This window comes from Diabrotica virgifera, chromosome 10 (genome assembly GCF_917563875.1).
Source record: "Diabrotica virgifera virgifera chromosome 10, PGI_DIABVI_V3a".
NCBI lineage: Eukaryota > Metazoa > Arthropoda > Insecta > Coleoptera > Chrysomelidae > Diabrotica > Diabrotica virgifera.
The window spans coordinates 47,530,038-47,602,126 of NC_065452.1; the positions used below are offsets into that span (position 1 = coordinate 47,530,038).

Here is a 72,089-nt window from a genome sequence, read left to right on the forward strand (position 1 = left end):
CCGTTTTCTTGGCTGACTTCTACCACTCTGTCAACCATTTGTTGTAAATCCTCAAGACATTCGGCTAATAAAATAGTGTCGTCGGCAAACCGTATATTATTGATTGGTCGGCCATTTACTTTTATTCCCGTGGTTAGGTCTTCTAATGCTTCCTGGATTATTTCCTCTGAATACAAATTGAACAAAGTAGGAGACAGGACACAGCCCTGTCTAACGCCCCTCTCAATCTGTATTTCATCGGACAATGGACAGAGCTAAATTTTGAACAGCTAATAATAACAGCTGAAGACAGAGAAGAGTTTGCTACACAGCTGTAGAGTATTGAATAGCCACACAAGCACTACTGGGCCTATACTTGAGGAATCCATCTTTATGATGAACTCAGATATGATGACACCAGAGCTAATCTTCACTGAGAAGATTAAAAAAATTATACCATCTAGAGAACAAAAAGTCCCAAATATTAATGGGGACTTAATATGGTTCACTGATGGATCTAAAACTGCCCATGGTACTGGATCAGGAGTCTTTGGGTAAACATGTAACTATGTATTATAAATCTTACAGCCTAGGTTAACATACGACGGTGTTCCAGGCTTAAGTTTTTGCTTTGGTGGCCTGCATTGATGAAATCATTGATGAAGGCCCTAAAGCTAAGAGAATCAACATTTACACAGATAGCCAATTGGCTATTCTGGCTGTAAGGAACCCTCTCACCAAATCAAACTTGGTGAGAAACTGCAAAGATCTCCTCAACAACCTGGCAAAAGACAATAAAGTGTCTTTAATATGGGTTCCGGGTCATGAAGGGGTGCATGGGAACGAACCAGCAGATATGTTAGCGAAACAAGGCTCGAGAGAAACTTTTGAAGGCCCAGAACCTTTCTGTGGCATCATTAAAGATGCTACGAAAAACGAGGTTCAGAAATGGCTGATAAAGAATCATCAAAATAAATGGAGAACCACTCAAGGGCAAATCCAGACTAAAAAAATAATCAAGAATATTGATAAAAAAACTCTCGAACAGTTTGATGAACCTTAATAAACGAGAGATCAAAATGGTCACTGAAATGGTGACTGGATATTGCCGTTTAAGAAATCACCTATACAAACTAGGTAAGGTGAATGAACCATGGTGCAGAAAGTACGAAATGGAAGAAGAGACTGCCATACACATACTATGCCATTGCAGTGTGCTAGGTGATGTAAGACAGGACTTCACTGGTCAAATGTGGTTTGAACCACAAGAGAAAACTGTTGGCCTTCGTTGAGGCCACATGACTTATTAGAGTTTGAGGAGAAGAACAGGGTTTGGTACAAAGGTCTTATGACCCTAAGTGCCAGAGACTAACGAGTTTCGCCTGAGTCAAGAAGAAGAAGAATGAGAAGAAGATGTATTATATTTCACCCTGTATGTAAAAGAATGTCTTTTGTTCATTAATTTGTTTTAATAAACTTCATGTACCCGATGAAGTCTATAAACAGTTGGCAAGATAATGTGCTGAGAAAAAAGACTCTTATTGTTTATGAAGGGGAAATCTGAAACACTGTTAATAGTATAATATATTAGTAATTATATAAATATCAGTAAATTATGTACTTATCAAAGGTCGATAAGACATGAAGATAAGAATTAGCTGTATTAAAACCGAGCCAAAATTTAGGTCAATTTGAAATTGTGATTATTTGTAAAGTTCGTATTTTAAAATTATTATTATTAATGTATTGTATTTTGAAAATAAATAATAGTTAAGATTGAATAGGAGAGCATTATTTTGATTACTATGGTGTATATGAAGAAAAAAAATAACAATTTAGAGAAGGTTCACAAATATAGTGCCTTCATTATACTAATATATTATGTAGTATGACAAGTAGTATTACAGATCAATGACAAGTCGCTAGAGATACCAAGAATAGAGCGCCTCACGCTGGACTGCATTGATCAGGGTAGGATTTCGTGTGGGAGTCCTTGTAGAACTACTTTGAAGGTCAACCCAACGTCGATCAAACCTCCGTAGAAAGAGTGAGGCACTACAACTACCTCGGCACCCTAATAAATGAAGGATGGACCAACAGCCAAGAAATAAGAGCGCGCATCGGAAAAGCTAGAGCTTATCTCGTCATGATGGATCTTCTCTAAGTTTGTGCTGGGTGACCTCTTCTTCTTTTTCCTTGTGAATTCCACTCTAGGGCAGTTTTTGCAATATTGGAACTATCTTTTCAGAGTGTGTGACCTATACAGCTCCACTTTCTGGACTGTATTTCATTTTCTATCCTCTTCTGTTGGGTCAGGTGTAGCAGATCTTCGTTTCTGATGGTGTTTGGCCAGAAAATATGGACAATTCTTCGTAGACATTTGTTAACAAAGACCTGAAAAGACTTGCAGGTCTGTTTACTGATTTTACAGCGCTGTAAATTGTCGCCTGTCTGGTCGTAGCCTAACATGAGTTACTTCTCTTCGCCCGAATGAATTGTATCCCCCAAATGTCATTCTCAAGGGGAGTCAAGGGGTCATATCTGCCAGTGCGCCAGATATGACCAAAGACAATGTGACAATAGTGAAAGTTGGGTTCACGACTTGTAAATATAACTTGTGATAACGTAAAGTGCTACGTAACTTTGAGATAGGAGTAAGCATGATATTCAATATCAAATCACGTCCCTAAGTAATAAACAAAGCAAAATCAACGTATTGACGAATATACAGATAAAAAGCAGATAAAAATATACTACCAAATAACGCGCAAAACTTAAGTAAATAAAAAAATATGAAAAAAAATGTTTAAGAAACGCTTTTCTTTAGTTACGAGCGACTAAAATTAAAAATATAATAAAATCAACTAAAAAGCAAAAAATAAAAAAAAATCAAACTCGAAGGATTATTCGAAAAAAACTGTTAGACAGATTAAATATAAAAGAATCTCACATATTCGTTAAAAAATTGAAAAAATTTAACACATTCGTTAAAGAAAAGCGTGGGGCGTGGGTCGAAAACTGTTTATTCGTTGAAGACACGCCTCAAGCTTTTCTTTATCGAATGTGTTAGATTTTTTCAATTTTTTAACGAAGATGTGATATTTTTGTATATTTAATCTGTCTAACAGTTTTTGTCGAATAATCCTTCGAGTTTGAATTTTTTTTATTTTTTGCTTTTTAGTTGATTTTATTATATGTTTAATTTTAGTCGCTCGTAACTAAAGGAAAGCCTTTCTTAAATATTGAGTCTTACACTTTTCAAACATTAAAATATATCGTCATGTTTATTAAAATATATGTATAAAACATATGATGTACAAACAAAATACAAATGAAAAGTAGTCGGAATCGGCAAAAATTTGAAACTTTATTGTTTATTTATGAAGCATAACATAAACAATTAACGTAAAAAGTGAAATTATGTACAGTTCATATAATTAGCTACAATCTGTAAAAGTTTCAAGTTTCTTCATTGTAAAAAACAAGAGAATTTAAGCATTTTCCATTAAAATCCTTTTTTTTATTTAAACAATTATTAACATAATTTTTTTTGACTATTCGTGTATGGTTCCCGCGAATGCATGTGTCTGCAAAATTTCATTCATTTGCATTGAAGAAAAGGCAGTCAAACGTCTAAAGATTTGACACAAACGATTGAACTAAAGAAAAGCGTTTAAAAATTAGACAGTAATCGACCAATAATACTTATTTGATTAATATAACAAATATTATAAGACTATCTATAATCAAAAGTCAGTAACAAAATCAAAAGGTCGATATATCAAGATCCATCATTGAGAAAAAATTGAGAAAAATGGTCTGAATATAAATAAAATCAATATCAATGTCTGACATTGGCTGACAATATATCAAATAAGTGAATTAGTGAAAGTTGGGATAATCTGTCACCTCTTCTACATTGAAGTTTGTTCTACAGGACATGGTCCCCAGAACAAATGTATATTTATATTTTTATTTCGCAGAAAATATAATTGGTTCATAATTTTTTTGAATTTCTACATAAGGTGGGTGTAGTTGCTTCAATAAGCCCATTAAACTGCCGAGAAAGTCGGAAATTATAAAATTAAATCCTTGATAAGAGGTCCTTGCTTCCGATCTAAAGGTTTTGCACGTTTGTAAAAGTCTTAATGTACTTGATTTACACCCAAGAAAGTTACTAAATAAAAAAAGACTGTGTGTGTACTTTGTACGCACGTAAGAAGTTATACTTCTAAATATGATTTCAATGAAATAAATATACTTTCGGACAGTTTATTTGTATTTTATTTAAAGATTAAATTCATTTTTACTTACTACTTTCCAAAAATTTTTTTTAAAACAATACCAAAAATTAAAAAAAGATTAGAAAACACCAGGATTCGAACCGGGGACCTCTTGATCTCCAGTCCAACGCTCTACCACTGAGCTATACCCTTTTCTTTATCCGGGATACAAGATTTCTCAGACATAGTGACAAACAGACGAAGTTGATTATAAAATACTTTAAATATTACTTATTATCTTATTCCCGATGTAAGCAAGTTCAAATACACAAAAATTATATTACTTAGTTATTTATGATATAAATGTTAAAAGTACAATTTTAAGGCACGTATGTGAAAGTTTCGTGTGAAAGATTCGCTTCGCTCATTCTGCAATTCACATGAGTGCCTTAAAAATGTACTTTTTAACACGTATATCATACAATATTTTTCCTACAAACGTCTCATATATCAACAATTATAATTTATTCATTCTCAATTACAGGACAATACCTACAAAAACTTTTACTTGAACTTGACTGACATTCTATTTTTATATTTTTCTTGACATTACATCAAAACTGCCCATACTGTCAATACGCAAATCATAACAACTATAGAATAACATCAGAATCTACTTTTATTTTTGTATATTTTAACAAATTTTAATAGTTTTTTTCTACAAACGTGTTAAAAATGCAATAATACAGTTTAAATTAAATTTTAAAAAACCTTTTAAACCACCTTTTTCAAATTGCGCAAGTTGTATTATTAATATTAATGTTAATAAATGAAATATAAATATTTTGACGTTTCACAATTTGACAATTCACTTTTAACTGCAGTGTCTTAAAATTTTTAAATCACTGGTGCTTTAAAGTAGCATTTTTAACGCTCCTATGGAGTGTTATAAATTGCATTTTTAACACGTTTGTAGAAAAATATATTTAAAAACACTAATATATTATGTCCACACCTTTTCTGGATTGATATATACATAAATTAAAACATTTAGTAACGAACTCCATACTGTGTGTGCGCATGCGCGCAGATTAATAAAATTTCACCCTCTATCGCGCCTAAAGAAGTATAACTTCAAAAATATTTAAAAAAAAATGTTTTAAGAAACGCTTTTTTTAGTTATGAGTGACTAAAATTAAAAATATTTAAAAAATCTAAAAAGCAACAAATAAAAAAAATTGAAACTCGAAGGATTATTCGAAAAAAACTGTTGACGGATTAAATATAGGATGAGGCAGATAAAGGGCCTATTAGAAATATCTCGAGAACTAAAGGTAACTGAATTATGAAAATTGGAATAATGGGGTTTTGAAGACTGATCTATTTAATGAAAATATTTTCATCTACTTGGTACTTCCGGTTATACCGGAAGTTGCTTATAACTTCGTTTTTTAAATGGGACACCCTGTATATTTTGACATTTTTGGATTCTCCTCGATTTCTTCTTTCTTAAAATATAATGTTTTGTAACATTATACAGAGTAGGTTAAAAGATAATTACGTTTCCTTATTAATTTCGTAGCAATATTCACACCCTGTAGGATTGTAGTAGTTTGACATAGTAAACTCTATTTATGTTCAAATGATTTTCAATATAGTCTACTATTGTTGGCAATTATTAGTATAGCTAAATTTTTAATTTTAGTATACAGGGTGGGTCTAAACTCGGAATGAGTATTTTCTGAGTTTTCTTAAATGGAACACCCTATATTTTAGTATTGTAATGAAATGATATTTCATGGTACTTTTTTTTTCTTAAGCATTCCCTATACCTAACTGCTTTAATTTGTGCTTAATTGTTAATCGCACCAACAATCTTAACTTCGATGGTATTTTGACAGTTCAACCATTATTGGCAATTTTAAGTATCAGTCTAGATTAATATGTATTTATTTCCAAAAAATTATTTGTGATTGAATATTTTCACGGCCAACCTAATACAATTTCACATATTTTGTGTTGCAATTAATGTTTTATTTGAATCACCAATAACTCACAAATTAAAGCAGTTAGGTATAGGGAGTGCTTAAGTAATTAAAATGTACCATAAAACTGCATTTCATTACAATACTAAAATACAGGGTGTTCCATTTAAGAAAACTCAGAAAATACTCATTCCGTGTTTCGACCAACCCTGTACACTAAAACGAAAAATTTAGCTATACTAATAATTATTAACAATAGAAGACTATATTAAAAATCATTTGAAGATAAATAAAGTTTATTATGTCAAACTACTACAAGCCTACAGGGTGTGAATGTTGCTACGAAATTAATAAGAAAACGTAATTATCTTTTAACCTACCCTGTATAATATTACAAAGCCTTATATTTAAAGAAAGAAGAAATCAAGGAGAATCCAAAAATGTAAAAATATACAGGGTGTCCCATTTAAAAAAACGAAGTTACAATCAACTTCCGGTATAACCGGAAGTAGCAAAGAGACCAAAATATTTTCATTAAATAGCTCACACCTCAAAAACCCTGTATAACAATTTTCATGATTTTCTTACCTTTAGTTCTCGAGATATTTCTAATAGGCCCTTTATCTGCCTCACCCTGTATACAAAAATCTTACACATTCGTTAAAAAATTGAAAAAATCTAACACATTCGTTAAAGGAAAGCGTGGGGCGCGTCTTCATCGAATAAACGGTTTTTGCTCCAAGCTTTTCTTTAATGAATGTGTTAGATTTATTCAATTTTTTAACGCATGTGTAAGATTTTTGTATATTTAATCTGTCTAAACAGTTTTTTTCGAATAACCCTTCGAGTTTGAATTTTTTTATTTATTGTTGCTTCTAAGATGATTTTTTTATATTTTTAATTTTAGTCACTCAACTATAGATTTCTATAAAATAGTTCATTAACCTGATCGTCCTATATTCCTGACATTTCATTGCGTTGGGTTTTTTGGGTATTGGGATGAACTCATATTTAGCCATTCTTTGGGAATTTCTCCGGTATAGTAAATAAAATCAACGTAATAAAAAATATAAATATGGTATTCTTATTTTTTTAAATTTAACCTTTAATCTGTAACCTTTAATTTATCTTTAATTTAATTGATAGGTATATTGTTAATGGTTCGTTCTCGAGTCATCACATTCTGTTTGTATATCAATAAGAGAAAATCACTGTTAAACAAACATATCAAGGGCTCGACCATTGGGAGAGTTTTGGGAGTTCGACATTCCTCCCTCCTCCCCACCACCCAATGACGAGTTGAGATATTAAGAGTTCCTTCTTCTCTTTTATGCATTTCACTGTGTCTTCGCTTAATTTTGCATTTTGGTGGGTGTATTTTTGGTCTTTTTCTCCAACAGCTTCTAGGAATGCTGTCTTTATGCAGGTTTTTATGTGTTCGTAAGTCTGTTCTAATGATTCATACCTAAACTCTTCTAGCTTTTGGTCCAATCTTCGTTTATATAAGTCTTTTATGGAGTCTTCTTCTAATAGGTTTATTTTGAATTTCTTCTCTTTTGTAGTAAAGAAAAGAGAGACGTTCTCACAAACAATTTATTTTACAACTGACGACCGTTTTCGCTGTCTACAATATTCACAGCATCTTCAGGTCACGGTAAAAGTAAAATTAAATGCTACAAATAACAAAAAACCAGAGTTAGTTAAGTGGTCTGGTTGAAATCAAAAGGGTAATGATCAAGCCAATATTAAAGTATATACAGTATGTCCCTGTAAGTTGTATCCATATGGAAAACTTTTTTATTATTAATTTTACGAAAAAAAGTTATTCTTTATAAAAAGCTCTGCATGGTCCAAAACCTAAGATTTAACCATCAAATATCAAATTTTTTGAATATTATACGAGGTATGTCAAAAAGTTTGAATTTCACTCAAGAGTAAAGTAGCTTTATTTTTCACAATATTGAAAATTGCTATTATGAAAAGTTGTTTGGAATTAACAACTATATTCTAATATGCAATTACATCGTTCTAATTGAAAATTTTTTTTTTGAAAAATTATGGATAACTTATATTATTTTCAGTTATTTTAATTCGGATAACTCTTATTATTAATTTTACGAAAAAAAGTGATTCTTAATAAAAAGTTCTGCATGGTCTAAAATCTAAAATAAACCATGTTATGTCAAATTTCAACAATTTTATACGAGGTATGTCAAAAAATATGAATTTCGCTCAAGAGTAAAATACGTTTATTTTTCACAATATCGATCATTGTTATTATGAAAAGTTATTTAGAATTAAAAACTATGTTTCAGTATGTAATTACACCTTCTAATTAAAATATTCTGAACTATAAAGGTACTTTACTTTTGATCTAAATTTATCTTTTTTGACATACCTCGTATAAAATTGATACGATTTGATATAAGATGGTTGTATTTTAAGTTTTAGACCATTCAGAACTTTTTATTAAGAATCACTTTTTTTTCGTAAAATTGATAATAAAAGAGTTATCAGAATTTAAATAACTGAAAAAATAATGATAGTTATCCATAATTTTTCAATTTTTTTTTCAATTAGAAGGATGTAATTGCATATTAGAATATAGTTTTTAATTCCAAACAACTTTTCATAATAGCAATTTCCAATATTACGAAAAATAAAGCTACTTTACTCTTGAGTGTAATTCAAACTTTTTGACATACCTCGTATAATATTCAAAAAATTTGATATTTGATGGTTAAATCTTAGGTTTTGGACCATGCAGAGCTTTTTATAAAGGATAACTTTTTTTCGTAAAATTAATAATAAAAAAGTTTTCCATATGGATACAACTTACAGGGACATACTGTATATTTATGCATACATAAAAATACTAAAATGTACGTAAATATGGTTTAACAACCCCCACACTCACATACATGCAAGCATTCAAATGTATTAGTTGCCACTACATTTGAATGCTTGCATGTATGTGAGTGTGAGGGTTGTTAAACCATATTTACGTACATTTTAGTATTTTTATGTATGCATAAATATATATACTTTAATATTGGCTTGATCATTACCCTTTTGATTTCAACCAGACCACTTAACTAACTCTGGTTTTTTGTTATTTGTAGCATTTAATTTTACTTTTACCGTGACCTGAAGATGCTGTGAATATTGTAGACAGCGAAACCGGTCGTCAGTTGTAAAATAAATTGTTTGTGAGAACGTATCTCTTTTCTTTACTACAATAGTATGGACTCACACATGCAACCCATTCATTATTTGAATAATTCTTCTCTTTTATTGAGCACACATTGACAGGTATTGCCGGAGCCGTAGGTTCGTCAGTATCTCCCAAAGTCGGTTTCTGTTGGGCCCATATAGAGGGGAATTCCATCCGAGCGATTACTAGTTTGTGATCTGGGCCGCATTCTGTGCCTCGTTTTTTTTTATTTTATTTTTAACCGAGACTTTAGCACTGCCTGGGATAACTATCGGGTGGATTGAGTAGCTTGGTAGTTATCACAGCCGGTCCCAAGCCCGGATAAAAGTGGAGAACAAAGACGGATACACAGATTACGAAAACGGCGAGAATCAGGACAAAGAATAGGAAAAATATAATCAGAACAACAGAGACCAGGAGTTAGAAAAGGAGCTGAGAGAAAATAAGATAGAGATATGCGCGATCCATGAAACAAAAAAGAAAGGGAAAGGACAGATGTGGCTTGGGGAATACTTCTTGATCTATAGTGGTGTACCAAAAAATACGAGAGCCAAAGAAGGCGTGGCCTTGATGATACACAAAAAAATGGGCAGATAACATATATGAATGCCAATACATATCAGAAAGAATCGTAGTTACTAAGATCAAATTAGAGAAGCAAAAAATAAATATTATAGAAGTTTATAGCCCAGAAAATTGCAAACCTGAAGTTTACAGACTCCACTTTTATAACGAGCTTCAACAAACAGTCGACGAAATACCAGCCAATGAGATAATATACATTTTAGGAGACATGAACGCAAGAGTCGGTAACATAATTATACCAGGAATAAAGCAACGATTCAATGAACACAACAAAAATGAAAATAGAGAACTAATTATTAACTTTTGCTCTCAGAACGAATTTCGAATAAACAATACGTTCTTCAGACACAAAGATCAACAAAAATATACATTCCAAAATACAAGAGGACACAGATCCGTTATTGATTATATATTGACAAACAGAAACATCCACCACTCTCAAGTACAAGACATACGATGTTTAAGTGCAGCTAATATTGAAAGCGATCACAACCTAGTACTTGGAAAAATCAGAATAGAGCTACAAAGAAACAGGAAAGAAGACCCTGTTGAATGTGAGACAAGAATAAAGGTAGAACAGCTACGAGACTTTTCAACACGAGATCTATACCAAAGAAGACTGCAAAAAGTACTGAATGAAAACTACATTACACCAGATGAAGACATAGAAGAAAGTTGGAGGAAGATCAGAGATAATATCAAAATGGCAGCAACGGAAGCACTTGGAGAACGTAAGATAAGTAAAAGTAAAGATAAGTAAAATTTCTTGGTATTTTTTTAGACAACAACCTCAAATGGTCCCTTCATATCGATTCGTTAAGTAAGAAACTCGCCTCAGCTTGCTATGCAATAAGATCTGTCTCAAGGGAACTCAATTTAGCATCTTCTAAAATAACATATTTTTCGTTATTCGAGTCTCATCTTCGATATGGTTTTCCTTTTTGGGGTTCTAGTACAGCTGCTCAATTTGATGTCATTTTTAGATTGCAAAAAAGGGCAATAAGATATCTGTTTGGCCTCAGAAGATCTACACATTGCAGAAGTTACTTCAGAGATCACGAAATTTTAACACTTCCATCTTTATATATTCTAGAAACGGTTTGTTTAATTCGTAAATACCTTCATGTCTTTCCATCAAGGCCCAATCATCTTTACTCCACCAGAAATTCAATCTTTGATATTTATTTACCGATTCCATCCACTGAGTTAGTAAAGAAATCTATATTATATTCCGCAAAGAAACTGTACAATCATCTTCCGTTACAACTTAAATCTGCAACATCTTTCCCTAAATTCCGTAAAATGACAAAAGCCTGTTTATCCAAAAGACCATATTATTCAAAAGAAGAATTTCTCAATGAATAGAACTAACAAAATTGGGTTTCATACGCAGTAGCATAAATTTGTCAGTTCCTTATGTTGTACCTATTTTATTTTATTTGTTGTATGTTCAATTTGCAATTTATATAAATTTTGCAATAAATTGTTTTTGTCTTGGCTTTTATATTTTATACTGTACATTATTGACGATTTATCTAATTTTAGTAAATTGTAGTTGTTATTTGTTATTTATATTATGTTTTTCTTTTGAATGTATGTAAGCTTTGTCCATAAAATTGTAAAAAATTTTAGTGGCAATAAAGCATATTTCTATTCTATTCTAAACATATACGAAAGAGAAGGAGAACTCCATGGTTCTGTGAAGAAATAAAAATAAAATGGCAAGAAAAAAAGAAAATCTACCTAGAATACAAGTCCAAAAGAACGAGACAAACATATGAAGAATATAAAAGAGTACGAAATGAATTAAACTCAATAGTAAGAAGGAAGAAAACAGAACATTGAGAAACATTTTCAAAAGAGAAGGAGCACGACTTTTATGGGATGCAAAAGGAAATGTGGAAAATGATAAGAGGTCAAAGAGCAGAGATGAAGGAATTAATAGAAGTAAAACATATTGATACAAATACATGGACAACTTACCTAAAAAACCTCTATCAAACAGCTAATTACAAAGAACTGGAAACACCAGGATTAGAATCGTTTGAGAAAACAGAAATTAAAGAGGAAGATATAAAGAACGCCTTAAAGAAGATGAAAAATCGAAAAGTTCCTGGGAAAGATGGAATAGCTAATGAACTTTTAAAATACGGAGGAGATAGACTTCACAAAGTAGGTACTGAATATTCTTATGAGTAAAATAATAAATACAGGAAGAATTCCAGAAGAATGGAGAACCACTTAAATGATAGCGTTATTTAAGAAAGGTGATAGGGCAGATCCCAGTAACTATAGAAGGATAAATTTACTGAGCACTATACTGAAACTCACAACAAAACTACTTATGGAGAAAATAATGGCGTGCATAAATATATCGGATGAACAACAAGGTTTTAGAAGTGGAAGATCTTGTAACGATGCAGTTTTTGTGATAAGGCAAATAGCGGAGAAATCATTAGAATATAACAAACCAGCTTTTTTCTGTTTCATAGACCTAGAGAAAGCGTTTGATAGAATCCAATTAAAAGATGTGATACACCTACTATAGGACAAAAATTTACCAATGGATATCATAAAACTGATAGAAAACATTTAAGTACGAAATAAAATAGGAATGAGTCAATGGAATAATAACAGAACCCATAGAAACAAACACAGGAATCAGGCAAGGAAATTCACTAAGCCCTCTTCTGTTTAACATAATCTTGGATGCAATAATAAAACAAGTGAAGAAAAAAAGAGGATACAAAATGGGCAATAGAGAGATAAAAAAATACTCTGTTACGCTGATGACACCGTGTTAGTAACAGAGTGCGAAGACGACCTACAAAGATTATTGCACGAGTTCAACATTAACGCAAAAGAAATGAATATGAACATATCAGTCCAAAAAACAAAAAGCTTAGTACTTGCCAAAGAACCAATAAGATGCAAATTGGAGTTAGACAATCAAATCATACAAGTAATGACTTTGAAATATCTAGGAATTAATCTATCAGCCGACAACAATATCGAAGAAGAGGTAAAAGACCAAATAATTAAAGCCAGTAAAACGGCCGGATGCCTAAACGACACAATTTGGAAAAACAAACACCTAAGATTGGAAACAACGGCCCGAATATATAAGTCAGTTATGACTTACACGGCCGAAAGAAGACCAGATACAAGCAAAACACGAAGACATCTGGAAACCAACGAAATGAAGATCTTAAGAAGGATTGCTGGAAAAGGACTACAGGATAGGGTAAGAAGTAAGGAAATCAGACGCATATGTGGGGTAGACAATATAAATACCTGGCTAAAGAACAGAAAAGAAGAGTGGAATGAGCACATAAGCAGGATGTCTGAATCAAGGATAGTAAGAATAGCCAGGGACAAGTCACCGTTAGGCAGGAGAAGTATAGGACGCCCAAGGAAAAGATGGAATGACAACTTAGGGGCAGAATGAAAGGCACCGTTGAAGAAAAACAGGCAGTACTGCCTATATAACAGAAGAAGAAAAAGAAGAACCGAGACAACAAAGACCAAACAAATAATGAGAACAGCAGAGATGAAAACCTTAAAATCCATAAGAGGTATCACACACAGAGATAGGATACGAAACGAAGACACATTGAGGGAGCTAGGCGTTCAAGACGTAGTGAGATGGACAAGAGCACAACGACGCATATGGAGAGACCACGTAGATAGGATGAACCCTGAACGTATGGCGAAATGGGCGAAGACACAGAAGCCCAACACCAAGCGACCCATAGGAAGACCCAAAAAACTATGGTACGAGAGCTGGAGCTGCGGATCGCAGCATAGACTGTAACAGAAGAAACAGGACATAGCTCTATTAAAAGAAGAAGAAATATGAGTGGAAGGCTCTAAGTACAGAGAAAATTTATGCTACTAAATATAGCGTATAAATAATATTCTCTCTCCAATCGACCATCTGGAGCATACGCAGAAAAAGTAATTGAAAAATACCGGGTTCAGTTCACAGGTGGTAAATCGACAATTCTTCTGATTTTTGTCATGGAAAACGCAATAAAGTAACACATATTTCTTCAGTTACTATAAATTCTACATTATTTTTGTAATATTAAAAAATTGCATACTTTAATTTAAGATCTATGACATACGACTTATATGGGTTAAAGGACATGCTGGTACTTTAATAATGAAAGTGATGATTTAGCGAAAAAACTAGCAAATTTTTGTTACCAAATCAGTTTATTTTACTTACAAATTTTAATACCAAATTTTAATCTTCTAATAATACACTAAAAATATCTACCATTAATCGTTTTGAGGCTTTTGAAATGTGGCTGCACAGACGTACACTAAAAATACCATGGACGGCTATGCTGACCAATGAGGCAGTCCTTAAGAAAGCAAATGCTGCTCGCGAGCTGCTGAATAACATCAAATGTAGAAAGCTGTCCTATTTTGGACACGTAGTAAGGGGAGACCGATATAATATTCATCAACTTATTATGATGGGACAAATTGAAGGGGGCAGAGAAATTGGTAGAAAACAGAAAACAGGCCTCTTGGTTGAAAAATATCAGAGAGTGGACAGGAATAAAGAAAGCAGAGCAACTATTTAGAATAGCTCGAGACAGAGACATTTTTGCTATGTTAATCGTCAACGTCAAGGGGACTTGATAGGGCACGTTGAGAAAAATAGTTTAGCCGAAATCAAAGAAAATCACAGGTTTGGCACACCCTGTATATATACAGTGCGCTGGTATGTGTTACCCCTCCCCCCATATTAACTTATTTATTTTTAGCACATAAGCAAACCGCTCGGACAGGTCGAGTTTTAAAATAATCATAGTATATTATAGCATCAATGTTTCGAACTTTACGCGATCCCTCTTCAGGTGACAGTCATAACTTTGATTTTTTTAAATGAGAAAGTACATTATGTGACTCCTCACTTAAAAGCTTTTGAAATACTGATTACAACAATGTATAGTACTTGGGAAAAATTTCGGTCAAATGCTTTTTAAATGCATTAAATTTTTTTTAATCCTGAGAAAACGAATGAGTATTTTTGAAAAACTTAGACGCAGAATCAATGACATTATTTCCGAGGGCCGAAAGTCCCTTCGAATAAACAAAAAGTTTCTTTTGAATGATATATTTGAAACTAAAAATCATACTAAATTTTCTCTTAGTTTTCACCCCTGTAACTTAGTAAAATAAACATTATAGAAATTTTTATGGACTTTAGACCCTCGGTAATGTAATCTTTCATTAGGCGTTTAAATTTTTCAAAGATTCTTATTAGTTTTCTCAGGATTCACAAAAAATGAATGCATTTAAAAAGCATTGGACCGAAATTTTGCGAAAGTCTTATACATTTATGTAATCAGTATTTCAAAAGCTTTTAATGAGGTGTCATATGATGTACTTTCAAAAAAATCAAAGTTATGACTGTCACCTGAAGATGAATCTCGTAAAGTTCGAAACTTCGAGGCTATAATGTACTATAAACGACCTGTTCGAGAGTTTTGCTTATGTACTAAAAATCAATAAGTTAATATGGGGGGTTAACACTTATTCCAGCGCACTGTATACATAACATCTTTAATTATAATGATTGTAAAGAATATTTTTCCATTCTGATGAAGGCCGAAATTATGTGGAGAAAGCTTGACTTATAATAAAAGACAGTCACTAGAAGCACTTGTTTTTATTGCTTCCTTAGTACAGGGTTGTTTACCGGTTACCTTTAACTTTCTTTATATATATATTTATAATAAATTATTTAACCTAAAATAGGTTTCAAAAATAGAAACCTTATTTCGCGTGGACTTTCCAAATCCAAACGAAGCAGCGTATATTAGACCAGGGCACATCTGTAAAAAAATTAGTACATTTGGATGTTGAGAGGTGACTCATATTTTTTTGAAGAAATTGCTTGAAAATAACTTATATAATAATATTAGAGTTATCCTCCCACTCAAAAAGGTCCGGAATATTGTTTAAATAATCAAAATGTCAAAAAATGAAGGAAAAATTCGATTTTTTTCTTGGTTTTTTGATTATAACTTTAAAAGTATTCATTTTCGAGAAAAGTTGTACCGACATCAAAGTTGTGTAATTAAATTTCCTACAATATAGGATTAATTGATAATTTTAAAAATTGTCACCCTTGTTGCAAAATAACAATAATTTCGAAAAAACCATAAAAAACAAGTATTCGCATTTTACGTTTTTCAACCATTTATACTACAGTTAGGACCTTCATATTTCACCCAGTAAAACTTTATGATATGATAAAACAATACTGTAAATTTCATTAAGATCAGTTTAATAGATTTTGCAAAATAAATTTTGCAATCCAGCTTTCGCAAAAAATTCATTTTTTCAAAATGTTGCAGCATTGAAAATAAAGCAGACAGCAAGTTGAATTTTTTTACATATTATAAAAGAATACTGTACCTTTAATTTGCAATGTGCAAAATTAAAATCGGTTAACTACCACGGCGTCAGAATTTTTTTTTAAGTAAACATTAATTTTTGGTGCTACGCGCAGGACAGGACATAGGTTCGCTCTGATTGGGCATTCCAATGACCTTTGATAATGATTGATAAATTTTAATTTTTAGTACATTTCTAAATAAAATTTCGAAAATAAAAACACATACTCTGTCCTTTGAAATACTTATCACTTTTTTTAGCAAAATCTTTCTTTGTTCATATATTTTAACTTAAAAAATAAAAGTGTATTATTTTTAAACTTATGCAATTGTTTTAGTGGCGTAGCGTAGTGGGGGCGGCAGGGGCGGTGCGCCCCGGGCGGCACTTTTTAGGGGGCGGCAAAATTTAACAATAAATAACAAAAATATTTTGTAAATATTTGAACCATTTTATATTTTCATCGCACCTACAAAATTCGGACGGATTGAAAGGAGCACGGAATTTTTCATTACTTATTTTGTGACGAATTCGGGGAATTCATTTTCTTTAAATATTTAGTAGCGACTGGCAACAACGTCTATACTGACTTGTGGGAATTACCCGTTTATGACTAACAATCAGCGAGAATGACTTGTATTAATAGGACTTTTCATCGATTGTCATTTGTTTCGAGCTTATGTCATATGTTGTATAATTTATGTATATTGTTGATATACACGGATTATACGACATATGACAGAAGCTCGAAACAAATGACTGTGAATGAAAAGCGGCAACGGTGCAATAAAATACTTTGCTCTTAAAAAAAGTAGACGTTTTAATTAAAAGTAAAAGTTTTAATTGAAGATGGAAGTTTTGTTTTTAATTCCAACAAATACTCGTATTACTTTTCAATAAAAATAAAAATACAGGGTGTCCAGAAACTCTCCCGACAAACGAAGACTGGAGGTTCTTGAGATAATTAAAATGACATAGAGCTCTTTGAAGATTGCGTCTTGGAATTAGTTTTTCTTAAATATCTCCAGAACGCTTCTATTTAGAATAACGAAACCTGGTACACTTATTCATCTTCTAGAGATAAATCAATTACATCAATTACGAATTTCTAGTACCGGTCATAAGCGCCCGTTCTGGGTAGGGCAACGGTTATTTTATGGTATAACTTTTTTATCTTTAACTTCTAAGCATTTTTATACTCGATTATTAAATTGCAAGGTATTCTAGTACTAAAAGGTACTCTTGCTTTAAGCCGGTAGGATGCACCGTTTTCTAGAAAAATCGATTTGAAAATTTTTTGTCTGTTGATTTTGAAAAAAAAATAAAAAAAAAACCATTTAGAAAAATGAAAACTGGTACTTTTATTTACCTTCCAAAAATAAATCGATTTCCTTAGTTGCGAACTTCTAGTACCGGTCATATGCGTCCGTTTTGGGTAGGTCAACGGTTATTTTATTGCATAACTTTTTTGTCTTTAATTTTTAAGCATTTTTGACACTTGATGATTAAATTATGAGGTATTCTAGTACTAAAAGTTACTCTTGCGATAAGTCGGTAAAACACACCGTCTTTTTTGAAAAAAATTTTCAAAATTTTTTCAAATTCAATAAACGAAAAATTTTCAAATCAGTTTTTCTAGAAAACGGTTCATTCTACCGCCTTAAAGTAAGAGTACCAGTTAGTACTAGAATACCTCACAATTTAATAATCCAGTGTAAAAAATGATTAAAAGTAAAGACAAAAAAGTTATGTAATAAAATATCAGTTGCCCTACCCAAAACTGGCGCCTATGACCGGTACTAGAAATTCGTAATTAATGGAATCGATTTTTCTCTGGAAGATAAATAAGTGTACCAGTTTTCGTTTTTCTAAATAGTAGCGTTCTGGAGGTATTTAATAAAAACTAATTACCAGACGCTATCTTCAAATAGCTCTAGCTCCCGTAGGTGAATTTTTGGACTAGGTGAATTGGGTTAAATTGTCTTAAAATTATCTGAGGAACTTCCTGTCTTCGTTTGTCGGGAGAGTTTCTGGACACCCTGTATAACATTATGTAATCGTTCTAGTTGTAATTAAAAATTGATTTTATTTAATCTTGTCGATCGTCCTAGGTGTACCAAATCCTAAGTGATAGAGCTACCTAAGTTATATCAATGTATCTAATTGATTAAAGTAAAAGAATTTTTGTAATTATAAACGTCATTGGAAAACTTAGATAAACTTTTTTATTTAAAATCTAACCTGTACAATGCAAAAGAATGATGACTGTTCTCGCCGAAAAGTTCTCTATTATTAATCTATATAATTAATGTATTTAATGTATAGTATACCTACATTAAATTAAAATACCTAAATAAGAGGGCGGCAAAATTGTCTTCCGCCCCGGGCAGCCGACACTCACGCTACGCCACTGAATTGTTTACACAATTTTTCACAAACAATAATCAAATTAGTTTGATTTTTGTGGAATTAAAATATGAACATACTACAAAATACTGGTAAGGTCTCGTTTTATGCGGTGGAACGTTCTTCAGAAAACCGCATATAAAAAAATCGCATAAAAAAAGACTTTACTTGCATTGAAAAAGTAGGGATACGTTCCGTGATGTTCTAAAATCACATAAAATGGTGGACGTTTGTCCACCAAAAATTGTGTCTTTGATGTATTTTTTTTCTTTTTAATTACAGGTTTTATAGGTCTGGATCCCGCGTATGAAAAAAAAGTTGATTAATAGCAAGCTGAAAATTTGTTAATAGCTTAAAGGTGTCTAGTCGGACAAACTTTGATATATGGGTACACTCAAACAGGGGAAGTTTTATTTGTGGAACAGGTTAAAAATTTGAAATGGTCAGACCACGAAAACATCACATGTATTTTGTCCGACAGAACTTTCAATTGATTTGTTACCCTTTCATTAAATTCTCAAGCAAAAATCAGACTGCTATTTATCACCTGTCATAATTCCTGTCATTTGACATGTTCTACGTGTTCCACACATTAAAATGTCCATTTGGTGATATTTTCGGCCCAAATTTTCAGCTTGCTATTAATCAACTTTTTTTTATACGCGGGATCCAGACCTAATACCTTTCAATGCGAAATTCAGATTGATATAATAGCTGCATGGTACATCATGTAACAAGGGGAATACCCGAATTGCAAACTCTCAGACTACTGGATGGGAATAGTTAATATTAATTATACTAATTGTTAATAATAGACATTTTTGAATGAAATACCAACCGCATAACTTCAAAATAGCAAAAATAATCCGCATAAAAAGAGACCTTACTGTATAGAGTAAGAAAATAATATATTAGATAAAGATAGGAAGAAATTTTGGTGTAAATCAACTTGTGTGAATCGAACACCGCTGTCGTGAGCGTAGCACCAAAAATTAATTTTTATTTAAAAAAATTCCTGACGCCGTGATAGTTAACCGATTTTAATTTTAAAAGGTACAGTATTCTTCTAATTGTAAAAAAATTTAACTTGCTACTTGCTTTATTTTCAGTCCTGCGACATTTTGAAAAAATGAATTTTTTGCGAAAGCTGGATTGCAAAATTTATTTTGCAAAATCTATTGAAGCGATCTTAACTAAATTTACAGTATTGTTTTATCATATTATAATATTTTTCTGGGTGAAATATGAAGGTCCTAAGTGTAGCAGAAATGGTTGAAGAATGTAAAATGCGAATACTTGTTTTTTATGTTTTTTTCGCAATTATTGCTATTTTGCAACAAGGGTAACAATTTTGAAAATTTTTAACCAATCTTATATTGTAGGAAATTTAATTACACAACTTTTATTTTAGTGCTTTTCAACTTTTCTCGGAAGTGAATACTTTTAAAGTTATAATCAAAAAACGAAGAAAATATCGAATTTTTCTTTCATTTTTTTACATTTTGATTATGTAAACAATGGACCTTTTTGAGTGGGAGGATAACGCAATTATTATTATATGGGTCAATTCCAAGCAATTTCTGCAAAAAAATTAGAGTCACCTCTCAACGTCCATCTCAAAACAGTCCGACCTGGACTATATGCCTCCTACTTGTTTTGTATTTAACAATTTAACTTTTCCATTATGAAGTGAATAAGGAGAGTGAGGTTTGGCGCGTAGCGGGCCGTACACGCACAGGCAGGCGACCTGACTGGCCACAGTTCTCGCTGTTCGTTCATTCGCATTTGTATCGTTGCGGGTTGTATCTGATGTACCGTACGTTTCCACGGCGTCTATCATAAACGTAAAACGTGATCTCGCGTAGTTCGAAGTTGCGTCAGATAATTCCCGCAAATGAAAAATAAATATGAATATTACGGAGCTGCAGACTGAAATTTCCAATGAGGACACAAAGGCCTTATGGGTTTTTGCTTATGGGTCGCTTTGCTGGAAACCCGGATTTGAATTCCATAAAGCAATTACTGGCTTTGTGAAAGGATATGAAAGAAGATTTTGGCAAGGAAATAAGACGCACCGTGGAACTTGCGATCAGGTATGTTAGCTATTAATGTTTTATAAAATGTGTTGTTTTTGTTCATATTTTTAGTAGAATATTATTTTTAAACTTTAATCAAATGTATCGTTTAAAATAAATAAACCGCAAATCAGAGAATAAACTCGTATTTCGCCAGGCAAAGATAAACATAAAGTTTTCAAAATGTTTTTTTTATTATTAAATTACGTTGTAACATAAACAAATTTGATTACAAGATATCAGATTATTAAAGTGCTGCAAGCAAACTAAGAGTCATTCATATTCAGCTCAGCGGGGCGCTACTCTTCAAAGTGTCAAATTCTATCAACAAGGGATCTACCTGTTTTATGAAAATGATCCCTTGTTTATTTAAGTACACATTTCCATCAATAGTACCCCGCTGAGCTGAATGAAAATGACTCTCTTAGTTTGCTTGCAGAACTATAACTATAGCTCATTAATACTGACAATTTGGACATTTGGGATAACACTTTATTTGATTGCGTGAATTAAACTTTAAAACAAAAGTGTCTCTTACTTACACAAGAGCTGGATATGAAAATTTTACTAATACATAATTTTAAAATTCTATAATTAACTTCAATTCTTCTTCTTGTAAGTAGTTCCTTCTCCTATCGGAGATTTACTATCATCACAGCTATCCGTACCTTATTGGCGGCTGCTCTGACAAGATCTACTGAGCTGCAATTATACCACTCTCTTAAATTTCTCAGCCAGGAAATTCTTCTTCTGCCTATGGATCTTTTCGCCTTAATTTTACACTGCATTATGAGCCGTAATATCTCATATTTCGCACCTCTAGTAATGTCGTGGCCCAAATATTCCAGCTTTCTTGTTTTGATGTTCTTTATCACCTCGCAATCCTTTTGTAGCCTTCTAAGCACCTCTGCATTCGTAACTCGTTGGATCCATGGTATTTTCAAAATCCTTCTATAGCACCACATCTCAAATGCTTCTAAATTCTTTGTGTTGTCTACTTTCAGTGTCCAGCTTTCCATTCCATATAACAAAGTCGAGAACACGTAGCATCTTAAGGCTCTTATTCTCAGCTCCAGAGAAAGGTCTCGATTAACAAACATTTTTTTCATTTTTATGAATGCCTTTCTTGCAATTTCGATGCGTGTCCTGATTTCTCTACCGGTACTTAACTTCAATAGTAGAACCTAAATGAAAACGTATGGGCACTATGTCGTCAATTTTCAATGGCACATGCGTCGACGGTGGAAAATCAAACTTTTCACTTATGGACGGGATAAACTAATTATAGGAGTCCCCCGTTAAAATGGACAAAAGGCCCTCACTCCCAGAATTAAATTTTTTTACATTCTATGTGATTAAAAAATAAAAATCAGCGCAATTTTAACCCACTACCCCCTTTCCCCTCCCACCATCATAAAAAACGACATTTTTCGTTTTTATTTTTTTTTTTTGATGGGATGCAATCAATTTTACAATATCAAAAAATTTCCATGCGTAGTTGAGGCTTTTACAAAACATGTGAATTTTTTATAGATCCGTAGGATTTTTTTTTGGAAAAAAGCGTATAACTTTTTTGGGGAGATGGATGCAGGTCTAATTTTTGTTATTTGGTGTATTTTATCAAACACTACATTTCAAATTTTTTTCAGATTTTTTCGTAAAGTTCGCACGTCTCAAAAATCCAAAATACGGTTTTTTAGGTGGTTTTTGGGGTTTGAATGTGTTTCTCCCATTTTTGAGTGTTCTAAAGGACACAGTTGCTTTAATGTATATTTATAGCCTTTAAAATCTTGATTTTTGAAGTTTATAAAATTGGGAAAATCCCCAAAATACCCCATAAAAACAGTTTTTCGGATTTTTGAAGGTGGCGAACTTTATGAAAAAAACTGAAAAAAATTAGAAATATAGTGTTTGATAAAATAAACAAAATAGAAAACAATTAATAGACCTCAAAAAACAAGGCTTTTTTGAGGTTATGTATACTCAACCTACAGGTCTATACAATAAAAAGCCTCAACTATGCGTGTGAATTTTTTTAAATTTTAAAATTGATCTCATCTTATCTAAAACGAATTAAAAAAAACGCAATACGTTTTTGATGATAGAGACGGGGGGGAGGGGGGGAGGGGGGGGTACAAATTGTGTCAAGTCTTATTTTTTAATCACACAGAATATAAAAAAATCGAATTCTGGGAATGAGAGCCTTTTGCCTATCTTAACGGGGGTGCCCTTTAATTAATTTATCCTGTCCATAAGTGGAAAATTTGATTTTCCACTGTCAACGTATGTGCCACTGAAAATTGACGGCAGAGTGCTCATACGTTTTCTTTTAGGTTCTAGTACATTGGGGTGCAAAATTAACCGGAAATCTTAAAGATGGGTCATTTTTGATGTTTAGAATTTCCCAAACCTGTTGTCCGATTAAAGTTATTTTTTAATAATATGTTATAGCCGTATTCTTTAACAATATCGATGTAATAATATTGTTGCTAAACAGGTAAATTTTCAATGTATACCAAGTGTACTAATGAAACTGTGTTTTTTTCCCAAACTTCGCATCACCCTGTGGAATATTCTAGCATTTATAAAATACTCAAATTAAAACCCAACTATAGCCTCATGTTTTCTCAACCTTATTGGTTTTGTTTCATTCGCTTATGTTGGACTATAAAAAAGTTAGGTACTTTAACAATTAGCCATGTTTTACATTAATACAAGGCGTTTTTAAATAAGTATGGCAAACTTCAAGAGGTAATTCTACATGAAAAAATAATAACAGTTTGCTTTATAAACCTGTGTCCGCAAATGCTTCGTTTCTGAATAGAGAGTGTTGAAATTGTTCTTATAAACTGGCGATTTATTTATTGCTTTAAAACCGGTTGAGATGTGCAAATGAAATTTGGTGGGTTTTAAGACGTAGTTATTGCTCATTTTTTAACATACAATTAAGAATTTAATATTCACCATTGGCGCGCATACGGGTTCTTAATTGTATGTTAAAAAATGAGCAATAACTACGTCTTAAAACCCACCAAATTTCATTTGCATTATATCAACCGGTTTTAAAGCAATAAATAAATCGTCAGTTTGCAAGAAAAATTTCAACATCCCTTATCTCTCAAACTTTTATTTTATTTGCGGACAGAATTACCCCTTAAAGTTTGCCATACTTATTTAAAAACACCCTGTATTGATGAAGAACATGGCTAGTTGTTAAAGTACCTAACTTTTTTATTGTCAAATGTAAGTGAATGAATTAAAAAAACAAAATGTTGAGAAAACATGAGGCTATAGTTGGATTTTAATTTGAGTATTTTATAAATGCTAGAATATTCCACAGGGTGATGCGAACTTTGAAAAAAAAACACAGTTTGATTGGTACACCCGGTATACAATGAAAATTTAAAGGTTTAGCAATAATACTGTTCCAGCGATATTGTTAAAGAATAAGGCTATAATATATTAAAAAAATCACTTAATTCGGATAACAGCTTTATTTAGGAAATTGGAGACATCAAAAATGACCCTTTTTTAAGGTGTCCGGTTAATTTTGCACCCCAGTGTATTTACTAGACTTTTACGGTGCCTAAAATGATTAGCAAATTTTAGTCTCCGGCTATTAGTCCATTAATGATCTTGATTGAGACCTCTCATTAAAAGTTTACGCATTCTCAAAATATCACAAGCACACAAGTAGTCTTTCTTGTTTGTATTTCAGTTTTGTATTTTGTTTTGTGTATATTTAAGTTTCAGGGTCTTTTTGTGTTGATCTCTGTTCCCTATTTTGTAAAATTCCTCATTTAGAAATGATAAAGGATAATTAATAGTTTTTACCAAAACATATTTTATTGAAGATAACTGTTGTAAAAACTTTCTCCACGTGATTTTTTGATACTCTCTGATTTAACTCTTGTTGGATTTAAAAAAATGTAATTACATTATATCAGCTAGTGGTGATTGTTTTGTATACAGGTCGACCATCCTAACCTCTGACTGATTTGCGCGTCGGAGAAGAGTGAAACAGTCTCGTCCAACAGAGATAGAGAACGGAAAGTTCCTTAAATATATAGTCAAGTGATACTCAGCCTGCGGCCCGCGGGCCGTATGCGGCCCTCTAGCGTTTTTATGCGGCCCGAAGGCTAACTAAAGAGCCCTGTAGACGATCAAATTATTTGTTAAATTTCACGTGTTTTTCAAATTATTTGATAGTGTGTAGATGTGTTTGAGGCATGTTTGTGCGTGAGGCAGACAATTCAATGACTTTAATTTTGAAATTTTATTGAAATTTTTAAGAACTCTGATTATTAATTATTAACTTTTAATAATAAATTATTACAGTTAGTGAACAAATAGTTATTTTAAAAATAATCAATACTTATGTACTACATTGCAACGACTCATTTAGTAATCACATGAAAAATTCAAGTCCGGATTAACAAAAAAAAATTAAAATAATTGTGACTTTGAAACAACACCCTGTATTTTGAAATTTTCAAAATTCGTTAGCACATTTGAAAAGAGCATAAAAACTAAGTTTAATTGCTCGCTTAAATTTTTAGCGCAGACAATTTTATGACATTAATTTTGAAATTTTTGTTTTGAAAGTTCGAGTATGGAGTTCGAGTTCTTAAAAATTCTGACGTAATTTCAAAATAAAAGTAATTAAATTTTCTGCACAAAAAATAGAAGAGCACCATTAAAATTAGTTTTTTGTGCTCTTCTCAAATGTGCAAACGGGTTTTGAATATTTCAATACACAAGATGTTGTTTCAAGGTCACAATGAATTTATAATTGTGTTTAATCCGGGCCTGGATTTTTCTTGTGATTAGTAGTTGGGTGATTTGGGTTCTAAATGTGACATATGTGTACTAAATCTCAAAAAATATACAAGGGTGTTCTAAAGTTATGAGTCCAGAAAAAATGGGCAAAATCGGTAAAACACTCTTTAACTCGGTTATAAAAATCGGTGGGGCATTAAATTCAGTATGTCTAGAACCGCATCATTTACCTCTATTCACCATTTAAGTATTTCCGTTTCCCAATGAAACACACTGTATACTACGTCACCTTGATTGCGACCCGCAAGCTTTCGCAATGGCTACTATGTGGCCCAGAAAAGAAAAAGGTTGAGTATCGCTGAGTAGTCCATCAAGTCCATGTGACAGTAATTCATAATGAATTTTCAGTATTACATAATAATTACGAGTTTACACAAGGACTGTCTAGTCTTTAATTCAAAATTAGTCTTGGTCTTCTGAATTGAAATAGACTTACACCTATTACATCTTCAAGTGGCTTGTCATTAAATGTCCATGTTCTCATTCCATCTCTTTCTTGGCTTTCCTTTAGTCGTTTTATAGTTTTTTTCCTACTATTTCTACTAACTACTACATACTACTTTTACTACTTTTACTTTGATGCAGCTCGTGTGGATGTTACGCTTTTTCCTTCTAGTAGCCATTCTTTTATGCTCTCTATGTTACACTTTACATACTTTATGAAGACATCTCGCAGACGTCTCATCCAAATTGAGAACAAGAATTAATATTCCTCAAAATGTTTATGAGATCACTTGTGGACCTCCATCTGCCACCTTATTCAATGCACCTACGACAGTTTTGTAGTTTAACATGTGTTTTAATTGAAACAAAAGTTTGAGACACCCTGTAGAAAGGAAAAGGTACAAAGATGGTTATACATCGATATTATATTGGAGTTTTATATTTTGTGAACATTTTATTTTTTTAAATTTGTCTGATATCATTAATAACAAAGAAACTAAAAGAGACGGTTTTACTCTTTAATATGTGTTTTAACTGAAGACATGCGATACGTGAGGAGGCCATCTCTTATCATATCACTAAGATGAAATTAGTTCCTATATATAGGTACTGCGAAAGGAAGAGTGTTCAAAGAAAAAAATCTGTGTAATGCACCACTCGCTAATTAAAGAGCCTCCACGTAGACACCAAATCCGTACTTACTTTTAAGGAAATTCCACCCCAAAACATCACAGAGCCTCCATTAAACAATCTCGTCTCTCTTATGTTGCGCTGTGCATACCGCTTACCTGTCGATAAATAACTCTTGTAGGTGTCGATAAGAACTGTTTGCGTTATGTGCCTTTCTGTTTTTAAATTTTTGTTAACTATTATTTTTATTGCTAATTTAATTTTGTTTCATTTAAAACACATGTCACAGAGTAAAACCACCTATTTTCTTTGTTTCTAAATATATCAGGGACATTCAAAAAACAAAATGTTCACAAAACATAAGACTACAATACGATTCCAATGTAAACTTACATTTATTTGTACCTCGTCCTCCGTACAGGGTGTCTAAAACTGAACATAAGACATTTCTTTTCTTCCACCCGGTATAAGTACAAAAAAGAAGGTTGAGTAAACCTTTGCACAGCTTTATAAATATTTAAGTAAAATCTAAAATAATAAAAAAAATTAGCGGAATCCGTTAATCTGTTCACGCAAAAATCAACTATGAAAATGAGCATAGTTTTCTATATCCCTAACTATTGCCTCGCAGTATATTTTTCGGAAAATCGATAGTAAGGCCTATTTTTGTCATTTATTTCCTCGGCTGTTAACTTCTCCTTCGACGCTAGAATTGTAATGTACATGTTGTTTTGTTAGTATCATTCTGGAAATAAATTAACAATTAAAAAAAAATAAATTGCCTATCGACTACTATTCATATAAAAATGTTTTCAAAGAATGGGCAAAAACTGATATCTACTATTCGTTTTTTCCTATTATAAGCCTAATTTGACCAGACTTCGGACTAAAATTGGAATGTTTGACAATAGGTAATAAACATAGGAATTTATATTAAACAATGAATATGTAAATTTGATGGTCTAGTTTGCAAAAACTACAACACTTTTGATTTCTTTTTGGGAAAGGCTGGGCACAGTTCATTGATCATTTTAAAAAGGTGTAATAGCCATGTACTTTTCAGTTTTTATTATTATCCAAATTAAGACACTTACTACTTAGCTCCATAGGCGTAACCAGGGGGTGGTTCTAGACTTTATAACCCCCCCCCCTTTTGGATGTACTTTGAGCTCTATACGCTTAATACCATTATTATTCCATACCCACAGAGACCTTCAAGTAGATGTAACCCCCCCCCTTAGGATCATCCTGGTTACACCTCTGCTTAGCTCACTTTAAATTTTGTGAATTTTGTGAAATTCATGGTTTCAAAGGAAGTTGGAGAGGAGTTTGGAGAAGTTCCAGTTGTTTAGCTAACCATTCGAATTGTTTCTTGGACTTAACATCTGTATCGGCATTTGACATTTTAATGTGGTTGGAGGTCTTATTTACTTAGTTCTAAGCCTTTCTACCTTTAGGTGTAAGGCTGGTGGAGTTGAGTTTTTCATTGTTGTCTCCATGCTTTCCGATCTTATGTTAGGTTTCTTGTACTCTCCAATGTCAATCCTTTCTTCTCGACTTCTTTTCTGATTTCATCTACCCACATAACTCTTGGTCTTCCTCTTTTCTTTTTTTCATAGCATTGACTATGGATTTTTGTCTCCCTGTCAATGTCCATGTCTCTCTGCTATACATGATTCTTGGCCTAACTACTGATCTAACGACTGCCGTTTTTACCTTCTCCGAGATCTCTTTTTTCCCAAAAAAATGATGTTTTTATAGTGTTAAATAAGCTTCCTGTTCGTCTGATTCTCTCGTTTATTTCCATGTCTTGTGAGCCATTTTATTCAATTATTACTCATAGGTATTTAAAATATTCCACTTGCTCTAGTTGTTTTCCGTCTAACTCTATTACGTGTGTCTTCCTCGTATTTGAAATTATCATTGATTTGTTTTCTCTGTACTTATTTTCATATTTATGTTTGATAGTTCTTCTAGGATTTCAAGATTGTTCTGTAAGTCTTCTCTGTTTTCTGCTGTCAATACCATGTCGTCTACAAATAATACGTCCGATAGTTGAGTATCTTTCATTTGCCAGTATCCTAATGTTAGTTTTCTCATTCTTCTCTTGGTTTTCTTTATTGCTTCATCTAGTACCACTGAGAATAGCAGTGGACTGAACACGCATCCCTGTTCGACGCCTTGACTTGTAGTAAATTCTCTGGATTCCTTGTTATATCTTACTGTATTTGTATTATTTTTGTACATATCCTTTATTACTTATATTATGTTCCTGTCAACTCCCCTTTATTTTAGTGTCTTCCATATGTCCTTTTTCGGATAGTGAAACGTCTTTTCCAGGTCGATGAAGCATACCTATATATGTGTCTCTCTATTCTTATTGATTACCTTTTCACTTACTTGTCTTATTGTGAATATTAGGTCTTCTCTCCTTCCTGAATCCACACTGTGTATCTTCCATAGTTGTTTCTATTCTGTTTTTATTCTTGTCTTTATTATTCTTGCGAATACCTTCCCAGGGATACTTGATTTGGTGATACCTCGGTAATTATTATAGTTTCTCTTGTCTACCTTTTTATGTATTAGTATAATGTCTTTCTTCCAGTCCTTTGGTATTTCTGCTATATTTATGATATCATTAATTAGTTTTTTCCTGCTGTCCATTCTCTCTATTCCCGTGAATTTTATCATTTTCGGGGTCATAATATGATTTTTCCTGGTGCTTTGCATAATTTTACTCTTTCTATTGCATTCTCTAATTCTCAGATAACACAGAAAGGTTTCTGAGCTTTCAAAAGTTTCTCTCGAGCCTTGTTTTGCCAACATATCTGCTCGTTCATTCCCATAAACCCCTTCATGACTCGGCACCCATATTAAAGGCACCTTATTGTCTTTTGCTAGGTTGTTGAGGAGATCTTTGCAGTTCCTTACCAGTTTTGATTTCGTGAGTGGGTTCTTTACTGCCAAAATAGCCGCTTGTCTAGATGAATAATAATTATGCTATTCGTTGTCTGTTTTTGAATTTCCCTTTTTAATAATTGGGACATGCAATGTCATAATTCTAGAGACCATTGTTGGAACTATTCTACTGAATACTAGCGAATGTATTGAGAATAAGACTGTGCAAAGACGCAGAGAAAGAAACGGAGAGATACCAAGCAGGATTTAGTAGCAATATATCAGTTACGACTCAAAATTTTTTTTTTGTACTAATCTAAATACAAACGACCCATTGCGACCATAAAACCATCCAATACAAGCTTCATAAATGCTAAAAAAAGGTCATGACATCATCATCATCATGGCTTACTCACTCCTGCCGGAGTGTTTGCCGCCCTTTTGGGCTTTCTGATTCATTTGTTGCGGTGAATCAGTCCGCTGTTGTCTTTTTATTATTATAATAGCGTGTTGTGTGACTTGGCCCTGCGTCTACAATAATTTTCCTCCATTCTTTCCTGTCCTTACACCGCTCCTTCCAATTGTAAATTCTTAGCTTCTTTATGTCTCCTAGGACTTATCTCTCCATCTTGTTTTGGGTCTTCCCTTCGGTCTCTTTGTTATTGGTCTCCAGCCGGTTATTCTCTTTAGCGTAGAATCTGGGTTAGCTCTTTCTATGTGTCCCAGCCACTTAAGCCTTTGCTCCTTCGCGAATTTGATTATGTCTTCACCCTGGATGGCTTCTTTAATTTCTTCATTGGTTAACCTTCTAAATTCGCCTACACCTACCCTCACCCGTCCCATTATTCGTCGAATTATCTTTCTCTCTAAGATTTCTAACGTCATTGCATCTTCTTGGGTTAAGCACATCGTCTATACACCATAGGTGATAACTGGCCTGATTGCGGTCTTGTAAATTTTTAATTTGGTTGTCTTACTAATGTGTTTTTCGTTTAAGAAATTTTGGTAGTTCCAGTAAGTTTTATTACCCAGTAGGATGCGTTCACTTATTTCATCCGTTCTATCATTTCTGCCATTCACAGGACATGACATAATAAAGAAAAATAAAATGCTTTCACACTGCATAGCGTGAAATCTGGCCCAGTTAATAAAACTAATATTAGAAACCACAAAAACCAAATCACATGTAAAACAATTATAAATAAACATTTGATGTGGTATAATTTAAATATCTTCCAGACCAAACATCTTTTGTAAAGTAGTTATTCTGCGGTCATTGTTGTATTGCAACCAGAAGTCAAGAAACGCAATTCTGTCATTATTTTCTATTTCATGAGTACATTGAATTTTATTATGAAAGCTATTAAACAGTTGAAGTGTAAAGTACGCAATCATCTACATATTGTTTGTAGAATTGTAAATTGTAGTTCAATTTAGATGTATCCGATGTCTGCAATTCTTAAGGTACGTATTCATACGAGGGTGCTACGTGCTCGGTGTAGCTGCTCAAATGGATACGGCATGCGCTCCCCTACATATAAATCGCAAACCGGTTGAATCGAAGAGGGTGAACGCCGAGCGGCGATCACCAACGTATCCACTGTGTGGAACTGCTACACCGAGCGCAGATCACCCTCGTATGGATACGTACCTTTACATTACCAAGTTTGGTTTTGCCAATGCTCATGAATCCATGGCTACTACGGAAAACTGAGAATAGTTTTGTAAAGAGCAATTTTTATAGAAACGGCTTTATAGAAACTGACATAATTTGCGGCAAAATACAAAAATTTCATGCAAAAGCTGCACTCTTCACCTTTAAAACCCATTTTCATTTTTGTCAATAGGACACTCTGATCAAACGATATCGAATTTTTACCGTTCAGTTGATACAAATATTATATTTAAATAATTGATTTCGCGCGCTTAACTGACATTAAAAATCGCCGGTCGCTCCAAGCGTTGTTTCTGAGAGAACGGTTTATTCTTCTGAAAAAGTGCTAATAAACATTTTTATTCAAAATAATCTCAGCTGCATTTCTTGTTTGAAATATTTCTTTGCGGCTTACAGGTTCTTGGCAAATCGATGTTATCCCTTCCTACGAGGGGGTTTTTAGGGGATAGGAGTGGCAAACTTTTTATATCATTTTGGGGTCCGAAAATTGACATTCTCAACAAAATTCAGTTTCTCACGACTGGACTAACTGAACAGATTGTAATGTTATTTTAATTGGGATGTGTGAAGATTTACCGACAAAAAATATTTGTGGTTTTTTTGGAATCGATTCTTTTGAAATAAATTAGTGGAAATCCCGTAAGTCATGTATACGACATTGAGTTTTACCCATTATACATAGTATTTTGAGAGATTCCATATTGGACAAACAAAATTATCGATAAATAGTTGGCTGGAGTGGACTGGTATTTTGTCAATAGACGTCCATTTTTCTTAAATTTAGCTCTGTGAATATTTATATATAGTGCGTCCATAAAGTAACGCGTAAACTCATTATTTCATAAGCCGGCGACTTTTATCCCGATAGGAAAAATTCCGAAACAGGCCGATTTTTATTTTTAAACTTCGATTTTCTGGCATATATGTCATACTGATGACGTCAACCATCTAAGCGTGATGACTTAATCGATGATTTTTTAAAATGAGAATAGGTGTCATATGATAGCTCATTTGAAAGGGTATTCAATTCTCTATTTAATAATATAAATATTAACATAATTGTTTGTAGTGTTCCAAAAAAAATTTTTTAATTAAATTAATTGAGACCAAAAGAAGAATGTTTGTAATTTATTTAATTCAAAATACGTTTTACTGTTGTCAGAAAACATGAAAAAAAATGTTTATTTGACAAATAAATATTGTTTTTCGCTTAAATTCAATGTTAAAGCTGCCACCCACCTGCCTCTTGGTAGTTTGAACATTTCGCGAAAATCAACGTTTATTTCTCAAATAATTTTTTTTCTGTTTTCTGACAGCAGTAAAATGTATTTAGAATTAAATAAATTGCATACATTCATCTTTTTATGTCAATTAATTTAATTAAAAAAAATTTGGACACCCTGTATAAATAATTATGTTAATGTTTATAATATTGAATAGAGAATTAAATACCCTTTCAAGTGAGCTATCACATGACCCTTATTCTTGTTTAAAAAAATCATCGATTACGTCATTACGCCCATATTGATGACGTCACTAGTATGATACATATCCCAAAAAATCGTAATTTAAAAATAAAAATTAACCTGTTTCGGGATTTTTCATCAAAGACTTAGGGTTCACGAAATAATGAATTTATGCGTTACTTTATGGACGCACTGTATACAGTGTGGATATTAAGTCTTATCCCCCCTAGTAAACTCCGTTATTTAAGACAAATATGAAAAATGCTCGGACCCGTCAATTTTTATTTTAATAGAGGTATTTTATAACAAAAAAATTGTCACCCCTTTCATCCCCTTCACTTGACAGCTACCCCCTCAGATTTTTTAAATAGCAATGGGGGTCGTGCGATAGTTCGTTGGAAAGTGTTTGAAAAGAAGAATTCAAAAATATATCACACTTTACTTTAACCTCAAGGATCTGTTTGTTAATAACGATTTATTGTTTGGAGATACACTTTGCGATACAACAATACAAAAGTAGGCACACTGGTTTTGCTTTAATATGGGACATTCGGTATAACAAAATTTATTTAATTTTTATTCTTGAACGTTTATACCGAATTATTTTTTTGAAGAATAAATACTTTTGTGTCGTTTAAAGATATCGTGGTTAGAACAATTTTTTAAATAATCTAGTTGGCGTGTCTAGTTTTTGACAACTACTGTCATCAAAACCAAGCAATTAGCACTGTTGATTGTAAAGAATATTGACAAGAACTTGAGATTAGGTGAGCTTTTAGTGGTAACCTGTAAATTTTTAGTATTCAGAAGTCAAAACAACCAAAATGGCACCACCTCGTATATTAGTAGACAAATGTGAAGCAATTTTAATATTTAGTGAAGCAGGCCGTAACTACCATGAAGCTGTCAGAATATTTAATGAACGTTTTCCGGATCGTCCAATTGATTGACATTACTATAGACTGCTTGTCACCAAATTTTTTGAAACTGGTTCTGTCGAAAACAAGAAACGGGATGGTAGAAAAAATATTTCTGAGGAAAAGTAGATATTTTGTCTCAATTTGTAGTAAATCCATTCAGTTCAACTAGAAATGTTGCTCGCGAATGCGAAGTAAGTCACAGGAATGTTTTAAACATTTTAAAAAAGCAAAAATTTCATCCATATAAGATGAAAATGGCGCACGAATTGACAGAGGATGATCCAGATCGACGACTGCAATATTTTGAAACTATGGATAATAATATTTCACAAGATCCAAATTATTTAAGACATATTTGTTTTTCCGATGAAGCTACATTCTATATAAATGGTCATGTACATCGACAAAACGTAAGATATTGGTCTGACGAAAACCCTCGATTGTTTCTAGAGTGTCATACTCAATTTCCAACTAAATTAAATGTTTGGGCAGGTATACTAGGGGATCACATTATAGGCCCTTTTTTATCGAAGGCAATTTAACGGGGGAAAGCTATCTTAATCTGTTGGAGACACAAATAATTCCTGCAATTATTAATGATGTGCTTAGAGACAATCCAGGCGAATTCACCCAAGATATTGTTTTCCAGCAAGATGGAGCTCCGCCTCATTACGCTGCTCGCGTTCGAATTTTTTTAGATAATTTGTATCCGAGAAGATGGATTGGACGTCGTGGATTCATTGAATGGCCACCAAGATCACCAGATCTTACACCTCTAGATTTTTACCTATGGGGTTACCTTAAATCCAAACTGTATGGGAGCCAGTTGACGACACTTGATGAACTCCGTCAAAGAATAATCGAAGAATGTAATAGGATTGATATGCAGACCCTACAAAGGGTTAGGGAGGCAACGAAACAAAGAATCTACTTCTGCCAGGAAGTAAATGGAAAACATTTCGAGCCTCTTCTGCAGTAATTTAAATTTTCTTTGGGATAATTTGGCAGTTCCTTTAATTTTAAAGGTGTAATTTAATACATTATTTTTTGTAATAATTTTAAATAAAACCATACAAAATTTCAAACTTATACATTTTTGAATTCTTCTTTTCAAATCCTTTCCAACGAACTATCGCACGACCCCCATCGCTACTTAAAAAATCTGAGGGGGTAGCTGTCAAGTGAAGGGGATGAAAGGGGTGACAATTTTTTTTATGTTATAAAATACCTCCATTAAAATAAAAATTGACGGGTCCGAGCATTTTTCATATTTTTGTCTTAAATAACGGAGTTTACTAGGGGGGATAAGACTTAATATCCACACTGTATAATAATATATTATAATCCTTTCTGGCATAATCAGTACAAAGCGTGCAGTAAAATAAAAATAATAATTTAAACTACTTTCAAGACGTCTAAACGTGTCATTAAAAATAACACAAAAAACAACGGTGTCGATAAGGATATAGCAATAACTTTGATTAACAGTACTAAAAACATGATAACTGGTGTACGTATGTAAACTGGAAGCCAAAAATTACGATTTAGGTCGCCAAAATGCTATTTTAATTATTATTACACAAATGGGTAAATTGCGAAAAAACATAATATATTGCATATATACAGGGTGTAACAAAGAGGCTGGTCATAAATTAAATCACATATTCTGGGACCAAAAATAGTTTGATTGAATCACACTTGCCTTAGTGCAAATATGCACATAAAAAAAGTTACAGCCCTTTGAAATTACAAAAAAATCAATTCTTTTCAATATATCGAAAACTATTACATATTTTTTATTGAAAATGGGAATATGGCATTCTTATCTTAAAAAAATAACAGTGAAATTTGTGCTCCCCATAAAAATTTTATGGGGCTGTGTTCCCTTAAACCCCCCTAAACTTTTGTGTACGTTCCAATTAAATTATTATTGTGGTACAGTACCATTCCTTAAACACAACGTTTTTAAAACTTTTTTTTCTCTTAGTATTTTTTCGATAAGCCAATTTTTATCGAGGTGTGGCTTCTGGCATAATCAGTACAAAGCGTGCAGTAAAATAAAAATAATAATTTAAACTACTTTCAAGACGTCTAAACGTGTCATTAAAAATAACACAAAAAACAACGGTGTCGATAAGGATATAGCAATAACTTTGATTAACAGTACTAAAAACATGATAACTGGTGTACGTATGTAAACTGGAAGCCAAAAATTACGATTTAGGTCGCCAAAATGCTATTTTAATTATTATTACACAAATGGGTAAATTGCGAAAAAACATAATATATTGCATATATACAGGGTGTAACAAAGAGGCTGGTCATAAATTAAATCACATATTCTGGGACCAAAAATAGTTTGATTGAATCACACTTGCCTTAGTGCAAATATGCACATAAAAAAAGTTACAGCCCTTTGAAATTACAAAAAAATCAATTCTTTTCAATATATCGAAAACTATTACATATTTTTTATTGAAAATGGGAATATGGCATTCTTATCTTAAAAAAATAACAGTGAAATTTGTGCTCCCCATAAAAATTTTATGGGGCTGTGTTCCCTTAAACCCCCCTAAACTTTTGTGTACGTTCCAATTAAATTATTATTGTGGTACAGTACCATTCCTTAAACACAACGTTTTTAAAACTTTTTTTTCTCTTAGTATTTTTTCGATAAGCCAATTTTTATCGAGGTGTGGCTTCTTTTTAATGTTTCAAAGTATACCTTCTTCTTCTCGTTGTCCCTATGCCCTATAAGAGCGTCGGACTCAAAATATACCTAAAAAATATAAATAATTATAAATACATTTTCATGTTATTACGAGGTCTCTATAATCTTACTTAATCATTTACAAATATGTGGTGGATGTTACAAATGGTCAAAATATCTCGATAAAAACTGACTTATCGAAAAAGTACTAACAGCCCGATCAAAGAACAATTTGACCCCAAAAAAAATAAAGGAAGCATGAAAATTTGGGAATATGTAGTTGAAATTGTCTATTATTATATAAGAAAATGTTTACAATTCTACATCCCCTCCATTTTACAAAAATGGAGGGTGAAAATTTCGCCCCCTCTCGAAGGTGAAAAATATACATTCAAAATAAGACCCGGAATTGGATAAAATGACTAATTCTAAACAACTTTTCTTCTATGAAGTTTTTTCGCAATCTCGAAAAGTCAATACTTTTCGAGTTATTTGCGAGTGAATATGTTCATTTTCAACAAAAAAAACATGTTTTTGGACGGTTTTTCGCAAATAACTCAAAAAGTAAATATTTTAGCGAAAAAAATATTCTTAGCAAAAATATATCTTATAAAAAACTGAAAAAAATGGTGTATGCATGAGATATGTAGACCCAGTAGAAGCACAGTTGTAGCTAATGAAAAGTAGGTTCTTCTTCGTCGAATTCCAAATCGAATATTTAAATGTGAAATAACCCAAGAACGGAGCACTTTTCGGGTAAAATTCATTTCAACTTTTTTAAAGTGTTTAAAAAGGTTTATCTTTGTTTTTTAAAAAAACTTCTGACATTAAAAGTAAGTGGGTTACGCTCAAAGTATTGTTGGTCCCTTTTATTTTTTGGTAAAAAAAATCGCGAAAATCACCCCCTAATTAGCATCACAAATAAATTTTACCATTACCACTTACAAGTTACTTTGCTTATGTATTATTTATATGATCTGTAGGTTTCATCGGTTCAAAGTGCTTATTTTTGAAAAAGCTGTAGTTAAAATGTCTTAAACGAGTAACTATCACGAATTTAGGCAAATTTTGAACAGCCATAGCATAACCAATTTTTGTCTAACAAGAAAACAAAAAATCAAAAATATCCAGAAAAGCAAAACGAAAATTTTATTATTCTTTGAGATTTTTGGTATTACTAATAATTTTTAAGTTAATTCCATAAAAAATTCCATTTTTTCTCAAAATTAAAAAAAATGTTTTATTTTAAACCCAATTTTTTTCAAAAATGAGCACTTTGAACCAATGAAACTTTTAGATAATATAAACAATACATAAGTAAAGTAACTTGTGAAGCGGTAACGATTAAATTTACACTCACCGGCAGAGAAAACGGGCACCCCAAAAAATGGGTCATTTTTAATGTCTTGTATTTCCTAAACCTGATGTCCGATTTAAGTAATTTTTTAATATGTTATAGCCATTATCTTTATCAATATCGCTGTAATAATATTGTTGCTAGACAGGTACATTGTCATTGTATACAGGGTGTACGAATCAAACTGTGTTTTTTTCTCAAACTTTGGAACACCCTGTGGAATGTTCTAGCTTTTATAAAATACTAAAATTAAAACCCAACTATAGCCACAGATTTTCTTAACATTCTGTTTTTTTATTCATTCGCTTATGTTGGATAATAAAAAAGTTAGGCACTTTGACAACTACCCCTGTTTTTCGTCAATACAGGGTGTTTTTCAATAAGTACGGCAAGCTTTAAGGGGTAATTCTGCATGATAAAATAATGACAGTTTGCTTTATAAACTTATGCCCGCAAATACTTCATTTCTGAGATAGGGCGTTGAAATTGTTCTTACAAACTGACGATTTATTTATTGCTCTAAACGGTTTGTGATATGCAAATGAAATTTGGTACATTTTAAGAGCTAGTTATTGCGCATTTTTTGGCATACAATTGAGAATTTTATATTCACCATTGGCGTGCATACGGGATATATCTAAAATATTTATACCCGTATGCACGCCAATGGTGAATATAAAATTCTTAATTGTATGCCAAAAAATGCGCAATAACTACCTCTTAAAATCTACCAAATTTCATTTGCATATCACAAACCGTTTTAGAGAAATAAATAAATCCTCAGTTTGTAAGAACAATTTCAACACCTCTCGGAACTATCTCGGAAACGAAGCATTTGCGGGCATACGTTTATAAAGCAAACTGTCATTATTTTATCATGCAGAATTACCCCTTAAAGTTTGCCGTACTTATTTAAAAACACCCTGTATTAACGAAAAACATGGGTAGTTGTTAAAGTGCTTAACTTTTTTATTATCCAACATAAGCGAATGAATCAAAACAGAATGTTAAGAAAACCTGAGGCTATAGTTTGGTTATAATTTCAGTATTTTATAAAAGCTAGAACATTCCACAGGGTGTTCCAAAGTTTGAGAAAAAAACACGGTTTGATTCGTACACCCTGTATACAATGACAATGTACCTGTCTAGCAACAATATTATTACAGCGATATTGATAAAGAATAAGGCTATAACATATTAAAAAAATTACTTAAATCGGACATCAGGTTTAGGAAATACAAGACATTAAAAATGACCCATTTTTTGGGGTGCCCGTTTTCTCTGCCGGTGAGTGTATTTGGGAAGCTAATTAGGGGGTGATATTCGCGATTTTTTTAGCAAAAAATAAAAAAGACCAGCAATATTTTGAGCGTAATTCACTTACTTTTAATGTTAGAAATTAAAAAAAAAATAAAAATAAACCTTTTTTAAAAAAGTTGTAAAGAATTTTCCCCAAAAAAGAGCTCCGTTTTTGGGTTATTTCAAATTGAAATATTCGATTTGGAATTTGACGAAGAAGAACCTACTTTTCATTAGCTATAACTCTGCTTCTACTGGGTCTGCAGACCTCGTGCATACACCATTTTTTTCAGTTTTTATAAGCCTATATTTTTGCTAAAAGAATATATTTTCGCTAAAATACTTACTTTTTGAGTTATCTGCGAAAAACCGTACAAAAACATGTTTTTGATTTGTTAAAAATGAACATATTCACTCGCAAATAACTCGAAAAGTATTAACTTAGTGAAAAAACTATATAGAATAAAAGTTACTTAGAATTAGTCATTTTATACAATTTCGGACTTATTTTGAACGTATATTTTTTCACCCCCGAGAAAATATTTTCATCCCGTATTTCCCAATTTTTGTAAAATGGAGGGGATGTAGAATTGTAAACTTTTTCTTATATAATAATAGACAATTTCAACTACCTATTCCCAAATTTTCATCCTTCCTTTATTTTTTTGGAGGTTTTCGTAAAATTTTGTGTTCCCTGATCGGGCTATAACAACAAAAAAAGTTTTAAAAACATTGTGTTTAACTAATGGTCCACAATAATAATTTAATTGGACCGTCACAAAAATTTGGGGGTTTAAGGGAACAGAACCCCCATAAAATTTTTATGGGGTGCACAAATTTCACTCTTATTTTTTGTCCATTTTTATTTACATGTCCATTTTCAATAAAAAATCTCTAATAGTTTTCGATATATTGGGAAAAATCGATTTTCATTTTGTAACTTCAAAGGGCTGTAACTTTTTTTATGTGCACCTTTGTACTAAGGTAAGTTAGGTTCAATCGAACTATTTTTAGACCCAGAATATGTGATTTAATTTATGACCTGCTTTTTTTGTTACTCCCTGTCTACAAATCAATGTGGTTTATATCATACGTTGTGGCGATTGCAATGACCGCACTTGTACGGTCTTTTAAAGATCGTCTTACTTTTCATAGAAGTGATATCAATAATATGCTTTGTCTCCATCTGCAATTACTACAGCACCCATACACGGTGGCCGAACAAAAACGAAACAGAGTCAGTACCAGGACATTTTTTGATAAACCCAGCGACACGTCGAGTTTTGATGAAAGAGGGACACTAACCAGAGTAAGAACCACCCCAACATTTTTATTGACAATGGGAACCAAATAAGATATCGTCTTAAAGCCCTTGCAATTATCTATACATTAATCTTTAAATCATTAAATTCGGTCCACTACTCTAATTTATTTATTTACAAAGATTTCTAAACTTTAAATTGTATTTACTTGTTTAATTAGTTGATTAAGTACGCCAATGGTTTAGATTTTAATTTCTTTCTTCGCGTATTTTTGTTTTTTTTTATCACATTTGTCACACTGAGTAGTTGATACGATACGGGCACATAAAGAAGGTGCAATTAGAGGATTCTGCTGTTAATATCAGTTATAAGCAGAAAATACTGGTAAATGTCTCCCACTTTGATTAAAAATCGACATGTCGCGTCGCTGGGTTTTTTCCAAAATCAAAATTGCAATTGTCGCAATTCCTGATAAAGTCTGATAAAATAGTATTCAGATCGTATGCAGAGAAAATAAAAATATTTAATAAATTATATTATTTATGTTTACAAATATTAATAAATTAACTATCTGTTAGACACTAAAGCAAAATATGATGTAACTGGTCATCTCTGCTATGACCCAACACATTGTGATATCTTATGTTTTTAATTAGTACCTAGATATCGCTGTAGTCAGCCTTATATATTAGCATAACATGTTAAAAATTGCAAAAGACTGATATGTTTTGTATACACTTATAGCAAATGAGCGAATTAAAAACGAAAGTACATATTTTAAAATTGTAAAAATTCCTAGCTGAGCACTTTCGGCTTTCGGCCATCTTCAGAGCTATGGTCAAAATTTAAAAAGTACCACGGCAAAGTTTTGTTCATGGTAGGGGGTTCATGGTAGGGGTGCAAGCACCAACCATCTAAATAGACTTAAGGTGGCAATGTGTTTTTTGTCATAAAATATGCCGCTCGTTCTTCTTCTGTGCTCAAAATTTTTCTACGGCTTAGATTCGTGAGAAAAATTCCGTTTAGAGATTTGGACATTTCGTAAAATTAAAAAATTAATATTTTGTCCAATTTTAGTCTAAATCCGTCATTTTTTGATTAACTGTAGCTTCCCCGCAATTGCTTTTCTCTCAAGGAATCGTAAAAAACTCTAAAAATCGTAGATTTTCTACAAAAAATTGTATACATACCGTAATTTTTCATGGACTATACATGACTATATAATATAGTCGTTACATGACTATATATAGCCTTTGATTTTCTGCTGCTTTATTTTGGTCAGATTTTAAAAGCATTAAAAAGAGTAAACTGTAGCCCTTTTCTTACTTATATACCGCTCGTCCTGCTTCTGTCCTCAGAACTTTTCTACGACTTACGGTTCGTGAGAAAAAATTCGTTTAGAGATTTGGAAATTTCATAAAATTAAAAAATTCATATTTTGTCCAATTTACACTGTAGCACTTCTCTGTGAAGAAAGAGGACTTAACCTCAACATACATAAAACAAAATGGATGCTGGTCAGCAAAACTCGAAAACCTGCCAGACAATTGAAAATAAAAAACCGACTAATTGAACTGGAACAGTCTTCAACTCGAAATTGGATCAAACAACCGAAATACGATCTAGAATTGAAAAATGAGCAACATTTAACAACATGAAAAATATATTCACCCATTCCGACATATCTCTCCCACTAAAAATACGGCTGCTAAAGTGCTATGTATTTCCAGTCTTGCTGTATGGCGCAGAGGCATGGACTATGGACACTGACGGAAACATTAATGAGAAAGCTGGAGGCATTCGAAATGTGGGTGTATCGACGTACACTCAAACCAAACCTGGACGACTCACACCACCAACGTAGAGGTACTGCGCGGAATGGGAAAACAAAAAGAAATCTCTTTCACAGTTAAAAAACGGAAACTTGAATACCTCGGTCATATTATGAGACATGATAAATATCATATACTCCAACTGATAATACAGGGTAAAATAGAAAGCAAACGCGGACCCGGAAGAAGAAGACACTCATGGCGTCAAAATTTACGCCAATGGTTTGGACTAACATCGATCGAGCTATTTAGAAACGCCGCAAACAAAATTACAATTGCTATGATGATAGCCAACGTCCGCAACGGACAAGGCACATGAAGAAGAAGAAGAAGGAGCACTTCTCTTACATAAGATAAAATCCGTCTCGTGTCCGGAGTCACTGACGTAAAAGCTTGGCGAACTCCGTTTCGCAAGTCCTCATTCGAAACATCGAAGCATGTCAAATCTGGACTTCTTGGAGGCCAAGGCATTGGTGTAGGATAGTTTGGAAAACCTCGTCCAATCCATCGGTCCGGGAAGATTTCATTCACACGGTTCCGGACAATGAGAGCAAAATGTGTTGGAACGCCATCTTGTTGAAAATAAAAAGTGTTAGCAGTTCCCTGAGCTCTCAATTGCGGTTCATGCTCCGAAACGCCAACAAACACTGGCGCGTTGTTGAAACATTATTATTAATCTAAAAGGATTTTCCGGCCACCCTGTACATATATTCAGATCGGTGACAAAGACTCGTAGTTGTTGTCTTCTTCATCTTGTCTTCTTCTTTCTTGTATGTAAAGCCTGTTAAATGTCTTGTATTTAAAGCCTGTTCTTCAATATTAGCCTCCTAAATTGTTTAAATTATCGTACCATCTTTTTCTTGGTCTGCCAATACTTCTTCGTCCATTTGGTGACTTATCTCGTGCTATTCGTACTATCCTAGGCTCTGCTATTCTACCAATGTGTTCGTTCTACTCCTGTTTCCGTTTTGTCACCCATCCATTTATGTCTTCTACATTGGCTTTTCTTATATTTTCGCTTCTCTCCCTATCCAACAGACCTTTCCCTGATATTCGTTGCAATATTTTCATCTCTGTTGTTTCTAGTAATCGTCTCGTTTTAGATGTGTCAGGTCTTGTCTCCGCCGTATATGTCAATATAGGTATAATTGCTGCTTTATTGATTCTTGCTTTTGTGTCTTGTCTTAGGAGTTTCTTCTTTCAGATTGTGTCATTAAGAGATCCCGCCGCTTTACTTGCTTTTAAGTTTTGTTGTTGTACTTCTTCTTCAACATCTCCGTAACTATTCCCAGATGCTTCCTGCAGATATAATATCCTTCCAGATATAATATGCTTATAATATAATAATGCTTCCAGATATAATATCTATTCCCAGATGCTTCCTGCTTCATTATTTTTCCATCAATTTCTCGTAGTTGTTATGACGTTATCAATCTATCACTTAAGCATAAGCAATAGCAGCAGGGAACTTATAAAAAGTGAACAAACCAGTATACCAAATCTTTTTGTGGCTAACATTTAACTAAATAAACATTTTTGTTGGATCTTGACGTATTTTACTCTCAAATTAGACAATTTTATAGGTGTTTATTCAAGATAAATTAAACTTTCATCACTGGCTTATTTCCAAAATCATAAATATGTTAAAAAGGAATTTTGTAGACGCAAAAAATTTATAAAAAAATAACACACGTTTTTGTTCGTCATAAAAAATAATCAATGTTATTTATAGTTATTTTCTTGATTCGCATATATTACGTAGATTTTTGATATAGTACTTTTGAATTGAGTCGTATGCTATAAAATTTTATTTATTTATTTTTTTTATTTCAGCCAGGACGAGTAGCAACATTAATTGAAGATGAAGTGGTAAGAATACTATATTTTTGTATAAATCTGTTTATCAACTACTAAATGGTCTGATATGTAACCTCTTTTGAAATGAAAAACATGTTTTTCCAGAAAATGCTTTTATTTTATCCGATATAGTCTCCTTTTAAGCCAATATAACGATTCTAGCGATTTTACAACTTCTTTATCTTCTTCTTTTTTAGCCTGTTTGCATCCACTTCTGGACAAAGACCTCCCCATGAGTTCTCCATTCTTCTTTGTTTTGTGCTATTTGTTGCCAGTTTCTCCCCATTTTTGCTTTGATGTCATCTACCCATCGTTTTTGTGGTCTTCTTCTACTACAACTGTGCTCGCGTGGTCTCCAATATACAATGTTTCTCGTCCACGTTTCGATGTTTTGTCGTGCCACGTGTCCTACCGAGTTCCATTTCATTTGCGCAATTCTTCCAATTACATCTTCCACCTTCGTCCTGCTTCGCACGTCTTCATTTCATATATTATGTTCCCTCAGAGATACTCCTAAGCCCGACCGTACATCAAAGAAACATGAAACGTAAATTACGTTTCATGGAAATAAACCACTGCTAAACAAATATACGTCCGGCCATTTATGAAACTCTCCGAAAATAAAAATGTGTCATGAGCATGAATCACCCTCGTTTCATTGGTAGGCGGACTTTAAGATTTGTTTAGCAGTGTTTTAGTTTCATGAAACATGTTTTTCGTTTCATGTTTCATGTTTTTCGTTTCATGTTTCTTTGGTGTGCGTCTTGGCTAACATAGCTCGTTCGATCGCTCTTTGTGTCTTTCTCAATCTATTGGCTGATACCTCCGTAAGTCAGGGCCGTAAGTACGATCTTAGGGGCCCCGGGCCAAACGTGATCAAGGGCCCCTTAGCGGAAGGGGGGAGGGTCCAAAAAAATGTTTGGTATTTAACCCCTTGAAAACGCATGTTAATGCATTCCATGACTGAAGTTTCTTGTACATACACATTGCTATTTTAGTTGACCAACGCAAAAAAAAATTCAAATAACCTTACTTTAAGAGCTAAATAATTTTGCAAGTACCATCAATATAACAGAAAGACAAGAAAATGCTTTATAGAGACAAACAAGTTAAATACAAGCAATGAAAGAAGAAAATGAACGGTTTTATTACGCCGAAATAACTAATTTCCTAAGTAATAACTTAAATTTTTATGTTAAGGTCTCGGGAGCCCACCTTAGCTCAGGCCTCAGGGGCCCTGTTCTGTTCTAATTGCATTTTAGTCGAAAAGACTAATTTCCTCAGTGAAAAATTAAAACTTTATATTGAGGTCTAGGGTTCCGCTGTATGTAGGGCCTTTTTAAAATTGTGTCATTTGAAAATATTTCATTGGAATTGGCTTTTAAAATACATTTTTTTTTTCGCGTTAAAATCTATACACGGCAAACCAAACGGGGGCCTGTTAAGTGTTTGTTTCGTCAATTATCTATTTGTTCGAGCTGAATTTTTGATTTACGAGACATCTCTTCAGATTTGGGAACAGGTAATAATCGGAGGGGGCCAAATCAGGAGAATAAGCTGGATGAGAAAACAATTCGAAGCCCAACTCATGAATTTTTGCTATTGTCATGACGCTCTTGTGAGACGGTGCATTGTCTTGGAGAAACAATACTTTTTTCTTCTGCATATAGGGCCGTTTGTCACGGAATTCCTGCTTTGTCCAATAATATTGGCTATTGAAAGTGTTACCTTTTTCTAGATAGCTAATTAAAGTTATGCCTTTGCAATCCCAAAATAAAGCATCCATGACCTTTCATATGGTTTAAACACTTTTAAGAAGTGGTCACACGATCATGTTTTTGGCCAATGGTCAGCAAACGCGGCACCCATCGAGGATAATTTTTTCATGTGCAAAACTGTTCAAAATATTGACTTAGTGCGCTCTTTACTAATTATTATTGTGTTCTCTGGTTATTCACGCACCTTCATTTTACAATCAGCTATTATATAACCATTACCATTATAGAATCATTTTGTGGACTAACTTCACATTTTCCGGTGTAACAGCATCGGTGGGCCATCCACTACGTGGTTCATCCAATTGATCTACATGTACTACTATATGGCTATTGCAAAATTCACGGAACCAAACAGGCCCGGTCTGGCCAGGGCGGCTGGTCGGCGATCGCCGAGGGCCTCCGGCTCAAGGGGGCCTCCAAAAGCCAAAAAATTCAAGTAAACAAAAGTTTTTTTATTATAAAAAATTATTTTGTTTTACTGTTTCACAGCGACGTAATACAGCAAAAACAATTTTAAATAAACAATAACCTACTTTTTATTAAATTACAGCTAAGGGTAACCCCTAGGTTACCTAGGTATAATAAAAAAGTAATAGTAAGTCGTTCGGTGCTCGAGGTAGTCACCGATCCCACCGCGCCGCACCGTTCGGCTTAAGCTCAGCGCTCAGCGGTAGCGACTCGACAGCTTACAAACGAATGGCAGTGTGGGAGAAAGAAACAAAAAACAACATACGGCCCACGACAAACTTTATAGACTGCAAAAAATAGGAGCCACTAGGTGGTGGAGTAAACATAAGGCTCTGTCATCGATAATTGATGAAAGTGTTTTAAGGAGCGGGGAAATTGCCACAGACAAATTAACTAACGTCATTACCGTATTCAAAGAAATATCTGATGGTAATTTTGATTGCAAATCCAGATATATGGCCAGAAATTTGGCAAGTCAATGGGCGAAATTTGAAAACCTATTTATTTCATTCGTTTTACTAGATATGTTTCTTGTTATAACGCCTGTTTCGAAATATTTGCAAACTAAAACATTGGACTACGCTATTGCTTGGGATTTGGTTCAAACACTACTTAAACAGATCAATGAAAAAAGAAATGACAAATATTTTGAATTTTTGTACACGAAAACAAAAGAGTATGCGACTGCTGTTAACAGTAAATTGGAAGATAGCAATATTGATTTGGAATTACAATTGGACTTTACGGAAAGAAGAATTTCAAAGAAAAAACGAATGCCTGGGGAACAATCAAGTGATGATGCTCCTGAAATATCAGCAGCTCAACATTTCAAGCATGTATTTTTCAATATGGTAGACTGTGCTAGAACAAGCATAGAAGAAAGATTTTGCCCAAACAGAGAAATTTTAGAGGACCTTTCTTGGTTAAATCCAAGAAAATTTAATGACATAATGACGATTAAAGACTTTCCGGCTGGAGTCCTCTCTTGTATCTCAAAACTTTGCAATGTTGAAAGAAGTATCATAAGAGTTGCAAAGTTTCATAAAAGTTGTAAACACTGAAGATGAACAGATCCCAGACGAAGAATCAAACAAAGCAGAAGAAATTTTAAAAGACCGTGAACTCGATTCGGAACCTGAATCAGAACAAGACAATTTTCGTGGTTTCTGCAATGACAGCAAAAAATGTTTCAAGTGTTTGTCATGTGCCTTCTCAGTTCTTTTTGAACTCTCTGGAGCAGGATTGTTCACTAACTTATATGTAGTTTATAAATTTATCCTAATGATACCCTGTACACAGGTTACATGTGAACGGGTTTTTTCTAAGCTGAAAATAATAAAGAATCGTCTTAGGGCTAGTTTAGGCCAAGACCTTATGTCTAGCCTTATTTTTATGAACATAGAGAGAGACTTGTTTTCTGACATCGACAAAGAAGAAATCATTAATGTCGTGGCCAGTAGTAGTGACGAACTTAAAAGAAAACTGATGGGATAGGCTAGGCAATCGTTGATAAGGCTACTATCACTATGGTAGGAATTTTTGTCGTGTTTATACGGTTAACACATTTTTTTTTAACTTCTTTATGTAATAATTATTTATGTTATACTTATACTTCTATTACACTAGGCCATATTTTAGTATCAACGTACACTAGGGCGTTGCATTAAAGTTTTGTTTAATATAATGCAGCGTTTTTTTGCCTTGTGTTTTTATCGACACTAGGCCATATTTTAGTATCAATGTACACTAGAGTGTTGCAATAAAGTTTTGTTTAATGTAAAATGCAGCGTTTTTTTCATTGTGTTTTTATTGTCATGTTAGTAGTTGACCTTTCATTTAACTATCGTTCTGTTTTAGTCAACCATTCTTAAACAGTACTTACTGCATTTAAAATTGATTTTTGAAGTAGTTACATTTATTAATAAATTAAAATTTGGTGCTGATGTAAAGGTAAAATATTTTAATCATTTTAGCCTCTGGATTGTTGATATACAATGTCAATGTCATTTAGAGGTACAGAATTACCTAACCAAATAGAATCGCTAAGATCTTCAAATTGCATTGTAAAATATTTAGCAATTATTCAATTTCAACCAAATTATTAAACATTTAAAAGCATTTAAAACCACGTTAGCCGCATGCAGCAAACATAGGCTAACTATTGTTGCCGTGAGAGGACCCCATGGTCCTCGTTTTATTTCCGGGGGGGCTCAAATCACCATCTAGCCGAGGGCCTCCAATGGAGCCAGACCGGGCCTGGAACCAAAATTTGACAGTGTAGTCTGAAGGAGTCCCATAATATTTTGGGAGTATTAGTCCCATAATACACTGCGCGTCAGAGAAAACGGGCACCTCAAAAAATGGGTCATTTTTGATGTCTCGCATCTCCTAAACCTGTTGTCCGATTTAAGTAATTTTTTTAATATTTTACAGCCTTATTCTTTAGCAATATCGCTGTAATAATATTATTGCTAAACAGGTAAATTTTTATTGTATACCGGGTGTACGAATCAAACTGTGTTTTTTTTTCTCTAAGTTCGCAACACCCTGTGGAATATTCTAGCATTTGTAAAATACTGAAATTAAAACCCAACTATAGCATCAGGTTTTCTTAACATTCTGTTTTTTGATTCATTATCTTATGTTAAATAATACAAAAGTTAGGTACTTTAACAACTAGCCATGTTAATCATCAGTACAGGGTGTTTCTAAATAAGTGCGGACAAACTTTAAGGGGTAATTCTGCATTAAAAAATAATGACAGTTTGCTTTATAATCGTATGTCTGCAAATGCTTCGTTTCCGAGATACGGGATGTTAAATTTTTTCTTACAAACTGACGATTTATTTATTGCTTTAAAACCGGTTGAGATATGCAAATGAAATTTGGAGGGTTTTAAGACGTAGTTATTGCACATTTTTGACATACCATTAAGAATTTTATAGTCATTATTGGCGTGCATATGGATAATATGATCGGTCATATTACCCGTATGCGCGCCAATGGTGAATATAAAATTTCTAGCTGCATGTCAAAAAATGCGCAATAACTATCCCTTAAAACGTACCAAATTTCATTTGTCATCTCAACCGGTTTTAGAGCAATAAATAAATCGTCAGTTTGTAAGAAAAAATTCAACATCCCTATCTTGTAAACCAAGCATTTGCGGACATATGTTTATAGCGCAAAAGGTGATTATTTTTTCATGCAGAATTACCCCTTAAAGTGTGTCGCACTTATTTAGAAACACCCTGTACTGATGATGAACATGGCTAGTTGTTAAAGTACCTAACTTTTGTATTATCCAACCTAAGCCAACGAATAAAAAACGACAATGTTAAAAAAAACCTGAGGCTATAGTTGGGTCTTACTTTCAGTATTTTATAAATGCTAGAATATTCCACAGGGTGTTGCGAACTTTGAGAAAAAAGCAGTTTGATTAGTACACCCGGTATACAATGAAAATTTACCTGTTTAGAAACAATATTATTACAGCGATCTTGCGAAAGAATAAGGCTATAACATATTAAAAAAACTACTTAAATCGGACAACAGGTTTAGGAGATACGAGACATCAAATATGACCCATTTTTTGGGGTGCCCGTTTTCTGTGACGCGCAGTGTATTTATTTTTCTTTTGTTTCCTTTTCCATTTTATTTCTCAAATAATAACGTTTAATAACAGATCGAAAATCGTTTTTGTCCATATGTCCATTGTTCCAACTTTTATGCAGCTGTCAAAAATATACTATTCACCCCATCGGGCTAAAATTAGACATGTATGTCTAAAAGATATTAGACTTTTTAGAACTTATGTTTTTTGTTAGATCGCAGAGCCCCAATCGGCAAAAGGGGCTACTTATCAGGCCACTAGATATTATTGACGATGAGCTCAGAGATGCTTAGAAGATAAGAGAGCTCTTTATTCTTAGCTGACTCGAAAATCCTATACCTACTGACAATTGATTAGTGATAAAGTCATTAATGCACCCTTCTCCAACAGTCGAAGGCATCCAGAAGATATCCTGAGCTTTATAGCATGCTAATAGATTTAGAGCGAGGCAAAGCCAAACTTTAAATAAAGGATACTAATGTTTTAGCTGGAACCAATAAAAGATATATCTGAATTATCAGATATAATACATTTTTAATATAAGTAATATATTCTTCTTCTTTTTAGCCTTCTTTCGTCCGTGTTTGGACATAAGCCTCTCCCAACTCCTTCCATCGGTCTCTATCCTGAGCAACATGCTTTCAATTTGTTCCGGCTATTGTTTTAATATCATCAATCCATCTCATCTGTGGTCTTCCTCATGGTCGTTTACCTTCGTAAGGTCTCCAATGTTGTGTTGTGGCGTTCCAACGTTGGTCTTTTTGTCTAGCAGTGTGGCCTGTGAGGCTCCATTTAAGTTTGGCAACTTTTGTTGTTATGTCCTCGACTTTTGTTTTTGGTCTTAGCCAGTCGTTTCCCTTTTTATCTGACAGTCGTATACCTAACATTACTCTTTCCATTGCTCTTTCTATTGTGGCTAGTTTATTCATATTTGTCTTGGTGAGTCCAGGTTTGACATCCATATGTCATAATGCATTGGTTAAACACTTTGCTCCTCAAATAATGGGGAATTTTGCCGTTCTTAAGTATCAAACAAAGTTTTCTAAATATTATGTTATATAATAATTAGTTTATATATTACATATGAGGGGTATAGTTTCAAAGTGTACAATCTCCATGTTTCCTAAATTTTCAGTAATCAAGAAAAACGAATAACCTCTTTCATAGGAACAATTAAATGTCATTGGAGATTGTACGTTTTGAATTTAAGTATAATTTTCTGCCTTCAAAATTCATTGGATAATGACTATTTTGAAAAGAGATTTTCTATTGTTTCGATTCAGGGCTATACTAGAAAATCGACGTAATGCGACATCTATCTCAATTTTGTGAAATATGTAGATTGAACACTTTGAAACTATACCCCTCATATATGATATAGATATATGAAAATACGTCTATACTGTCTTTCTGGTCAAATTTTAAACTACTTTTTTTTTTCAGGGTAAAGTACATGGAGTAGCCTTCGCGATTAGTGGAGAAGCTGCAATTCCCTACCTTTCCCAGCGCGAATGTAAACTAGGAGGTTATATTTCTCATTTTACCGATTTTTATCCTTTGCAAGGAGAATCATTTAAAGTATTAGTGTACATAGCAACCCCCAATAATCCGCATTGGATGGGCCACGCAGATGCAAAGACGTTAGCAGAACAAATAATCAAATGTAAAGGAGCCAGTGGCCACAACGTGGAGTATGTTCTTAGGTTAGCCAATTTTGTGAGAGAACACTTTTCTGACGAACAAGATCCCCATTTATTCGAATTAGAGAAAGAAGTTTTAATGTTAGTTAAGAATCAAAGGTTGTGTTTGGACACTCTAATGGGTGATGGTGAAGGCTGTGTTAGTTTTATTAAAGGACAATTTGGTTCTGCCACGTCTCAGCAATTGGAGGTGGAAGAGGACAGAGCAGATACGCACAAGTTTACTATGAGGATCCAAGCAACCAAATTGCGTTGTTTAAATATTTAGGTTTTAACAAATTGACTATAAAATGTGATCTGTCGCTATTGCCGAACTAGTATTAAGGATAATATTTTAACCATACGAAATGCCAAAGCTGACTTTAAAATTTTAGACTAAGAGCTGTATGGGAAATATTTGCTTATCATTTTAGGCAATGTAAGAGCCTATAACTTAAATAGTCGAGCCTAAAAGAAAACGTATGAGTACTATGGAGTAAATTTTCAGTGGTACATGGGTCCACGGTGGAAAATCAAACTTTCCACTTATGGACGGGATAAATAAGTTAAAGGGTACCCCCGTTAAGATAGGCAAAATGCCCTCACTCCCAGAATTAAATTTTTTTATATTATTAATCATTAAAAAATAGAACTCAGCGCAAAATTGCGCTGAGTCTTATTTTTTAATCACATAAAATGTGAAAAAAGGTAATTCTGGGAGTGGGGGCATGTTGTCTATCTTAACAGGGGGTACCCTTTAATTTATTTATCCCGTCCGTTAAGTGGAAAGTTTGATTTTCCACCGTGGACCCATGTACCACTGAAAATTGACCTCATAGTACTCATACGCTTTCTTTTAGGCTCTACTGTTTAAGTTATAGGCTTTTACGTTGCCTAAAATGATAACCAAATATTTCCTATACGGCTCTTAGTCCATTTAACCCGTTTTAAAAATATACCGATTAAATATTCAAAATTTTAATTCAATGACCAATGTTCAACGAGATAACCGTTTTTATTATTGTTTGTATAAATGTTATATTTTTATGTGAAACTTATTAAACGTATGTGAAATTTGTGCATTTGTTTTACATAGTAGCAATCCTTAACATTTATTTACACAACATATTACGAAATCACATTTTTTGTGATTTTAGAAAATAACTTTTAATAAAATTTCCACTGTTTGTTTATTTCCTATGTGACCCTTTCGACTTTCAGAAAATATAAAACTTCAAAGACGATCAGGACGATAATAAAAAACAACTTTTATTTGAATTAGAACAAAATTTTGTCGATTACCCCTGGTCTTAAAATTATATTAATTATTACAATAATTATAGTAATATCTGAGAGAGAAAACTGGTGTTAAATGTCCATGACTCCCTTGTTCATCAACAACCTTTATACATCAACAACCTTTATAGTATCGGTTTACAACGTTCTTCGACGTCTTCCGATTTCCAATCTCCATCTCGAGTTCTCTGTCCCTGATTTCTCTATCAACTCCTTCTCTTTAACTTCTTCTAGGCTTCCTGGTCTGCGCCTTCCTCTTGGTTGCCATTCGAGAATGTGTCTTGGTATTTTATTCTCCGGCATTCTCCTTACGTCTCCGTACCAGCTGAGTTGTTTCGTCCTGATGTCGTCAACAATAGTATGTGTAACCCTCATGATATCTCGGACTCTCTCGTTTGATATTCTGTCGCGTCTAGATATTCCCGCCGAACTGCGCCAGAACTCCATTTCTGTTGCTCTGAGCATTTTCTCTGTTCTGTCTTTTAGTGGCCAAACTTCGCATCCATATGATTTTTATTATAGTGTTATATATATTCTTCTTTTATTTTCCTTAGAAATATTTTTATCCCACAGTACGCTGTTCAGTAAGGATGTTCCTTTCCTTCACTGTATATTTCGTTCCTTAATAGCTGCATCTAATTTTCCGTCTCGAGTGATCTTTACTCCCAGGTATATGTAGTCTTCACATAATTTTATTTCTTGATTTTTTTCTACTCGGAGGCTATGTTGGTCTCCTCCGATACTCGCATGTATTCAGTTTTTTCCATATTCACTTCTAGGACCCACTCTGCAAACTCTTCTAATAGTTTTCGCATCATGAAACTAAAATCTTCAGAATCCTGTGCGATGATCACCTGGTCATCCGCAAAACGCAGCGTGTACAAAGTTGAGTCCGTTGTGGTATGCCCATATTCGTACGTTTTTTCTTCCATTTGTTGAGTGCTGCTTCGAGGTATATTTTGAATAGTGTTGGTGAGATACAGCATTCTTGCCTTAGTCCTTTAGTTACTGTGAATCATAGGCGTAACCAGGGGGGTTTTGGGGGTTATAACCCCCCCAATTGGGATGGACTTGGAGCTCTATGTGCTTAACACCATACCCCTCAGAGACCTTCCAGTAGTTTTAACCCCTCCCTTTCCAGTAGTTGTAACCCCCCCTTAGGATCATCCTGGTTACGCCTATGCTGTAAATCCAGGTGTTATGAGATTTCCCGTTTTAATTCTTGTTGTTTGTTGGTAGTACAACGTTTTTACGGCTTCAACCAATTCTATATTTATATTTGTTTTCTCTAGTGCCTCCCATAATTTAACCAGCGCCAGCGGGACACTATCATACGCTTTTCTAAGATCTACAAACATCAGATGGACTTCTTGGCCACGAGCAACTTTCTTTTCAATTATCTGAGTAAATGGAGAAAACATGATCTGTTGTAGATCGACCTTCGCGAAAACCAGCCTGTTCTTCGGCTTCCATATTTTGGTATTCTTCTATTCGATTTTTAATAACTTTTACATATTATATTCTGCTAATACTACTAGTGACTGCAATTCCTCTATAGTTTACAGGTTTTGATTTATCTCCCTTTTTGTGGATAGTGCTCAGATGTGACTCTTTCCATTCTTCAGGTATTTCATGGTTATTCGAGCATTGCTGTAAAAGTTGTCTTAGCTGCTTAATTAGAACTTTAGGTCCATATTTGATGAGTTCCGGAGCTATATTTTCTGGGCCAGGTGATTTGCCATTCTTCAACAACCTTTAACAACTATAATTATAGCTGTGATTAATATGAGGTTAATAATGTAGTGACTCTGACTATGTGCTCCGGTATGGCAGATATTGGTAAAAGAACCATTTTACAGATTTTTAAGTGGAAGAAAGAAACATTACTGAGCCAAAAAGACATGAAGGAAAACTACCAATGGAAATTGATGACTTTCATAGAAAATTCCTTTGGAGAAAAGTTCATTCGTTCTATTTAAACAAGGAGATTCCTTACAATGTTAAAGGCAATAAAAGATAATAATATTCCTCACTTTGGACGAGATAAGATATGGAAATTAATTGGTCCAAGCATTAATTAACCAAAAAAGGATACCGGCAAACATTGTTGAAGTCATAAAACAAATGAACTATAACAACACGACAAAAATTAAAACAAACGACACCACTACGGCCAACATACCAACACCAGGAGGAATCAGGCAGGGAGACAGCCTCAGTCCATTTCTATTCAATATGCTAATAGGATGAAATAATAGAAGATGTGGAATCGCTACAACTAGGATACAGACTCGGCCACAGTAGAATCAGTATAGTGTGTTATGCGGATGATGCAACCCTGATTGCAGAGGACGAGGATGACCTACAAAGACAACTTTATCGATTCTATCAAGCATGTCGACGACTCGACATGAACATATCCACGCAGAAAACAAAATGCATTACCATTGCGAAAGACCCAATTAGATGCAAGCTCGTGGTAGAGGGGAAACCCATAGAACAGCTAAACTAGTTCAAATATCTAGGTGTAGAATTATCAAGTTATCATGACCCAACCAGAGACCTAAGAGGACAAATTAACAAGGCCGCTGTCTTGTCCGGATGTTTGAGAGATGTGGTCTGGAATAACCCATATATGAGAATGGACAGCAAAGTTGGAATTTATAAAACTTGCATCAGACCTGTTATGACCTATGGCATTGAATCAAGAGAAGACACCAATAAAACCAAAAGCATGCTACGAACAGCCGAAATGAAGACACTAAGAGCAATAGCAGGGAAGACAAGAAGAGATAGAATACGTAACAACATCATCAGGGAACAATGTGGCGTGCAAGATGTAGTCAGATGGAGCAGGCAAAGACGAAAACAATGGTTCAGTCATGTAAAAAGAATGGAGGAGCACAGACTACCAAGAATTGCTCTAGAAGGAAAACCAGCAGGTAAGCGTCCACCGGGGAGATCACCAAAAAGATGGAGAGATAGCTGGCAGTCTACCTCTCAAGAAATACTTCAACGTCGGAATTGACAGATCAAAAACAAGTATAAGAAGAAGAATTTGGTCCAGATAAGGGGAAGAAAAATTGTGGACTGTTGATAATAACATTGAAGAAATCTATCAATATATAATCATTCTAATCGGGCCAGAAAATGAATCTGACACAGAAGGTGAGGAAGAGATGGAAATCCATAATTTGTAATTAAATCAGTAAATTTTTAATGTAGGCACATTGCTTAAATGTTTTGTCAATACGATGTATCCGCTTTAAGATTAATTTTATTTAACATTTATAAATCTGTCCCTTTTGTATTCTCCAACACTGGTCCATGATTTTCATACCTGTTATGTATATAATCCATGGGTTTGTATTATTATTTCTATGTGAACAGGGTAGATTCTTTGAAAAATAATATCTAAAACAACACGCTATACGGAATAGTTGTGTCTTTCTATACCATGCTCTCAGGTTAGCAAGCCAGGATATTCTTCTTCGTCCTGGGGCCCTTTTTCGTTCAATTTTACCTTGCAAAATGCATTGGAGTATCTGCGTTGATTTTTCATTATATGTCTCAAGTATGCAGCTTACGGCCCTTCACGATGTTAACGAAATCTGAGGTTATATTAATCCTCCGTAGCACTTCTTCATTAGTGACTTTGTCTGTCCATGGTATCTTCAGGATTCTTCTGAACAACCAAAGCTCAAAAGCTTGACGTTTTGATAGAGTTTTCGCCTTCAATGCCCACGTTTCTACTCTGTATAGAGTATAGAAGCACTGAGTACACGTAACATTTAGGGAGCCTTATTTTTGTTTCTAGGATGAGGTCATGGGTCTTGAACACAGAGCTCATAGTCAAGAATGCACATTTTGCCTTTCCGATACATCTAATCTCTGGAGTGTTGTCCCACGACTCATTGATTATAGTTCCCAAGTAATTGTATTGTGAGACACTTTCAATTCTCAGATTTACTCCAATTATGTTTTCCTTGCTGATGAGCATTAGCTTGGTTTTATTGGTGTTTATATCCAGTCCATATGTTCTACTTGTTTCCATTATTTTGTTCATTAAGTTTTTCAGCCCTTCTATGGAATTGGAAAACACTATTGTATCATCTGCATACCGCAGGTTACTGAGCTTGACTCTATTTGTTGAGATGCCTTCATCAATATCTTTTAGAGCCTTTTCAAAAATGTGCTCTGAGTACAGATTGAATATCAGCGGTGAAATTATGCACCTCTGTCTCACTACCCGTAAGATTTTGACCTGATCTGTATATTCTCCATCTATTCGGAGCACCGCTGATTTATTCCAATACAGGTTAGCTATTATTTTTAGGTCTCTTCCGTCAATCTCTGTCCTCTTCAGCACTTCCATCATTTGTTCATGCCTGACTCTATCGAAAGCGTTCTTGTAGTCAATTAGGTATGTAAAAACATCACAGATGACATCTCTACTTTTCTGAAACAACACCTGTACGCAGTGTACGCTAAATAAAGCCTCCCTCGTACCAACGGCGTTCCCAAATCCAAACTGATTGGACGCAATTTGTTCCTCGGATTTCCGGTAAATTCTTTTGTGGATGACTTTTAACAACAACTTCAGCAGATGGCTCATTAGGCTTATGGTCCTATAGTCTTCACAAACTTTTGCTCCTGTTTTTTTGGCAGTGGTGCGAACTCAGATTTGAGCCACTCTGCTGGTATTTTTCCTGTCTTGTATATGTCATTAAATATTTCGGCTATCATTTTTATTTGTTTTGCATCTAATCAGCAGTTCTGCATGAATTTCATCAAGTCCCGGTGCGTTTTCATCCTTCATTTGTCTGATGACTGCCGAGCAGAGTTGCAAACGCCAAATGTGCTACCACTTGCAAACAAATTATGTATAGTGAAATTATTTCTCAGTCAATAACATTTATAAAATCGATCGATTAAATTTTTTTTTCATAAACTTCCTCATTCCTCAGACAATTGTTTTTTTGACCGTCTCCGCACATTTTTATGTAATGGTAGGTCAGGCTTGACCTACTTTCAACCGATTTTGAAGTGTAGAAATCATTTCACGAACTTCTACATTATACTTTTGTGATACGCATAATTTTTTTGTCCCTGGACAGTAAAAAGTATTAATACCAATAACCTCAGTTGAGAGCGAAGATAACTCAACGATAATAATAGTCCAAGCGATAAATGTCGTCCACTCTGACGGCAATCAACGTAAGTAGATTCAGTGTTTACTTCTCGTGGTGTTCGTATTTTTCATTCAAACAATGTTTATACTCCAGTGAAATCAGGCAAAAATATAGATACCATAAATGTTCTGAAGCTATTTCTTTGCTGCATTTATGTAATTTACTATTCTAATTTTGAAATAAACCACTATTTAACTTGAAAAATGATTTTATTGACGTTTCGACTTCCACTTCGGACGTCGTTATCAAAAGTTATTGACTTCCTCTTTTGTTATGGCTCTAATTATGCTAAATGAAACCAATTGTGTCGCAAATAGAAAGAAAATACCAGGATTAGTAAGTCAATAACATATCGAGGATAATACATAATTTATATTTTAGTATTATTTATATAGCTATGTATTATTACAATTATTTATAATTTAAAATAACATACATATTAAAGAGCTTGGTGTTAGTTTTGAGAGTAAACTGAATGTAAGACCAAATACTTACAATTTCGGGATAGTATCATGAGGTTTTTTCCTCGTGATTTACTATGGAATCACTAACACGAGAATTTTACTGTCACCGTTGCATGTGGTTGTCTTTTTAAAGCCAAATCACATGCTATGATTTTTTTGTGACGGATATTCTTGAATTAAAGGTGATTTCATGTAATCGAATGAACTATCTCTCAATAAAGTCGTCCCAGGAACGCAACTCATAAATATTGGCAATATCATTTTAAAATGTTCTACTTTAAAATGTATAATATATGTCTGAATTGCCGATATGAATGTGTCAGATTAAATTAAATTATTAGAAGAATTTTTTACTAAGCAACAACACTTTTTGCTTAATTTATTAATATTTTGTATTTTGATAACGACGTCCGAAGTGGAAGTTGAAAGGTCAATAAAATCATTTTTCTAGTTAAATTGTGGTTTATTTCCCATTTAGAGTAGTAAAATATACCATTTTGGGACACTTATCCAGCCAGGTTACAAATGCGTTTTTTGAGTAGGTACTATATACCTAATACATTATATTATTATGTAAATATAAAAAGATTAAATTAAATTATTAGAAGGATTTTTTACTAAGCAACAACACTTTTTGTCTTATTTATTAATATTTTGTATTTTGATAACGACGTCCGAAGTGGTGGTTTATTTCCCATTTAGAATAGTAAAATATACAATTTTGGGACATTTATCCAGCCAGGTTACAAATGCGTTTTTTGAGTACTATATACCTAATACATTATATTATTATGTAAATATAAAAATGCCCATCACAGTTCGGAGACAGACATATAATCGTTATTAACAAATAAGGGTAATAAATGGAAGTTTTTTCGTTTAAACCGCACAGGTAAAAAGAGGGTAATTAAATATATACTTTTTAGAGCATTTATCTTTTAGAAGATGGGCAAAGGTTTCATATGGCAGTTTTTGAATTTTAATCTCTCACTTTGAGAGATATATGGCAGAATCTCTCACTTTGAGAGATTAGTATTGCGTCGTCTGCATAGCAGATTATTTTAAGTTGTTTCTCTCTCATTTGGTATACTTTTTAGTTCTTATTCTTTTATTATTTCATCCATGATCAGGTTGAACAATAAAGGACTCAGGGAGTCTCCCTGTCTTATCCCATTGTCAGCTTCAAATGGGTCAGTTAGTTCTTCATCTACTTTTACTTTTATTGAAGTGTTCTGGTAGATATTTTCGATTGTTTTAATTATTCCTTGTGGCATGTCTCTTGCGTATAATAAATTGATAACGTCCTTTCATTTAACCCTGTCAAATGCCTTCTTAAGGTCCACGAAAAATAAATATTTATGTTACGCAGTAGCACTAAATAAGGTGATCGAATCTAAGTTAATATGCAGGAATACAAAAATCGGGATTTACAAAATGATTGTGCAACCTTCGGTTATGTATGGCAGATAGACACGAAACTTGGGTGTTAAGTCAGAAAAATACACAGAAATTGAAACGATTGAAACGAAATTTGTATTCGTCATAATTTTTGAACGGTCAGATGTGTCTCTTATTTTGGTCAATCGTTACACTATTACCACCTAATCAACTGATTTATTCAAACTAGAAAAATATCAGGTCCGGCTTTAAAAAATTAGTTCGTTTGGGTCTTAAAAAAAATTTCACCCTGTATACGCTTTTTGAAAACTCTAATATGAATTTTACAAATTAGACAAATATGCAATTAAAGTGGCATATTTATTTTTTCCCCACACGATTACTTAATTTTTTATAAAAAAATCTTTGACTATGAATTAAAAGTTTGGTAAAGTGAACCATAGATTTAAAAAAATTAACTTTTATTACAAAAATTAATTTTTTTAAACAAATATTTAATTTATGTTACCGCCCAATCAACTGATTTATTCAAACTAGAAAAAAATCAGGTCCGGCTTTAAAAAATTAGTTGGTTTGGGTCTTAGAAAAAATTTCACCCTGTATACGCTTTTTGAAAACTCTAATATGAACTTTACAAATTAGACAAATAGGCAATTAAAATGGCACATTTATTTTTTTCCCTACACGATTACTTAATTTTTTATTAAAAAATCAAATTTGTCAAAATCGCAATTTTACCATAAAAATAAAAAAAAAGTAAACAACGTTTTTCTTAAAATTAAATGTTTCACCATTTTTTTATAAGACGTCTAGATCTAAAACTCCCCATAACACTTCTCTTTGGACTCTATAGTTTAACACAGACGTGATCAAATAGATAAATTTTAAAATTTTTCACTTAATTTTTGCGATTTAACTTTGCAATTCACGAATCTGCACCTTTTATCAAGGGCGGATCCAGGGAGGGGGCCATGGGGGCCATGGCCCCCTCCGAGAATATAAAAAATAGAAATTTAAATATTTGCAGTTTAAATGTTTTTAGTTTCAAACACATATATGTAAAAAAACAGGGGATAAATATGTCTTCTGAACTAGAATTGAACAAAAGCATTAACGGAAGCTTCTAGAAGGACATAGGATGTTTTGTAAATCAAAATGTTGATAATTTTACAAAGTGCCAATTGTTAGAATGACCTTGGCAGCCATAATCGTATGAATTTGCATATTCTGTACATATAAAGAATAAAAAAGAAATAAAGAGTTATACTTGGATCACCAGCACTTAGAACAAAGTTGGTTGGTACTTTCGCACATTCAAAAGAGATTGTTTTGCAAGTATTGCGTTTTATTTTTCTAATGAAAAATATGGTCACAATAAAGGGATAACAGCCCAAAGCCTTATTACGAAACCTTTTCGCCAGACTCATGGGCAATGACGGAGCCATACAAACCCATGAAAAAACATCATACCACAAGGAGTGTGACGCTTATGAGAACATAATCACACAATAATTAGTGAAAATCAAGACAGAGGGAAACAATGCTGGACAGGAGAAGCATTGGGAAAATAGTATTAAACTTGTTGAAAGAACTGCCCTTTGGTCCGAAGAAATGTGTAGGAATCGGCATTAACTTAATAACGATAAGGTTTGAATGTCTTTATGGCAGTCAAAAGTGTGTGAAAAGTACCTTAAAATTCACCCTTGTAACCCTAATTTTTAAAAATTACCCCCAGACCCCCTGGTACCCCTCCCCAAAAAGTTCATGGCCCCTCCCGAAAATCGGTCCTGGATCCGCCCTTGCCTTTTATTTTTAAAAATTCATAACTTTTACGAGAAGAAGACTGAAAGTCTACAACAATTTTCATAGACTTCACAATGGTAAGAGATATGTGCTGTAAAAATTTCAGAAAAAAAATATTAAAATGGAACAGAGTTGTAGCGAGAAATCGTGATTTCTCATTTTTAGGTTAAAATTCCGATTTTGACAAATTTGATTTTTTAATAAAAAATTAAGTAATCGTGTGGGGAAAAACTAAATATGCCATTTTAATTGCCTATTTGTCTAATTTGTAAAATTCATATTAGAGTTTTCAAAAAGCATATACAGGGTGAAATTTTTTCTAAGACCAAAACGAACTAATTTTTTAAATCCGGGCCTGATTTTTTCTAGTTCGAATAAATCAGTTGATTTATTTGGTGGTAACATAATTAAATATTTGTTCAAAAAAAATTAATTTTGGTAATAAAAGTTAATTTTTTTAAATCTTTGGTTCACTTTACCAAACTTTTAATTCATAGTCAAATTTGATTTTTTTATAAAAAATTAAGTAATCGTGTGGGGAAAAAAATAAATATGCCCTTTTAATTGCCTATTTGTCTAATTTGTAGAATTCATATTAGAGTTTTCAAAAAGCGTATACAGGGTGAAATTTTTTCTAAGAACCAAACGAACTAATTTTTTAAAGCCGGACCTGATTTTTTCTAGTTTGAATAAATCAGTTGATTAGGTGGTAATAGTGTAACGATTGACCAAAATAAGAGACACATCGATCTGACCGTTCAAAAATTATGACGAATACAAATTTCTGTCAAAATCGGAAACTCGCCCTGTATATTATTAAACAATGGGAGCAGACACTTTTTAATGGGCATTTGTTATTCCCCATAGGAGCCTCTATACGAGGTAAGAGTATGTACAGTTCCTCATGACTCACCCTGTATAGATAAAATATTTAACTTAAACATGTTAGAAGACAACAGTGGGAAGAATAATTGTGAAATGTGCATATTTCAGAATTTTCAAAAACTCAATCCAAACCGACGCTCAAAATTGGTGCTATAAATATTAACCATAGTAAATTTTGAAATATTGAAAACTACTTGTAAATATTTGTAAATCAGGTAATAAAAACATCTGCTTTAACATCAATAACAAATATAAAAAAAATATTTTTAAGAAACGCTTTTCTTTAGTTACGAGTGACTAAAATTAAACATATTATAAAAAAAATCAACTAAAAAGCAAAAAATAAAAAAAAATTTAAAAATCCAACACATTCGTCAAAGAAAAGCGTGGCGCGTCTTCATCAAATAAACGGTTTTCGCACCACGCTTTTCTTTAACGAATGTGTTAGATTTTTAATTTTTTTTTATTTTTGGCTTTTTAGTTGATTTTTTTATAATATGTTTAATTTTAGTCACTCGTAATTAAAGAAAAGCGTTTCTTAAAAATATTTTTTTCATATTTTTTTATTTTTTACTTTTTAGTCTTACACTTTTCAAACATTAAAATATATCGTCATGTTTATTAAAATATGTTGTATACCTAAAACATTCGTCGCCTTAATACTATAACTTGATAACTCGAAATTAGTAGTTTTGAGATAAACGAGTTTAAAGATTTTAAAGATATTTGTGCTGCTACCATGATGTTGGTAAATACGGAATTCACTCTGCGGCTCTAAAATACTGTTCCTTAACTTTTTGGCAACTGATCTATTTAGGAATATGGTGTAAATTTGTTTTCCAATATGGAAAAAAACATGAAAAATTAAAGTTATCAACTTTTAGCACTACCATAATGTTAACATTTGGTAGTGTCGCATGTTGTGCTAAGTCGCATATAAGTGAACTTTTTAACACAACTAATATTTTAAACATTATTTTGTTGAAAATTAGCCCTCTGCCATGGGGGTTGCCAGATCTACTAACAATTCTCGAATTCTTGCATTAAAATGAACCGAATAAACAGATAGCAATTATGTGGTAACTTCAATGGTTTCAGAGAAACACGTGCTAAAACTAGATAACTCGAGTTATCTAGTTATAGCATTCAGTGTATGTCGTATTCACGATTATTTCGATTAAATAATAGCTTCATAACTTATCTTGTCAAGTTTTAGCACTGACTATTAGTGGCATTTGAGTTTTATCAACTTTCGTCAATCATAAATAAATACTTAACCCGTTTGAAGTGAGCTATCAAGTTTTTACACAATATGGAGGCAAATGAAATACATCTTGTGAACTAGTTATCTCAAAAACGTCAATTTTGGAGTTATCAAGTTATAGTACTAAGGCGACGAATATGATGTACAAAAATGAAAAGTAGTCGGAATCGGCAAACAATTTGAAATTTTATTGTTTATTTATGAAGCATAACGTAAACAATTAACGTAAAAAGTCAAATTATGTACAGAGTGAGGCAGATAAAAGTCCTATTAGACATATCTCGAGCATTAAAGGAAACAGAATCATGAAAATTGGAATGAAGGGGTTTTGAAGAGTGATCTCTTTATTGAAAATATTTTCATTGACTTGCTACTTCCGGTTATACCGGAAGTGGCTTATAACTTCGTTTTTTTAAATGGAACATCCTATATATTTTTACATTTTTGGATTCTCCTGGATGTCTTCTTTCTTAAAATATGAGGTTTTGTAATGTTATACAGGGTAGCTTAAAAGATAATTACGTTTTTTTTCTTAATTTCCTAGCAATATTCACACCCTGTAGAATTGTAGTAGTTTGACATCAAAAACTCTATTTATGTTCAAATGATTTTTAATATAGTCTACTATTGTTAAAAATTGTTAGTATAGCTAAATGTTGAATTGTACTATACAGGGTTGGTCGAAACTCGGAAAGAGTATTTTCTGAGTTTTCTTAAATGGAACAGCCTATATTTTATTATTGTAATGAAATGATATTTTATGCTACTTTTTTATTTTCTAAGCATTCCCTATACCTAACTGCTTTAATTTGTGAGTTATTGGTGATTCAAGCCAAACATTAATTTTAACAAAAAATACGTGAAATTTTATTAGGTTGGCCGTGAAAATATTCAATCACAAATAATTTTTCGGAAATAAATACATATTAATCTAGACTTATCTTTAAAATTGTCAATAATGGTTGAGCTATCAAAATACCTATGTAGTTAACATTCTTGGCGCGATTAACAATTAAGCACAAATTAAAGCATTTAGGTATAGGGAATGCTTAAGAAATAAAAAAGTAACATAAAATGTCTTTTCATTGCAATACTAAAATACAGGGTGTTCCATTTAAGAAAATCCAGAAAATCCTCATTCCGAGTTTCGACCAACCCTGTATACTAAAATTTAACATGTAGCTATACTAATAACTTTTAATAATAGTAGACTATATTAAAAATCATCTTAACATAAATAGAGTTTTTGATATCCAACTACTACAATTCTACAGGGTGTGAAAGTTGCTACGAAATTCTATCTCACAATAAAACACTGAAAAACGTTTGTTTTTCTATACTTCCACAAAATTTATTACAACTATGTTATTACTACAGCTGTTTCGGCAAAGTGCCTTTCTCGAGTGATATATTTTACAATGTGTTTGCCTTTTTAAGTCTTTAACTGAAGAGGTTGAGGAGTGGGGAGCTGTTTGTCTCGAGTTGGTCATTCAGAATTATATCTGTATTTTTCAATTTATTAATTTCCATTGATTCTAAAAGTGATAGCGTAAGGCCTTTATTTTGAATATGTAGAATTTGAACATACGCACTTCACCTTCTAGATCATAATCATTCTTTCAATGAAGAGTTTCAAATTGAAGGCCTAATGAAGACCTAACAATGAAGGCCTAATAAGCTATCACTTTTAGAATCAATGGAAATTAATAAATTGAAAAATACAGATATAATTCTGAATGACCAACTCGAGACAAACAGCTCCCCACTCCTCAACCTCTTCAGTTAAAGACTTAAAAAGGCAAACACATTGTAAAATATATCACTTGAGAAAGGCACTTTGCCGAAACAGCTGTAGTAATAACATAGTTGTAATAAATTTTGTGGAAGTATAGAAAAACAAACGTTTTTCAGTGTTTTATTGTGAGATAAAATGAACTTCCATCAAGTAACGGTCGAATCCATCAATTATGCTACGAAATTAATAAAAAAACGTAATTAGCTTTTAAACTACCCTGTATAACATTACCAAACCGCATATTTTAAGAAAGAAGACATCGAGTAGAATCTAAAAATTTAAAAATATACAGGGTGTCCCATTAAAAAAAAAGAAGTTTTAAGCAACTTCCGGTATAACCGGAAGTGGCAAATTGATGAAAATATTTTCATTAAATAGATCACCCTTCAAAAGCCCTTCATTCCAATTTTCATGATTCTGTTGCCTTTAGTTCTCTAAATATTTCTAATAGGCCAGTTATCTGCCTCACCCTATATAGTTCATATAATTAACTACAATCTGTAAAAGTTTCAAGTTTCTTCATTGTAAAAAACAAGAGAAGTTAAGCATTTTCCATTAAAATCGTTTTTTTTTATTTAAACAATTAATAAACAAAAAAATTTGTATTGACTATTCGTGTATTGTTCCCGCGAATGCATATGTCTGCAAATTTTTAGTCATTTGCATTGAAGAAAAGGCAGTCAAATTAACGTCCAACGATTTGACCCAAACGATTGAACTAAAGAAAAGCGTTTAATTAATACGCCAAAACGAATTCTAATGTTAATTGTAGCACAAAACGTCTCTACCGGTGGTTTTTCTAAGACTACGATAAAAACACGAATTTTTTGAATTCGAGTTTTGGTTGAAGTTTTGTTTCGTATCGTATTGAAATTTTACACGAATAAACGCCGATATATCTATAGGTATATAAACAAATATATGAGCGTTCAAAACTTGAAACTTTATTGTATGAAGGCTAACGTAAACAATTAACGTAAAAAGTGAAATTATGTATAGTTTATATCATTAGCTACAATCCGTAAAAGTTTCAATTTTCTACATTATAAAAAACAAGGGAATTTAAGCATTTTCCATTAAAATTGATTTTTTTATTTAAACAATTAATAAACATAAAAAATTTTTTATTGACTATTCGTGTATTGTTCCCGCGAATGCATATGTCTGCAAATTTTCATTCATTTGCATTGAAGAAAAGTCAGTCAAATTAACGTTTAAAGATTTGATGCAAACTATTGAAGTAAAGAAAAGCGTTTAAAAAGACTATTAAAATTAAAACTTACCTTTGACAAAATCTACGTAGAACCATATATCCTACTCTGCTGCTCTGCATGAGCATCCAATACTCCTAAACAAACGCTGCTCTGCTTCCTTTCATAGATTGATGAGGTTAAAATAGGTAGATTTAAGCTAACTTACCTTAGTACAAAAGTTGATAATAACCTAAATACAGGGTGTCAAAGTTAAACTTTTATTTTATTTATTTTTGAATATTTCCTGACAGGCATTTGACAACAACACGAAATTTGGTAAGTGGTGCTAGTACTGTATACCCTACTAACTTATGTTAAACAAACGTTTCTGGCTACTACCAGAGGCCAGAGGCGTACGACGGGGGAACGTGAATGGTTGACCCTTCCCAAATTCTACGCCACTCCCAGAATTGCTTTTTACTGCAATTTTTTGATTCTCCAATACTTTCTATGTAGATAACATACTCATAATTCGTAAAGACAAAGCCAGTAGTTTTCGAGATATTTGAAGCTAAAAACGAAGGAGCATAATACCTACATTAATCAAAATAAGTGTGCCTTTTCATTTTTAACTTCAAATATCTCGAAAACGAATGACTTTATCGTTACGAATGAAGAGTATATTTTTGCATAGAAAGTATTGGAGAATCTATAAATTATGCTAAAATAGCAGTTTCTTAATGTTGTTCTGAAGCTATTTCCTTAATTGTGGCATTTTTTAATGAACTATTTCTAATGGGAATAAGCCACAATTTTACCAAAAAAAAAATTATTTTATTATTTTATGTATTTTGACGACGAAACCCGATTTGGGCTTCGAAACGTTAATAAAATCATTTTTTTTTTTTTTTGGTAAAATTGTGGCTTATTCCCATTAGAAATAGTTGGCTAAAATAGCAGTTTCATCAGTGGCGTAGAATTTGAGAAGGGTCAACCATTCACTTTTCCCTGTCGTATGCCTCTGGTAGTAGCCAGAAACGACTATTTAACATAATTTAGTAGGGTGTACACTACTAGGATAGAGTTTTAAATTACAAAAAGAATTTTTCAAATTGGTTGATATCTTCCGGTCGCGCATTAGTCGTAAAGCAGGGTGGGCAAAATCGGATCCGGCCCTTTTGCTTATATTACTTTATCCGGCCCATTGAGAAATCCCGCAAGCAATTTTTTTAAGAGCGTAATGCATTCATTTTTTTCGAATCCTGGGAAAACTAAAGAAGAAAACTGGCAGAGCGTGGAGATTCTGAGTGAAATAGAAAAGTGTAACAGAAAAAGATAAAAACTGAAGACGGGATTCAACCCAACGCAACGTGAAAAAGATTAAACGCAACGAGAAGTAGAGAAATTTCTGTCAAAATTTGGTATTTATGACCCTTAAAATCACACCAAATGCTAAAATTTATTGGCCTGTGGATGTCTCGTCAACCGAGGGTACGATCAGTGGCGTGGTAATTTTATGGTCAAACTACGTTTTGTTCTAATTTTTATCATTGTGAAAATTAAAAAAAACAACTAATATTTTTATCTTTACCACTGGGGGCGGTCACCTTTTTGGTTGCCTGTATTCTTCAGGACATATGCTGTGACCCATTTTGTCACAAAGTAAATATTACTAATTTTACCGTCTCGTAGGGTAACTGCGTTCTCTTTCTTTTCCACTATTATATATATTATATCTCTCTTTGCCGACCTTTAAATTAGGACTGACTTGAAGCTCGCTTCAACACGCGCTTCGACCTCGTCGTGAGATTTCCCCGTAATAAGTGTTTTTGAAAAATTTAAACGCAGAATGAAATATTACATTATTACCGAGGGCCGAAAGTCCCTGAAAACTTCTATAATGTTTATCACAGAGGTGGAAAAAAGAGAAAATTTAGTGTGATTTTTAATTTCTAATTACGTCCTTCTCCTTTTAATGATGGTCAAAAGTTCTCCGTTTCTTTTCCATTCTGTGCAACACAATTTCGTTCGTAATATGATCGGTCCATGGTATTTTCATAATTTCCCTAAAAAGCCACATCTCAAAAGCTTGCAGCTTTTTCATTAAGTCAGAATTAACAATCCAATAAAGAAGAAGAGAGTGGACATAACATTTTTATTTATTATTATCCCGGTTTTTGCTAGTTTCCAGCTTCGTCCGTCGCTTTATTCGTCAGGGTGAAGGTTCCTTTCCAACATTGCCTTCTGAATACCGCCTAGCCAGGATTATTTCGGCCTTCCTATCTTCCTTCTTTCCCTTGGCGTCCATTTTAAAATTTGTTTTGGCAGCCTGTCGTCGTTCATTGACGTCGTACATGACCATACCAAATCAGTTGTCTCCTTTGAATTTCGTCTATGATGGTTGACTTGACATAACATTTTACCATCCGATATTAGATTTGCAGATTGAATCTTTGGTTACTCAGAAATTTCCTCATTTTCAAAAAGGCAGCTCTTGATTACTCTATTCTTGATCGTTTTTTATCTCGGTCCTTGTTATGGCTTAATATAATGGACCATATTAAAAATTTCGTAATTTTACTGCCGCATGTACACACCAGAAAGACAATTTATTATTATTAACAGTCAAACGTCTTTCTCCAAATGCTTTAAAATGATACTTATAGTATTTTTGTCAAAAAAATTTCTTGGGCAGAGAAAAACCTCCACCAAAAACATTAGCGTACATACTGGGTATAGTCCTCCGGCACGGGAGACATTTTGAAAATTTCATTTTGGCCCGCGCGTAAAAGCATTTGCCCACTCCTGTCGTAAAGTTTGAAAAAATAGTTGTTTTTGAAATTTTTTTAAAAACACAAAAATATTTTATCCCGTTTTGCTATACCGCGTACATCTTTCCTTGAGGGGTCAGGATTAAAATAAAGCAAAGAAAAAAAGATATATTGACATATTCCGGTCGCGCATCGCCCATAAAATATTAAAAAATATCGTTTTTTGCTATTTTCTTCTTTGAAAATACAACGCTTTTAATAATATAAAACCAACTTAACGGCCCTACTTTTCATGTGCCAGGCACAAGACTTAAATAAAAGAAAACAACTGAATTGCAATAAAAATGCAATAAAAATTTCAAAAACAACCAATTTTTTTTTAAATTTTACGACCAATGCGAGACCGGAAGATATCAACCAATTTGAAAAATTCTTTTTGTAATTTAAAACTCTATCCTAGTAGCAACTTTTCCGCGGTATAGCAACATGAAATAAAATAAAAAGTTTTTTTCGGCCCACCCTAGTGTACAGTGCCTACACTTTTTGCCAAGTATGACATGGATATGTCAAATTATTTTAAAGTATTCTTTTTTTTAATAATTTATTCTTTATTTAAAACTTTAAGAACTAAGTGTGCCCGGTACTATAAATCTATTTGACATATCCTTATGATACTTGGCAGAAAGTGTAAATACTGTACATCCTACTAAATTATGTTAAATAATGGTTTCTGGCTACTACCAGACGCGTACGACAGGGAAAAGTGAATGGTTGACCCTTCTCAAATTCTACGCCACTGATGAAACTGCTATTTTAGCATAATTTTTAGATTCTCCAATACTTTCTATGCAAAAATATACTGTTCGTTCGTAACGATAAAGTCATTCGTTTTCGAGATATTTGAAGTTAAAAATGAAAAGGCACACTTATTTTGATTAATTTATTATGCTCCTTCGTTTTTAGCTTCAAATATCTCGAAAACTAATGGCTTTATCGTTACGAATGAAGAGTATGTTATTTACATGGAAAGTATTGGAGAATGAAACAATTTCACTAAAATAGCAGTTCCCCCAGTGGCGTAGAATTTGGGAAGGGTCAACCATTCACGTTCCCCCGTCGTACGCCTCTGGTAGTAGCCAGAAACGATTGTTTAACATAATTTAGTAGGGTGGACAGTACCAGCACCACTTACCAAATTTCGTGTTGTTGTCCCATGCCTGTCAGGAAATAATCAAAAATAAATAAAATACAAGTTTAACTTTGACACTCTGTATTTCGGTTATTATCAACTTTTGTACTAAGGTAAGTTAGCTTAAATCGACCTATTTTAACCTCAGGAATCTAAGGTTAAGCTATGGCCCATTCTTTACCAAACACCCTGTATATGGCAGCTAGCTATATATGGGAATCCAGGCCGTAGAAGAATGTCATGGTTGCGGAATTTGAGAGAGTGGTTTGGCTGCACCACTAATGAACTATTTAGGTCAGCTGTAAACAAGGTCAGGATAGCCTTGATGATTTCCAATCGATAGGAGTGACACAATAAGAAGAAGAAGCCATGTATCAATATAAGGAACATAGGGAAGAATATGCAGATAATACAATCATCTTCGCTAGTTCCGATGTTGAACTGATTCACCTGCTACAACGGATTGAAGAAGAAAGCTTAACGATGGGTCTTAAAATAAACAGAGACAAAACGAGAATCATGATAATTTAAAGAGCTAACAACAATCAAAATCATCTAACATGAAAAACAATATCGCTGTTGTAGATAAAGTCTTTAATAACTAACGAGGGGGATGGCTTAAGAAATAAAGCTCCGGTCAGCAATTGCAAAAAGCCAAGGCAAAATTAACAAAAATTTGGAAAAACCATGAAACAACAATCGATACAAAAATGAGACTGAACAAATTTTTTTAGTTTTTCCAATTTTCACTTATGAATCGGAATGCTACTCTTCGTTATGGAGAAAGATAAAAAGATTGTAGATTTATATGAGATGTACTGCCGGAGAAGAATGCTGAGAATACCATGTGTGGCCTGACGAACCAATGAATCTATACTGAACCAGCTAAACGTAAAGAAAAGACTACGAACACAAATATCAGAACAAATAATAATAGGTTATTTTGGACACATGCTTCGAAAAAGTGGTCTTGAAAAACTTACCATTCAGGGAAACGTCAAACGTAGAAGTAGAAGGCAAAATAAGTCAAAGTAGAAGATGTCCCACACGATACACGGAGCATAATATTGTTGATATTATTGGCGCTCCATTGTCAGAATGTGCTAGAATGGCAGAAGATAAAAAGAAATGGACGAATATTGGAAAAATTAGCTAATAGCTTCATGATATCACAATACTTGCATCAGATTGACGACTAAAGAAGAAGGGAACAATAAAATGATGTCAGCAA

General features: G+C 33.1%; 1 protein-coding gene across 1 annotated transcript; it reads left to right on the plus strand.

The window, feature by feature from the left end:
- The first annotated feature begins 20,509 nt into the window (after nucleotides 1–20,509).
- Nucleotides 20,510–52,686, plus strand: LOC114338102 (glutathione-specific gamma-glutamylcyclotransferase 1). The gene is made up of 3 exons (XM_028288683.2): nucleotides 20,510–20,899; nucleotides 44,047–44,082; nucleotides 51,373–52,686. Exons 1-3 carry the CDS (start codon nucleotides 20,714–20,716, stop codon nucleotides 51,895–51,897), a joined length of 747 nt encoding a protein of 248 aa, XP_028144484.1. The 5' UTR covers nucleotides 20,510–20,713; the 3' UTR covers nucleotides 51,898–52,686.
- The last annotated feature ends 19,403 nt before the right edge of the window (nucleotides 52,687–72,089 follow it).

Excerpts from the sequence above, each read along its gene's own strand:
- LOC114338102 (XM_028288683.2), top strand. The coding sequence starts at position 20,714 with ATGAATATTACGGAGCTGCAGACTGAAATTTCCAATGAGGACACAAAG. Across the intron at positions 20,900-44,046 it reads ACCGTGGAACTTGCGATCAG|CCAGGACGAGTAGCAACATT; the intron begins GTATGTTAGCTA and ends TTTTTATTTCAG. Across the intron at positions 44,083-51,372 it reads CATTAATTGAAGATGAAGTG|GGTAAAGTACATGGAGTAGC; the intron begins GTAAGAATACTA and ends TTTTTTTTTCAG.